This window comes from Dasypus novemcinctus, chromosome 10 (genome assembly GCF_030445035.2).
Source record: "Dasypus novemcinctus isolate mDasNov1 chromosome 10, mDasNov1.1.hap2, whole genome shotgun sequence".
Lineage (NCBI taxonomy): Eukaryota > Metazoa > Chordata > Mammalia > Cingulata > Dasypodidae > Dasypus > Dasypus novemcinctus.
Genome location: NC_080682.1, coordinates 109,132,428 through 109,204,516, shown reverse-complemented (window position 1 = coordinate 109,204,516; position 72,089 = coordinate 109,132,428). Strand labels below are relative to the sequence as shown.

The window sequence follows — 72,089 nt, the reverse complement described above, 5'->3', positions numbered from 1 at the left end:
CTGCCACTAGGTTTTTTACAGCTAGGATAGGTGTATTGAATGGAGAGTTGGTGGGGTGTAACAGCCCTGTGGCACAAGGTTTGTCAACGGTGAGTAAGTCCGTGCTTGGCACTGAAGGAGAGAGGATATTGGGGAATGTTGGTGAAAGAAGAACTGTCTTTTAGGGTGAGTCTTCCAGGGGAGAGGTGTGAGGCTATTGAGGGAGAGTCAGTGTTCCAGACTTGGGGGTTTACTTCCTGTTGTAAGACAGGAGGGATGTCAGTAGGGGGGGAAGTAGGAGTTAAGGCTGGGGCTGGGGACAAAAGGAGAAGGAAGCTAGCTTGAGGGGAGGGGGAGGGTAATGAAAAGGAGATAGAGGAGTGCAGTTTGGACAGAATGTCTCATCCTAAGAGTGGGGAGGGGCATGATGGTATAACTAGGAATTGGTGTGAGAATGTGTGATTTTCTATAGTGCAAGGAAGGGGGTGTGTAATAAAGGGAGAGGAAGGAATACCGTCAGCCCCGACAATAGAGCCTGAGGAAGGTGTTAAAGGTCCTGAGTGTTCTGAAAGGACCGAACACGTGGCCTCTGTGTCAGTTTAAAAGGAGACCAGCTTACCTCCAACCTTGATGATAACCCTTGGTTCGGACTTACTAATGGAGATACGGGGCCTCTCCAAACACGGGACCCGCAGTCTTCTGCTGCTATTTTGAGTAGGTCAGGAAGGGAAGATTATTTAGGTTCTGGGCTGATAAGGAGTGTTGGAGGGATTTCCCGGAAAGTGGGTTTTGGGGATAATTTCTGACTTCCAATGGCCTTTACGTCAGCACAGTGGGCAAGGCTCCCATGGGGATTTTGGAGTAGGACATGCGCTTGCCCAGTGTCCTTCCTTCCCCACTTAAATCAGGGTCCATGTGGGGGCCACGGGGAAGAAGAGGAACGGGGTTTTCGGGAATCGACTTTAAGGGCAGCAGCAGGGAGAGAGGCTTTAGCTTGACCTTGTGTTTTTCTAATTTGGCTTCCTCCTCTCTATCGTTAAGGACCTTGAAGTCTGCCTTAACTAGGTCCTTCGGAGGGGTTGGAGGGCCCTCCTCTAATTTCTGCAGTTTTTTCCTGATATCTGGGTGTATCTGAGTGATACAGTGGGTATGTAAGTATAGTGGTCCGGATTCAGAATCCAGGTCTAAATTAACATATTTGAGGAGTGATTCGGTCAATCTATTCATAAAGGCTGCAGGGCTTTCATTTGATTTTGGGGAAATTTCTGTGATTTTGTCATAATTTACTGCTTTGAGGACTGCCTTTTTCATGCCTTCTGTTATGCAGGTTAGAAAGTGTGCCACATAATCCAAATCTCTACATCCTGTCTGACAGTCCCATGGCGGGGAGGCTGTGGGAGCTGCGTCAGTGCCAGGGGCATGTAGGGCAGGGTCCTGTGTGTGTAGGGAATTGGAAAAGGCCATGGCTGCAGCCCAAATGCAGCTTTTTTCCTCGAGGGTAGTAGAGGAAGTTCTTATGACATAGACATCCTGATATGTGAGATCATTGGAGCGATGAGGTGTTGGAACTCTTTAATGTATGTAGCAGGATTTTTCTGAGAAGAAGCCTAATTGTTCTTCAACTAAGATCTGAGAGTGAGAAAGGAACATGTACTCAAATGATTCCTTCAGCTCTTGCCACTTCCCTAAAGGGAAATAAAGGGGCTGAGGGTGATTCAGCTTGTGGGGTGGAGGGAGGTGTTCTGTGGGAATGAGTATGAGGGGGAGGAAAGGAGGTAGAAGCAGAGGGAGGGGACGGAGGTGGGAGCCTGAGTCGGGTGAGGTCAGAGACTCAGAAGGGGATGCTGACAGATGATAGAGAAGAAGGGAAGCATGTTCAGACGGATCAAAATCAGAAGAGTCTTTAGGTGGGGGTGTCCTATGAAAAGGTTTCTAACGGAGCAATAGAATTTGGTAAGAGGAACATGACTGACACAGAGAAGGACGATTTCAGAGGAATAGGAAGGTCTGAACGTAAGGGACTACTAACCACTTGCCATTGCATTGGGTGAAGTTTTCCAGCTCTCTAAGGATCTGTATGTCAAAGGTACTGTGTTCTGGCCATTGATTTTTATGTTTTAATTTGTACTGAGGTCAAATTGTAGTTTTTGGGGTTCGATAATCTCCTTCAGGATATAAAGTTTTAAGGCTCTGAAGGAGGCAGGCCAGTGGTGTAGTTTTCGGAGGAACCAAAGGAGTGTTTCCCATTTTCAGAAGCTGGGAGGAGGTCAGGGACTCTCAGAGGTTATCTGAGCAAGTCAGGCATCCCTGAGTTAGTCAGAGAACCTTATCAGCAGGAAGTCCACACCCAGGACCAGACGTCTTTGATTCCTGAGGGGCTTCTGGGGATGCAGGTCAGGCACCTGCCGTGGTCCCCAAAAATGGAGAGAATTACTGACCTTGCTAGGATTTGTGGAGTTGTCTAAAACAATGGGAGAAAACAGGATCCTCCAGAGGAGAATACTTCTTACAGCTGCATAATATTCCATCCTGAGAATATAGTTTGTTTATCCATTCATCTGTTGATGGACACCTGGGTTGTTTCCAACTTTTGGCAATCATGAATAATGCCTATCATGCTGTTAGACCACTGTAGCTTTGGAGTGTTTCAAAGGTCATAGCCTTCATTTTAAAAACCGTAATGTGTACTGATCAACTTGCTTAAATAGATCTGTGTTTGTGGGGCTACACCCCCTGTCAGTTTTTATTTAATGAATGGCATTTGCTGGCTATAACAGCAAATGAAAGTCTTTTCCATTCCCAAGAATAGTATTTTGTTTTTTAATTCTCTATTCCTTTTGCAAACTTCAATGATGGTGTTAAAGTTATATACCCTAGGACAGTTTAACCTGTCTGAGGGGTAAGTGTACAACTGATCTTTTTTTTTTTTTAATTCAGTGCAACTTAAGAACAATGTAAAAGCTTGTTTTCTTTAGGATATAAAGAAAGCCCTAGGGTGCTCTGAATCTGTAGGTGGTATTGTCATAAAATGCATACTACTGAAACAAATCACTGTGAACTCCTTTTTTAAAAATTTATTTCAAAGGGATTGCTTTTTCTCTCTCATTGTCTTGTCATATACAAACTAGTCTTTTATAGCTATCAATATTAGGAGTAACTTTCAACATTGCCAGCATTGCTGGTATGATGCATATTTAATTAAAGCACACTCTGCCCCTGTCATATACTTAAAACGACGATTAAAGCCATTGTTTTAAATGTTTGTGACTCTTTCCTAAAACTAAAGTTTCTGTTGGGATCTATACTGACACTTGGTGAAATGGTCACGTACACATGCCATCTTCTAGGGAATTCAAAACTGTTTTTTTGTTTAAATTTCAAATAGCAGTTAGTAGTATAGTGCTGTTTAAGCTGTTAGTGATTAAAGTTAATAACACTTTATACAGTTTCCATATTGTCTGTTCACTAAGTAATCTTTTTACAGTTGCATTAGGCCTGAACCTGACCATTCAGAAAAATTCAAATTATAGAAACAATGTTGTTCTCTACGGTGACTGATTATGCTTTCTTTGGCCTACATTCTTTATTCTGCAGTGAAGTTGAGACTTATAAGTCAAAAGAAAGGAACTAATTTACTATCCACCAATTTATACAAAACTCACATTATATGACTTTTGAAAACACATCTGTTAAAAAAAAATCTGTTTCAACAGATGACAGTGTACAATACCATGTGGTGAAAAAGCATTCAAACTTTTTAAATGAAGAACTTGTTAAATCCTCTCAGTGTTTTTTAATCTTTATCAGCACAATACACACAGGAGAACTGTTCATGGCACATTGAATAGAATTTGCTCTGGAAACCACACACACACACACACACACACAAGACAACCCAATTAAAAAATAGTCAAAAGACCTGAATAGGCATTTCTCCAAAGAAGCCAATGAGCACATGAAAAGATGCTCAAAATCATTAGTCATTAAATAAGTGCAAATAAAACCCACAATGTGATAGCTTTTCACACCCACCGGTGGGGACTATAATTAAAACATCAGATTAGATGTGTTGGTAAGGATGTGAAGAAATCTGAACCCTCATACATTGCTGATGGGAATGCAAAATGGCGCAGCTGCTATAAAAGCTTGGTGGTTCCTCAGTAACTGAAATTATCGTATGACTCAGCCAGTTCTAGTCCTAGGTATATACCTAAAAGAAATGAAAACAGGTGTATTAGTCAGCCAAAGGGGTACTCATGCAAAATACCAGAAGTGGGTTGGTTTCTCTAAAGGGTATTTATTTGGGGTAGGAGCTTACAGATACCAGGCCATAAAGCATAAGTTACTTCCCTCCCCAGAGTCTATTTCCCATGCTGAAGCAAGACAGCTGCCGACGCCTGCGAGAGTTGAGACTTCCCGGGTTCCTCCCTTCCTCAGGCTTCTTTTACCTGGGTTTCTCTCTTCCTCGGGCTTGCTTCTGTTTCCTCTGTGAGCTTACGTCACGGCTCCAGCTTAAGGCTTCAGCACCAAACTCCAACATCAAAAAAAAAACCCCAACTCTGTCCTTTGCCAAGTCTTTTATCTATGAGTCCCCACCCACCAAGGGGTGGGGACTGATTACTTAATCAAGTAACCTCTGAATCCAATATAATCTAATATGCCCAGAGGAAAAGATCAGTTTACAAACATAATCCTTTTTGGAATTCATCAATAATATCAAACTGCTACAACAGGTATTAAAAAAAAAAAAACTTGTACATGAGTGTTCATATCAGCACCACTCATAATACTCAAAAGGAGAAAACAAACCCCATATCCATCAGTGGTTGAATGGATAAACAAAACATAGTATATCCATATGATAGGATATCATTCAGCCATGAAAAGGAATGACGTACTTACACATGCTCCAACATGGATGAACCTTGAAAACATTATGCTAAGTGAAAGAAGCCAGACACAAAAGACTACACAATCTATCATTTAATTTCTGTGAAATATCCAGAATAGGCAAATCCATAGAGGCCGAGAGCAGATTAGTGGTTGTCAGGGTTACGGGAAAGGGAGGAATGGAGAGTGACTGCTTAATGATATGAGGCGATCCTTTTAGGATGATGAAAATGTTCTGGAACTAGATGGTGTTGATAGTTGCACATCATCATGAGTGTATTAAATGCCACTGAATTGTACACTTTAGGCTGATTACAATAGTTAACTTTATGTCATGTGAATTTTACCACAATAAAAATTTTAAGAAGTAATAAAATAAAGTTCCATTCTTTCATTCATTCATCAAACATTTATTGAGCAGTTCCAGGCAAGACTTATTCTGGATGCAGGGAATACAAGAACACAGAGAAGAATCAGATGTCGCCTTGGTTTTTGAGTTCATGGGCTGGTAGGGGAGAAAAACGTTGGGCAAACAGTTAAATGTGATAGGGTCTTTGATATAGTGTATTGTATGTAAGAGAGGCTAATTTGCTGAGTGGGGTAGAACAGCAATCAGGTAAGGCTGAGGCTTGAGTGCTGGATAAGCATTTGCTAGGTGGTTGGTAGCAGGGAGGGATTCCAGACAAGGCATGCCTGGAGAAAGTTCTGCTGGTGTCAAAAAGCCTCAGGCTTTCAACAAATTCCAAACCATTAGCACATGTACAATAGTGTAGAGGACAACTTCAGACAGTGAGATGAGAGGTGGGTGCTGACCTGTCCAGTAGCAGTAGGTGACAATGTGATATTTTTAAGAAAATAACACAGAAGTGACTAGACAGAGGGTCAAAGAAAAATCTGCCTCCAAGCTTGGACTAGCTGGTGGGTGGTGGATACTGCCAGCCCCTAAGGCAGGCCTAAAGGATATTCTGTTCTCCAAGGACATCAAACTCGAATAAAATGTACCGTACCCCCATCTTAGGTATTCTAGAATTTTTAATATTTTTGCATTTCAAATTTACTTCCCCTTTCCTTGGGCTTCCACTGTTTTCCTGTTCGAACTCTATGTTACTATGGAAATATCATGGCACAATATAGTAACATTTATAAGTGAAGTGTAAAAAATTCTCAGTAAGTCTAGAAATACAAGACCAGGATTTAGGAATATAAGCCCTAATTATGTGATAGTGTTCGTAATTTCAGACACTGTGTCATAAATACAAATATACCCAGAAATCTGAGACAGCACAGAGGAGATAGTTGAGAGCTTTATTAGGATTTATATGCCCAGATTGTTAAAAAACGCATTTGAGAAATATTAAAAACACAACACATAATGCATTACATGGGAAGAGCATTTGGAAAAAATGAATGACAGAACACCAATATTTACTTTTGAATACACACCTTCTGGAAGAAGCAGAGCGCTAGATACCTCAGGGAAATTTGGACCTCTGCACACCTTCAGTGTCATGAATATGTTTCCTTAAAAATTGCATGTGCATCAACTGTTGGTAATCACCAAATGTGACCACTATCTTAAAGACAACTTAAAGATACATATTTTAGTAAAGCAAATTTTTACCAATGAAGTAATGGAAAAAACTAACCGGGCTGGAGTGAGAGTCAAGGTCCTTCATTATTATCCTGGCTCTGGCCCCCACTAGATGTGCCATTGAAGAAAAGGTACTCAACCTCCTTGGGCCGATTCCCTCATCTAATCTGGGTTGTAATTCTGAATTTTCACTTACCTGGTTCTACTTGTAAAAAAAAACCCTTTACTTTGAAATAACATCAAACTTACAGGATGGTGGCAAAAATGATACAAACCCCATACAGAAAACTCCAACAGACTCCCACCCTACCCAGATTCCCAGATCCACCAATTTTAACAGGTTGCCACCTTTGCCCTATCACTCTATTTATCATCTATCTAACTATCCATTTATCTATCTATCCATCTATTTATCTATCTATTTATCTATCTATCATCTATCTACCTATTTTCTGAACATTTGAGAGCAGATTCACACATCACACTCCCTGAACACATAATACTCCCGGGTACATTTCCTGCAAACAAGGATATTTACTTACATAGTCATCTTAAGTTCAGTTATCAAATTCAAGAAATTTAACGTTGCTATAAAACTTACATTCGATATTCTAATTTTTTCTTACGTCCTAGTGTCTTTTTTAGCCTTTTCTCCTCCATTCTTACATACCGCCCAGTAATATGTATTGCATTTAATTATCATTATCTTTAGTTTCTCTCTTTAAAAAAAAAAATTGTAGGAACCTACATACAACATAAATCTTCCCATCCCAACCCTTCCCAGTGATTAATCATACTCACAATGTGGCAGTACCCTCACCACCAACCTTTCTTTCCCTTCACCCAAAACAGAAACTCGATGTTCATTCTGCATTAACTCCCATTGCCCCTGCCCACCACCCCTGGTAACCTGCACTCTACTTCTGTCCCTATGAGTTTGCATATTCTCTGATATTTTCTTTGTGGTTGCCATGGGGCTTAAATTTAACATCCTAAATCCATAACACTCTCCCTTGCTTCAATAGCAAATGTGAACTATGTTCCTACACCCTTCTGTGTCCCCATCTTTTTGTAGTTCTTGTCACAAATTACACACTTATACCTGAGTCTAAAACCATTTATTTACACTATGTTTTATGTCTTTTACAGCCTACAGGAAGTAAAAGTTGAAGTTACAAATAAAAAATAATAGTACTGGAGAGTGGGTGTAGCTCAGTGATTGAGTACCTGCTTTGCATGTACAAGGCCCTGAGTTCAATCCCTGGTACCTCCTTTAAAAAAAAAAAATAGTACTAGAATTTATGTTTACCCGGCCATTTTCTTTACCAGAGATCTTTATTTCTTCAGGTGGCTTTGGTCAATTTTCGCGTGTCCTTTCCTTTCAACCTGCAGGACTATCTCCAGTTTTTCTTGTAGGGCTGATCCAGATGTAGCCAAGTCCCTCAGCTTTGGTTATTGGGGAATATATTAATTCCTCCCTCATTTTTGAAAGACACTTTTGCATATACAGAATCTTGGTTGGCAATTTTTTCCTTTCAGTACTTTAAATGTCTTCCCACTGCCTTCTTGCCTCCATGGTTTATTTTTTTTAAAAATTCACTTATTTATTTATTGCCCCCCACCCCGGTTGTCTGCTCTTTGTGTCCATTTTCTGTGTGTTCTTCTGTGTCTGCTTGTATTCTTGTCAGCAGCACTGGGAATCTGTGTCTCTTTTTGTTGCATCATCTTGCTGCGTCAGCTCTCCGTGTGTGTGGTGCCACCCTGGGCAGGCTGCACTTTTTTCATGTGGGGCGGCTCTCCTTGGAGGGTGCGCTCCTTGTGCGTGGGGCTCCCCTATGCGGGGCATATCCCTGCGTGGCACGGCACTCCTTGCGCACATCGGCACTGCGTGTGGGCCAGCTCACCACACAGGTCAGGAGGCCCTGGGTCTCAACCCTGGACCTCCCATATGGTAGATGGATGCTCTATCAGTTGAGCCAAATCTGCTCCCCACTCCATGGTTTTTGATGAGAAATCAGGACTTAATCTTACTGAGGCTTCCTTGTATGTGACCTGTTTCTTTCCTCTTGGGACTTTCAGAATTCTCTTTGGCATTTGACGGTTTGATCTAACATGACACAGTGTGGGCCTATTTGGGTTTATCCTGTTTGGAGTTCACTGAGCACCTTGGATGTGTATATTCATGTCTGTCATTAAATTTGGGAAATTTTCAGCCATTATTTCTTTGAATATTCTCTCTGCCCTTTCCTCTCTTTCTCTTCCTTCTGGGACTCCCATAATGTATACATTGGTAAACTTGACGGTGTCCCACAGATTCTTCAGGCTCTGTTCATGTCTCTTCATTCTTTCCTGTTTCTTCTCCTCAGACAGAAACTGCCGCTTCACTAACCCGACAAAACTAACCTTTCCTACTGATTTATTAAAGTTTCTATTGCCTTATTTTAAAACTCTATTTCCTTTATGCATATTAATAGGAAACTTATCTCACCATAAGCATAGCAATGAGACAATGAGATAATCTAATCCCAATATTCAGGTTAGATCCTGTTTTTTGTCTTTCACTTTAGAACTAGAATAAACTAGTTCTGGCAACTAGGACATGCACAGTTAAGAGAAGCTTGATCTAAATGTTACCTTTGCCTCATTATAATAGTTAAAATCATGGCCACAGCTTCCACTACACCGTTTTCTTACATATGACCAAAAATGTTTGAAACAGCACATGCTCAGCTCAGTCCCAGCTCCTATTCACGTAATCTCACTCCATCTACCTCATTATACAAAATCACATAAACATCAATACAGCTTTCAACTCGGGAAGGCTGATCTGAGCATTTTGTCCTCCAGTCTCTGATGGACTGGCCTTCACTGAATAAACTCTTTCTTTTCTTGAAATCCTGATGTCACTGTATTGGCATTGTGTGTATTGGCCAAGACTCACTTGAGTGATTTCAAGACTGGTTGACTCCAATTGTCTTTATCTTCAAGCTCACTGATTCTTTCTTCTGCCGGTTCCAATCTGCTCTTTTATCCTTGTAGGGACTTTAAAATTTCTCATCCTGTGATCTTCAGCCAGTTTGGCTCCTTTTCAAAACTTCTCTCTACTGTTTTCCTAATATCCTTTAGTTCTTTATCCATAATTTCTGATACTCTTTGAGCAGTTTAGGACCATTTATTTTTAAGGTCTTTGTCTAGAATGTCCCAGGTCTGATTCTCCTCATTGATGGTCTCTAATCATCACTTCTTGTTTCTTCGTATGTTTTGTAAACTTTCGTTGGAAACTAGACATTTTAATATTTTAATATTTTATCACTAGAATTGACTATGAGGTGCCTGTTCCTTAAGCTTGTATCCAGTTAACGTTATGACAGATCTTTCCTTGGATGCCAGATGCTAACAACAACAAAAATTAATTATTTTTTTAAAAAGGAAAAAGAGCAAACACATTTACCAGTCTTTTCAGATTGACCTGTGAGAATGCTCTCCTTCAAGGCTTATCCCTACTATGAGTTTGAAGAATAGCGCCAGGCCAAAACATAAGGGTATCCCTGATCCTTTCTAAGAATATCTCTTGTCATGGCACATGCTTGTGGCCCTAGGAATTCCCATTTACATGGATATGAATTCACTTACTTCCCTAAGAAACAGTTTCCTAATAGTCCTGGGCTCTGCACAGTATGTCCTACAGCTCTACATGCCCTACATGCCCTACATGCCCTACACAGCACAGCTTGACTTCTTTCTCATAGCATTCTTAGGAGAGCTTGGTGAGCCATGTTTACATGCAGGCCAAGTTCTAGGACAGCAAATCCCTCAGGTCACCACCAGACAGAGTGGGCCAGGCATACATGTTCCCATTTATGTGCACAAGGATTACTCTGCTCCCTCTGAGACTGGGACCAGGGATCAGCACTGAGAGTACAGGATGAGGCGGCGGACTTGGCCCAGTGGTTAAGGCATCTGTCTACCACATGAGAGGTCCGTGGTTCAAACCCTGGGCCTCCTTGACCCATGCGGGGCTGGCCCATGCACAGTGCTGATGCGTGCAAGGAGTGCCCTGCCATGCAGGGGTGTCCCCTGCATAGGGAAGCTCCACACGCAAGGAGTGAGCCCCGTAAGGAGAGCCGCCCAGCGTGAAAGGAAGTGCAGCCTGCCCAGGAATGGTGCTACACACATGGAGAGATGACACAACAAGATGACGCAACAAAAAGAAACACAGATTCCCGTGCCGCTGACAACAACAGAAGCGGACAAAGAAGACGCAGCAAATAGACACAGAGAACAGACAACCGGGGTGGGGGGGGGAGGGGAGAGAAAAAAAAAAAGAGCGTACAGGATGGGTCTATGCCCAAGTGATGAGGGGGTGGGGAGGGACCAGCCAAGAGACCACCAGATCCTATTGCCTTTAAGTAACCTTTTTCTTGATTCAGCTCTTGCTCTGTTACTGTAATCTTTTAACTGTTTTCTGGAGCTTTTTTAGAAAGATGTTTCTTTTACTGCTTGCTGGCTGTTCAAAGCTTTTGTGGGGGGGACCAAGCCCTGAAGTGTTTCACTCTACCATCTGGATTGAAGTGGGCCTGACTTATTTGGTTCTTAAAGCAAGGTACAGGGTCCTAGCCCAGGGCTTAACATCCAGTTTCTTCTGAGAGGTAACAGTGTACAGAAAATCCTGGTGGACTAGAGCTCAGGGCCCTTTCACATTAAAAGGAGGTAGAGATGGTATGTCCAGCAACCTACGTGTGACTACAGTTCCTTTCCTTTTGCTTCTTCATAACCCACTGTCTCGCTTCCCTCAATCACCCTCAGAGTAATGATTCCAACTTTTCTTTAAAAGCTTGTTCCTTATTGCTGTCCTGTGGCAAAGACTGACAGTCTCCAGAAGGAACCCATTCTTGGTGTGTCTCTCCACCTCTGGTCCTTTCCCTGTCCCGCAAGGCTGGTCACTGCCTAAGGGCAAGTGCTGTTCCTCTGAGACTAGTACAGGTCCAGGGCCAGAGAAGGTATTCAGTAAAAAACTGATGAATGGATGGTTTTGAAGGAGGAAGAGATGGGTCTGATGAAAGACTTGAACTCTACAGGTGAATGTTGGGCTGCTTATTTAAATATCTCAGAACTTTCCAAATTTTCTAAAATGGACAAAAATACAAATAAATCACTAGAGTTGAACCTTCCTTTTCCTGGCTTTTTGTCAAACTCTGGTCTCCCATAAATAATGCAGTAGCCACTCCCCTTCTAATACTCTAAACATTTCCCAGGTTTCCAATGCTTTGCTTTTAAAAGAAACAGTCATTACAGTCTCTTAGGCAATAACATTATGCATTTGTCTTTGTGGACCTAACATTTGCCTTTAGCCTCAGTCAAAGGCCCCTGCCAACTGCTTTCAGAAAAGGCAATTTATCAATGATGTTTAGGCACCACCTAGATTAATCCACCACAAGGAAGTACAAAATACAATTGTAAGAATTACTTTGTCTTCTTAAAAACAGGCTTAGGCTGTATTAAATGGCAAGAGACAGAAGATAATGTGTCAGGCTTTTTGTGGATTACTACCATTTTGTAGTCATTCAGGAGCTGCTAGGAAGACTAAAGAAGCAAAGGGAATTACTATTTATTGAGCACTTATACACACTGGACACAGTTACTATATTTTTACTCAATTATCTTAGTTCTTGGCTGTCTCCCATACTCAAGTGTAAGCTTATAAGGAGGAAGATGTTGTCTTGTTTAGTGCTATATCCTTAGTGTCTAAAACAGTGTCAGATACATAATGAACACTCAATAAATATTTATTGAGTGAACAAAATGAACAACTTCATGAGATAGGTGTTGTTATTCTCCTTTTACAGATGAGTAAACTAAAGTGCTCAGAGAGGGCAAATGAATTACCAAAGATACACAACTAGTTAAGGAGTCAGAACTAAATCCCAAGTCTTTTTTGCTCTTTCTATAGAACAAGGGGCTTAGATGTAGATCTTGAATTAAACTCCACCCTGAATAGAATCTATAGTTCTATTTGTCTATAAAACATGTATTTACCTTGTGTACTCTTTGAAAGTTTGAAATTTCACTGAGGAGACGTATTTGGCATTTTAATGATAAACATGTTACTAAAGCAACAGTTAAGTATACAGTTCCCAACATAACAATATAAAGACAATCTCATTTATGGATATGGATTTATTTACATCATTTCTCACTTTAAATCCCATGACATGATTACTCTTCAAACATAAATTAAAAGCACAGTAATTCTGGATTAAAATAAAATAACTTCACAAACCGTAGCAGTTCTATAGGTTACATTTATGCACGTATGGTATTCTTGATATACGGTGTATATGTTTTGCTTGGAGATAGGCTTGGTGTAATGAAAGCCGCTTCTCTACTAAAGAAATTATATGGAAGACTCAAGGATTCTTCAGAGAATCAGTAATAATAAAAACAATCTCAGGAATTCATTTCCTATGAGAGAAAGTGAGGGTGAAGTCTAAAGGAGAATAATTTTACTAGGGAGAGTATTTCATATCCTTTTTCATTTTTCAGATTATACCAATTCGTAATTGTTTTTATCTGCCTAGAGCTAGCTGACAGGAGTGTGCCACTTGTGTCTTCTCATAGCTCTTTGGTTTTTCATAGGGATTCTAGTCACATCTTCTCATCTGTGGAAGACGCTTTCCCTTTGGTCCCACTCCTGCTACCTACACAACAGCATACAACCTCCATGCTGACAAAGCCACTTGACTGTTCACGACCAGACTAGTGGTTTGGCCTCAACCTCTACACTGCCAGCTTTTGGTGTTATTGTTTCATTCCAGTAACATAAGTATTAATACTTTGGAGAAGTATATTTTAAATGTGGAAAGACAGGAAAAAACAAACAAACAAAAAACACCCACAACCCAAACACCCAGAGTTAGCATATCCTTTCTCGTCATTTAAACACATATTTGAATATATACAATTTTTTATATCGCTCTTTTCACTTTATATTATAAGCATTTTGCTATGCCATTAAATGCTCTTCATAAACATTAATTATAATGGCTACATAATAGTGTATTGTATAGCTACACTATAATTTATTTAACCATTTTTCTATTATTGGATTTCTGGATTGTTAAGCATAAATTCTGCCCACATTTTAGACTATTTCTTTAGGACAGACTCCCAGAAATGGAATTAGAGGATCAGAGGATATAAACAATTTTAAAGCTCCTGATAGAAATTGCCAAATTGCTTTTTAGAAAGCTGTTGCCAAAGTATACTTCCAATATTACCCATGTGTTTTTCTACTAAACTAGATTTGTCTAAAGGAAAATAAAAATTTAAGTGGAACAGAGAGTCCTCAAATTATCAATGCAGTTAGAGAAGCATTGTGGCCATAGTTCAAAGGCATGTGACAAAGGTCATACCTATTTTCAGGTATGCAGTTAACAAGGGTGAGGACATGGAACAAGTCTTGGCAAGAGTGAAGAGTAATATAATTAGATATCAGACTGTCACATCCAGGCCTGTTTTGTCCACTGCTGTCTCCCAGCACACAGGACAGGGTCTGGTACTCAGTAAAAATTTGTTGAATGAATGATCACAGAATCTTCTTTCAGAAGCTGTGAAGCTTAGTTACTCCTGGAGTCAAGGGAAACATGAATGTCTGGATTAGATGCTCTGTAAAGGTCTGTTCAGTCCTGAGATTCTATTTCAATTTTGAAAAAAGCAGTTTAAATGAAGATGACACAATAAATCTCTCTTTTAAAGAAGAAACAAACACCTCAAAGGAATGCCTCAGCTCCAGTTGTAAGGTGCGAATATATATATATATATTATTTTTAGAAGCATGCCCAAAAAATACTTCAGTGAGTTTTTCACTGCCAAAAGAGTCACTTTAATAGGTGATAAACTTATTCAAATGCTGCCCATGGTCAAACCATTTTTGGAACTGTCTTCAGTTCACTTTATTTATCGCTGGCCACAACTGGCACAATGTTTAGTATTGCTAAAGTTGTTTTTACGCAAAGGGAATAATATAGGTAGTAGTTTGTGCATTTTTATTCAAAATGAACACAAACATCATTTGGTGAGGCAGAATATGATCAAGGTAAAATAGCCATTCAGCTCCAGTTCACTCCCCTGTCACCAAAAAGCTTCTCTCCAATATTCCACAATTTCTATATTGTAAGTTGTCAGACACTGCAGATCAATTCGGCATTAATAATGTTGTTGATGGAAAAGCATCAACCACCTGTCATTTATATACACTAGACTAGGGTCAGCTCATGGCACAATTCTAACCTGCCACCTGTTTTCCTATGGCCTACAAGCTAAGAACTGTTTTCACATTTTGAAATGGTTGAAAACAATCCAAACAATATTTCAAGACATGGCAGTTATTTGAAATCTAAATTTCAGTATTCGTACAGTTTTACTGAATAGTCATGCTCATTTTTCTGAATTATCTATGTCTGTTCTCACACTATAAAGGCAGAATTGAGTAGGTGCAACAGAGACCAGATGGCCCACAGTTAAAAATATTTACAGAAAGTGTTTACTGACCTCTGCACTAGACTTAAGTGGGTCCTTGGACGTACTGAAGTTTCCCACTACATATTTTTTTGCTTCTGGAATACTTGGAGAAGTGTGATGCAACTTTTGTTATTTCCAAGAGTCTGGTAAGTCAGAGACTAGAGAACAGAAAAACATGAGGGTGGCCTTGGGTAGGAGAGAAAAGCCTGGTAAAATCGGGGATGTCTGATCAAACTGAAAAAGCTGGAGAGTGCAAGGTTAACATATATGGTTCCAGCAGCAAAGGATGGTTCTTCTAATTGAGCCGCATGGGACTCTAGTGAAAGCCAATCCCTATGGGAGCCTGGTGGGAAGACTTTTGGGTGATAATGTGTGCCAACTGCTCACAGACCCTGCTCAGGCTAAGGCCTATGATGCTGAGGGCAGCAGCAGGCAGTTCTCCAATAAAACCCCACTCCTTTACTGTGTCCTCAAGTCATTCAGCATCCAGATTTATTTGGGCATATCCAGTGGCAACTCTGGACTTGGAATCTGATGGGAAGGCCCTGGAGAGCAAGCCCCAGGTACACATTCTTCTCAGACAATAACATTTCAAAGAGGACTCAAATTCGAAAGATGTAGAACTATCCACGTTTTTCAAAGTCAAAAATTTAGAAAACTTTTTATTCTTTTTGGTTTTGATCATTGCCAGTGGGGCAGTTGAAGCAAGGCAGAATGGGGTGATGGGGCAGTGGGAGAATTAGATAAGATCAGTGATGAGATGACCTGCTCTAGAAGGTCTATTCCTCCTGTACTTTCAGCTGTGGGCATATAATATTCCTTACGGATTCTGAACCAGAATGGGGTCAGGGGTGGGGAGGAAGAGGAATCAACCTGAAGGCAAAGAGATTCATTGACTGACTGAGCTTGAGAATTATGGTCTCGGTTTGCAGATGGCCAGCTCTTCTGACATTCCAGAGAGCCAGGTTTGATTTGCTATGGTAGATGGAGCTTCTCTGGCCAGGGAAGACATAGTTGCTGGGAGAATGGAATTTTTTTTTTTTAAAGGAGGTACTGGGTTCGAATCTGAGACATTTGTACATGCAAAGCAGACACTCAACCACTAAGCTATACCCACTCCTAGAATAGTCCTAGAATAGAATATTTTTCCTTTCCCTCCCCCTTCCCCGCCTGGCTGTTTTTGCTGTGTCCATTCGCTGTGTGACCCTCTGTATCTATTTCTCTTTTTGTCTTCTCTTCTCATCTTTCTCCTCTAGGATTCATCCCAGGGACCTCTGATGGGAGAGAGGTTCCCTGTCAATTGCGCCACCTTAGTTCCTGGTCTCTGCTGTGCTTCACCTTGACTCTCCCCTTGCCTCTCTTTTGTTGCGTCATCATCTTGCTGTGTGATTCACTTGTATAGGCACCGGCTCACCATGAAGGCACTCATGTGGGAACTTGGCTCTCCATGCAGGCACTCACATGGGCACTTGGCTTGCCATGTGGGCACTTGTGCGGGCACTTGGCTTGCCGTGTGGGCACCCACGAGAACTCAGCTTGCCGCATAGGCACTCAGCTCACCGCATGGGCACTCGGCTCATCATGTAGGCACTGGCTCACCAGGCAGGCATGCTTTCTCTTCTTCTTTTTCACCAGGAGTCCCCAGGGATTGAACCCGGGTCCTCCCACATGGTAGGTGGAGGCCTTATCACTTAAGCCACATCTGCTTCCCCGAGAATAGAATTTTGATGATGCATTTCTGAAGAGGTTTCACGACTCTTGAATTCCAGAGGTAACCAAATTGCCCTCTGAAGAAATTGGTTACATTGGTTGCCTCTAGGGAGGGGAACAGATGGATGATGGAAGGGGGCTTTCCCCCCGTATGCCCCTTTTAAAAAAACAAAAACAAATACAAACATAAGAACACCTTCCCCCGTATTACCCCACCCTGCCTTTTAGGACAGGGAGGCAACTTGGGGCCAGGGCTAGAGCTGACAGTTTCCTTACACAAGACTACATAGGGTTCAGGTGGGAAGCTGCAAGAGGGTTCCAAAAATCAGAGGAGAGAAGAGTTGAGAGCTGAGTGGAAAACCACAACCAAAAGGGCAATTCAAGGATCAGCAAAGGTGACAAAAGCAGCTATTTGAGGAGCAGAAGTAACAGGGAAAGGAGCAAGAACAAACTGGTGGAAAATAAGTTAAAAGGTGTCCTTGAAAAGCCAAGGACAAGAGCCTGGGGAATGACTCATGGGTGGAACCAGGAGACCATAGGACCGGGAGCTCAAAGGTCTATGTAGCAAGGTACAGGCTAGGGCAAAACTCACATCAGCAATAAAATGGATTTTGTGGGTAGGCACATAAGGGGTACTATTATACAAAAACTCTTCCGTTTGGGGAAACTCCTAAATCATCTTCTAGCCTAGGGTTCAGTGATCTGAGCAGCCATGTGTGAATGGCTTGCTTGGACTTTAAGGCAGTAGTTTTACTTTTCAAAAATCTAAGGCGGGGAAAGCGGACTTGGCCCAGTGGTTAGGGCGTCCGTCTACCACATGGGAGGTCCGCAGTTCAAACCCCGGGCCTCTTTGACCCATGTGGAGCTGGCCCATGCACAGCGCTGATGCGCGCAAAGAGTGCCCTGCCACGCAGGGGTGTCCCCGCATAGGGGAGCCCCACGCACAAGGAGTGCACCCCGTAAGGAGAGCCGCCCAGAGCGAAAGAAAGTGCAGCCTGCCCAGGAATGGCGCCGCACACACGGAGAGCTGACACAACAAAAAGAAACACAACAAAAAGATTCCCGGGCCACTGACAACAACAGAGCGGACAAAGAAGAAGATGCAGCAAACAGACACAGAGAACAGACAACGGGGGGGGGGGGGGGGGGGGGGGGGGGGGGGAGGAGGAAGAAGGGAAGAGAAATAAAATCTTAAATTTTCTGGAAGTCTTGAAAACGAGCAATGGGTTCTGATGTGTTTTGGTTTTACTGCCTAAAGTCCTATAAATGTTAGGTAAACTTGTTAGCTTACAATCTTACAGTCTTGAAGGCAAGAAAATGTCCAAATCTAGGCATTATCAAGATGATTCTTTCTTTCTGAAGACCGGCTACCAGTGATCCTGCACCCCTCTGTCACCTGGCAAGACACATGACAGGGTTTGCTGGTCTCTCCCTCTTCTGTCAGGTTTTGTTGCTTTTAGCTTCTTGCTTTTGTGGCTTTCTCTGTCTGAATTTCATTCTCTTATAAAGGACTAAGGTAAGAGGATTAAGACCCATGCTGAAAGAGGTGGGTTGCATCTTAAAACTTAAGATCCTACTCACCAAAAGATCCTACATACAATGGGTCTACACCCATAGGAATGGATTAACTTTAAGAACGTACTTTTCTGGGGGTACACACAGCTTCAAACCATTGCAGGAAGTTAACCTACTACTACTCAAAGCATGCCCTAAGGTAATAAACCAAGTCCTTTTCATTTTAACCACACGGGACAACTAGAATTCATACTCCTGATTACTGCTTCCAGCTGTTCTATTCCAAACCCAGTCTGGGCCAAAATTACCCTACACTCCTGCATGGGGGCTGGCACTTTTGGCACGGTTACTTCAGCTCCGCTCACAAACTGGAATAACATCCAAAATTATGTTCTCTCAGGACCCCTGTGTTATAATAGGTTGAAGAACATGCCTGCAGGTAATGTTGCAGGATACTGGCATGGGTTAATAGGATTTCAGAAACAAGGCTGCAGCAGCTACCTATGGGGATTTTGTTACTGAAATGCAGTGTCTGTGATGGCAAGTGATTGTGGAGAACCCAGGATCTCACCTAATGTAGAAGACTGGGTGATCCTGAAACAGAAAATTTCCTAGAAATTGCTAAGTAGTTTGAAGTTTATGAGCTGTTGCTTGGTTTAAACATTTTCTTGCATAGTAGCTTTTTATTTGTAGGACAAGGTCTAGCTTTCAAGTTGTCTCAAAATTGAAGGGTGTTAGTTGGGAACTGAAGTCTTTTTTAAAGGGAGTAGAGACAATGAAAGAACAGAACTAAAAGTAACTCTGTTGAATAAGTATGTGTTGGGCCTCTTCTGTAAAGCAATGGGTAAAACACAAATTGAAAATGGCCAATTCTGTGAAATGCTGTTTGCACTCTCCACTTCCTGCCAGATATTCTGAGGTGTTCCCAATCTATGTGGTATTCCTTGAAACCCACTTGGGAAAAAGCCTATCCCATAAATCCTGGCTGAGGGACAGGAAAAGGAGAGATAAAGGAGAGTTCAAACTTGCAGAGATTGTTTTTCTCTTGGGCTCAATGGGAAAATTAGGTATCAAGTAAATGGGTTATGATAAACCTATCCAGAGTCTCAAGGAAAGCAATATATAAATTACTGGTACAGAGTTGAGGGCAGAGGAGAGGAAACAAATTATCTTCTGCAACACCATTATTTCCCCTTTAGACTTTGTTATTTCAGCCAATAGTGCCATCATTTTTCTGTTAACACAGGTTCGAAACCTCATGCTATTCCACGAGCCCAGAGTCATTCCTACCTTCTTAGCCCTTCATTTAAGTCTCTCACCCTTCCTTATGGAACTAGTTCAAGAACAACCTCATCCACGAGGACCACCCAGCCCTTAGTAATCTTGTGGTCAAGGCCCAGGAGTATTCTAAAATAATAGGTACTCAGTATCAGCATTAGTCACACAAAAACAGACTGCTGTGTGGGAATCAGTAGGGAGACAGCCCACAACTATGATTCAGGGTCGAGAAGGTAGATATTCACCCTACACATCCGTGTGGGCATGGGTCCCTTGGTTTATATTTTCTAAGATCAGCTCCTCCTCTTCTAACAGAGGGAATACCCAAATGAGTAGGGGTCCAAAGCACAGAGTTAAAATCAAACAAACCCAGCTCTTCTGGGAGGGGGTAGGTCTGAGAGTATATCAGCACTGGTGGCCAACTCCTTAGTTCTGAAGGGCTCCCACTGAGTCCTTTGAGCCAGACTGACCCTTAGGCCCAGCATGCCACTGCCTTCTGTACCATACTTCAAGACCTGACTGAAGCGGCTGGATCAGGAGGCCTTCTTTTGAGTTCCTTCCAGAAGAGCTTGACTCCCTGGGCACAGAGATGTAGATTCCAAAAGGTCCTGTTCCCACCTCCCACTGGCATGATCACTTGAAGCAAAACATTGAAAACAAAGGAACAGGACAGCCACTGCAAGCTAAAGTCTGGGCAAGGAAGAGATCCAAACTTACTAAGCAAAAGAAATTAAGAAACATGTAAGGACCAAGAGTCAACGGTCAAGCGTTCCTCAGAGTTTTGCAGAACAGCCAGGAAGATGGCAGAGAGTGACTAGGAGGGTCATGACACATAGGCGAGTTTGGTAGAGAAGACTGAAAACAGATGAGCAACATATGAAGAGGCTTAATAGTGAGGGCAGCTTTCTGCCATTACTTTCACCATGGGGTTAACCAATCCTGAGCTACTCTGGCAGGAAGACTTGCTGAAGATGAAGCCTGCAGAAGCTGGCTGGCAGAGTAGTGGATTCTGGGATGGGATATGGGCAGAAGCATTTCCCCACCAGCTCCGCTCTGGAGATGACTCCACGTTTGCGAACTTATCTTGTTCCTCACACATGAGCTATTTTTCCTAGTTCCCTTTGAAAGGTCAGACTGTAAGTCAAGTTTTCGAGCTTTAGGCTCATCCCTCAAAATGCCAGATATAACTTTTGCAGAAACTTTCCTCATGTTCAAATTTTCTTTCAGAATGAGTCTAACCGTTTCTTTATCTAAATTTAACTCTTCAGCCATCATCCTCACAGTTAACTGCCTGTCTGAACAAACCAAGTCCTTGACCTTCTGGATATTTTCATCCGTCCGGTGGGTGACTGGACGACCACTTCGGGCATCATCTCTAACATCTTCCCTTCCTTCTTTAAACCTTTTGTGCCAATCAAAAACTCTGGCTCTTGACATGACTTCATTCCATAAGCTTCTCTTAAAAGATGGTGGGTCTCACTTGCAGACTTGTTAAGTTTCACGCAAAATTTGATACTAATCCTTTGTTCTAAATAGCGGTCACTCATTTTGGCACTTAAGACAGAAAGGCTAACAGGCCACGATGGTGAAGGGAAGACAGAGGAGCCAATCTCTATAGGCCCACAGGCGTAATCATGTCGCTATTCTTGCTCCTCTGGAAGTCTCGCAAGGAAACGTCAACGTCACTAAGCACTTTAAGATAACACAGTAATTTTTTTTTTTTTTTTTTTTTTGAGTTTTGACCCTCAGCTTCCCGTTGAGGTTCGGGAGGCCCGTTCCGAGAAGCTAACAGAGCCAATGAGTAGCGGCAAAGCCGGAGAAAATGATATCTACAACCTAGCTCTGTCCAGCCGGTGCAGGGAGTTTCGCCGGGGGTTTGCAAGTCAGTCACCAACGTCGTCACGCTTTCGCGGCCCTTTCGAACCGATGATAATTTCTGCAACAGAAGCCTAACTGGTGGCAACTTAAGCAAGCAAGAAGAGATGCACCGGCGACGTAACTAACGTGCAAGTTCACCCCAGATCTGCAGAAACCCGCGAACGACAAACCTACCGGAGCTGCCAGAGAGCCGCCCTCCCTAGAACCGCGGGAGAAACGCCCGCATGCGCATCTCTTTCCCTACGCGGGTTAGACTTGGCGCAGGCGCACTGTTGCAGCCCCGCGCCAGGCCCCGCCTCCGCCTCGCCACACCCTAGGCAGGCGGGCTTCTTTGCGCGTGCCCGCCAGCGGAGAAGTAGGCGGAAAGGAGGGGCGAGGGAGGAAGGCTAAGGGAAGAGAGGGCACCCCCGGGCGCCAGAGTGCATTGTGGGAAGGAGGCGGCAGCGTCCCGGGCGGGCGGGAGGTGCACCAGCGGCGGCGGCGGCGGTAAATCCTCCAGGCCGCTCACAGCACTGTGGAGCCGCGTCCCCAGCCCGGCCTCGGACCGTGGCGCCCCTCCTGCCCCTCGCGGCTTCTCGCCCGCCCGCCCCTCCCCCCGGCGCCAGGCCCTGCCGAGCCGGCCGGCCGGCCTGGCTCCCCTCCCCGGCCCCGACGGGCTGGCGGGCTGCCCTGAGGAGGCGGGGAGGGGAGGACTGGGCCGGCCGGCGGGCGGGCGACGATGCCGAACTTCTGCGCTGCCCCCAACTGCACGCGGAAGAGCACGCAGTCCGATCTGGCCTTCTTCAGGTTCCCGCGGGACCCGGCCAGGTGAGCGGCGGGGCGTGGAGCCGGGAGCCGGGGCCCACCCCTGCGGTGCGCGCTGCCAACCGCCGGACCCCGGCGGGCTGCGGGGGGCGAGGGGGCGAGGGCACGGGGGCGCGGGGGGCACAGCGCGCAGGCACCCGTCCAGCCTTGGACCCGGGTGGAGAACGCGCCGCGAGCAGTGGGCCGGCGGGCTCCCGGTGGCCTCGGAGCACGTGCGCCGGCGTGGCTACGCGCGGAGCACATCACCCCGAATAAGAGGTACCTGGGGCCGCTCGTGGAGGCGGGATAAAATGGGTTCTCGCCCTAGGTAACTTGCTGTGTGACGTCGGGCAAGTCGCTTTACTCTCTGAGCTTTAGCTTCTTCGGCTGTCAAAAGACAGGCTTGGTCTCTGTGGTTGCCGTCACCCGGGCCCTTGCCCCTCCTTGCCACTACCCCTTCGGACAGTATTTCTGTCTGGAGACCTGCCACCTACATTGATCTCAAGTCAAATTAGAATTACTCCTTCCTCAGGACTTGTCATAGCACGGCTCAAATTTTGGCTCTGACCGTTATTCATTACCTGACAAGATTATTGTGGGGATAAGACTGGGGTGCGCGTGAGCGCGTGCGAATTGGTATTGAAATCTCTTCCTTGAGGTAATCCACGCGCCCTAACGTATGTAGAGAGCGATAGTACAGGGACAGTATTTGAAGGGCTGAGGATGTTTCATAGGCCTCTCTTGGTGATTCATTCATTTGAACTAATTTTGAGTTGAATGAGATAATGCCTCTGCCTGCAGGAAGCTCACAGTCCATTTGGGGGACAGATGTATAAACGGGATTGTGATATAGTATATTTGTTAGTTCATCAGATATTTATTGAAGGCCTGTACTAGCAATAATATGGGCGTCACATTGTTCTGAGCACTGGAGAGGTACCGATGGGCAAATCAGAGTACCTACCCTCAGGGAGACTGCAGTCTGGTAGTGGTGGGGAAATACACAAGTGACGTACATAATGTGTCAAATGGTGATAAATACAATGGAGAAATAATAAAAGCAAAGATAGTATGAGGGGTAGGAGAATATGGAGTAGCAGAGAAGGGACAGTTGCTGTTTTAAATAGTGTGGTCACGGAAGGCCTCATTAAGAAAGTGAATTTGGTTCAAAACCAGAAGTAGGTGGGGGGAGCCAGCCATGGAGATACTTGGGGAAGAGCATTTCAAACTGGGAAACAGCAAATGCAAAAGTCCTAAGGTGGCACATACTTGTTGGAAGTACAATCAGCATTACCAACTGCTAGAGCTGGTTTAGGGAGGGAGGGAGGCAGGAAAAGATGAGACCGGAAAGTTATGTATATATGGTGGGAACAAATTGTGTAGTACATTGTAGGCTTTGGAGAACGCTGTGGCATTTATTCTGAGTGAGATGAGAAGCCATCAAGGGGTTTTGAATAGAGAGACTTAAATTTAGCATGATCTCTGGCAGCAGATTCCTGTGCTGCTGACAACAACAGAAGTGGGCAAAGAAGACGACACAGCAAATAGACACAGAGAACAGACAACCGGGGCAGGGCGGTGGGGGGGGAGGGGAGAAGTGGAGAGAAATAAATAAATCTTAAAAAAAAAAGGCTATTGCAATAATCCAAGTTAGTAGAGGAGGAGATGGTAAATTGTTGCATTTGAAGTTTTGAAGTAAGTTTTTTTTTTAAGATTTATTTTATTATTTATTTTATTATTTTATTTATTTTATTTTTGCTGCATGTTCTTGTCCGCTTCTGTTGTTGTCAGCTGTGTGGGAATCTGTGTCTCTTTTTGTTGCGTCATCTTGCTGTGTCAGCTCTCTGTGTGTGCGGCACCATTCCTGGGCAGGCTGAACTTTCTTTTTGCGCTGGATGGCTCTCCTTACGGGGCGCGCTGCTTGCACGGGGGCTCCCCTGCGTGGCAGAGCACTCCTTGCGCGCATCAACACTGCGCATGGGCGAGCTCCACACAGGTCAAGAAGGCCCGGGGTTTGAACGGTGGACCTCCCATGTGGTAGATGGACGCCCTATCCATTGGGCCAAGTCCGCTTCCCTGAAGTAAGTTTTTGAAGGTGAGGCTAACAGGGTTTACTAGTGGTTTGGCTTTAGATTGTGAGAGAAAAAGAGGAGTCAAGGATGACTTCCAAATTTTAAACCTGGGCATTTACTGAGATAAGGATGACTAGGAGAAGCAGGTTTGGTGGAGAAGTATTAAAAGTTTGGTTTGGGACATGTTACGTTTGAGAAACCGACTAGATATTCAAGAACAGATGTCTTGAGTAGACAGTAGGATATACAAGTCTGGAATTGTAGACTTCAAGACTGGAGATTGTAAATATGGGTGTTCGCAGTTTATAAGAAGGTCATGATACTGGGTAAAGTTACTTAAGGAGAGAGCAAAGAGAAGCAGAGAATGTCTGATGACTGAGCCCTGGATATTTCCAGTGTTGAGAAGTCAGGGCAATGAGAAGTAACTTCTGGGTTCTGTGGGAGCGAGAGGAGGAGCATCTTAATCTGACCCATTCAGTATTTTCCCTCATTAAACATTTTCCTTAATCTGAGAGGAGCATCATCTTAATCTGACCCATTTAACATTTTCCCTCATTGAACATTTCTTTTCCTTGGGCTGATCCTAACCCAAGGGCATCATGGAGAGTATATTTCATTTACATAGTAAGACGCACCACCAGTCAGTTCTGAACCGAAGGTCATTTGTGTCCATATGAGGAGAATGCTCTTTACAATATGCTTCTTAGGAAATATGGCCTCTAGGGACTTTTTCAGGTCACTTTTACCTTTGAGAATCTGACATATGAAAAGACATAGACGCAATTTTGCATTCCAGTATCATGCATTTATAGATCCTGTAGGGTCCCTGTGCATTACTGTCAGGTGGGCATCTGCCAGTTTATTAAAACACCTTTAATAATTGTTCACTGCTTCCTTTGTAAGGGGACCCTGGAGGATTCTGGACAGTTTTAACTGTTGGTTCTTCCTTGAATTGAGTGGCAGTCTACCTTCCTGTAATTTATGCTTTGGAGGTTCAAGTTTTGTCCTCAGGGCCACATTGACCATGTCTTTGCCTTCTTTCATGTTAAAACCTTTGAGTTTTTCTGGACTGAATTATGAACTTTTCTTAACTCTTTTTGTCCAAACCAAATCTCTCTCTCAAGTTCTACTCTTTTGGACAGTTTCCTTTTCACTGAGCCCAGTGTTCATTTTAACAAAGAAGTAGTTCCCAGAAGTCTTTGTTGAATTCATAATAGTATTTTGTCATTAGATATTACTTTTTTTTTCTTCCCTGTAAATGGGTTGTAGGGGAGGTTTATAAAAGAGGACTTTCCCAACCTGCCTTTTCTTCAAAAGTTAACTAACTTTGCTAACTAACGAAGATAAATATATTTAGTGTTATTTAGTAGTATATTCCCATTCACCATATTTATAAATTCCATAGACACTTTCAGAAACATTGCTATTTAGAAATAATAAAAAATTCAACAATGTAATCAGTAAGGGGCATAACATTAAATTTATATACCATAATACTCTTACTGGTTTAGAAAAGTGGCATTGATGTGTTTTGGTTTTTTTTTAAGAGTAAAATAATATAATCAACTCCACTTAGGGCAGTGGGCAGAGAGGTCAGAGATTACCTAAAATTAAAGTAGAAAACAAAACAAAAAATTTTTTTTTTTTTTTAGGAGGTACTGGGGGATTGAACCTGGGACCTCGTACATGAGAAGCAGGTGCTCAGCTACTGAGCTACACTTAACTTGCCACTGCCTAAATGTTGATTGCTCCATGTCAAGGCTTGTCAGGAACCTGGGGCAGCTTACAGTGGCTGTTGTATCAGGTGAAGGTACAACCAGGTGCTTCACCTGTTTGAACCAGTACAGGTACAAGTGGAGCTAATGAATTTCTCTTACTTATTACAGTGGATTGGGCAATTGAATCCCTCTTTCTTCTTCTCAGGTAATTTTTACTAACCAGCCCGTGAAGAGGTAAGGTCTTTGAAGATTCTTATGGTGGTTTAAGTAACGTTATTTGAGAGTTGATGTACTTCACCTTGTAAATTGTAAAACAGTAGTAGTTTTCCAGGGATTTATGAGGGTTCTGAGGACCCTTTCAAGGAGTCCACAAAGCCAAATCTATTTGCATAATAACACTAAGATGTTATTTGCCTTTTTCACTCTTGTTCTGTCAGGTGTGTACAATGGAGTTTTTCAGTGGTTGCATAATATATAATGTTAGCTTGTGTATTCTGTTTTCTAGAATTTTCTACGTATGGTTATTCAGATCTGGATGTTTGGTAGACATTTTCTTGAAAGTGAATGAAGCAAACCTGTAACGTCAAGGAAAAAACTGAAATTTGAGCATTCAAATGAAAATTACAGAGTATTGGAAAATTTATATGCTCCACTATGAGCTTGACAGCTTTCTAATACTTAGAGGCTTTTCCAGTGAGATTAGTGATGATGTTGATGAATGCGTTGTGTTTTTGTTTTGTTTTTCATAGTATATAATGAAATGTGCCAACATTTGGAAGGTTTCCATAACTCACTGAACCAGTATTTTCCTAATGACCAAAACATGATTTTATGAAGATAGGCATGGATAAAAGATGTATTCAAAGTGCAAGATAGACCAATGAATTTTAGTTAAACAGTATGAAAAGTTCCTTTATCTGGTTTCTGAGCCTACATTTCAAATAACCACTTATGGAGTTTGGATAGTATCAAAGAAGAATATCTGCAATTGTGTGGAAAAAGGAGGAGCATTTTAATAGCCTTTACGCTGCATATCACTTTGCATTGGAAAGATTTTTCTTCATATATTTTAACAAAATAACATGTGGCAACAGATTAAATGCAGAAGTAGATGTGAAAATGTCTTTTGATAAGCCACACCTTAACAAGAGTTGCAAAAATGGAAGACAGTGTCATTCTTCTAATTTTTTTTTTAAGGAGGTACTGGGGATTCAATCCAGGACCTCATTCATGGGAAGCAGGTGCTCAACCACTTGGGCTATTTCTACTCCCCTTTGTTTGTTTTGAAAAGTTATTTTTCATTAAATGTTATTTATTTTAATGTAATAGGTTTGTTTTAAGTAAATATTTAATGAATAAATATTTTTTAAAATTCCTCAGTTTTCATTTCTACTGTGATGAAGTGATATATAAAACCCATGAAAGCAAAGCTCTTTGGAGTCTTCAGTAATTTTGAATGTTTAGTGTGGCTATCAAATTAGAGAATCACTGCTGGAAAATATGATCTTAAAGTACCTTCATCTCATTTAATTCTCCAAACAATGTGAATTATTATAATAATAATACTTATACAGCATGTACTGTATGCCAGGCACCAAGTATTTTATTTATATTATTTCATTTAATGCTAACAATAAATATTTCAGATGACCAAAGCTGGCACAGAGAGGTCCAAGATCTCAAAAGGATATTTAAAAATTCCCAAGAGTAGGATATAATATGTGATATAACCAAACTTATTTAACCATGGAGCTTTTTTTTTTTTAATGGAACAATTCCTTTACTAGGGTCCCTCTGAATGTGTTTTTTGGAAGTGCTGCAGAGGTAGGCTATTGAAGGGAAAATAAAGAATTGGTAACTGAATAGTTGAATAGTCATGAAAAGATGATTAAGATGACAGAAAAGTGACTGTTGATTTGGTAGGATGGAAGTCAGTAATCTTCTAGAGCAGTTTCAATGGAGCAGAAGCCTCCTTGGAGGGAGAGTGAGATAAGGAAGTAGGTACAGTGAAAACTAGTTTTGCTGTGGTGAATTAGGGTTAAGTTTTTAAGATGAGAGATACTGGGGCATTTTTATACTGATGAATATGATCCAAGATGATAAATACAGAGTGTTCAGAGACCATATACATAGAGGTGAGGAGAGTTTTACCTGCCTGGATGTGTGTGTGTGCATGTGTGTAACACATACCAGTGAATCAGGACAACTCTCCCTTAGGAGATGACATTTGAGTTAAGATGTGACAACTGAGAATTAAGCAGAGAAAGTGAGGAAAAAAGCAGTAAGAAGAGTATGCAAGGCTGAATCAACAGCATGGAGGAAGGCCCTAGAATAGAAGTGTTCACAGTGTATTCTAGAAGTTGAAGGGAGGTATGTGAGGGGGACAAAGAGAAAGTGGAAAGGTAGACACGGTCCAGATTGTGCAGGGTTTCATAAGACGTGAGGAATTGGTTCTTTGCGCCAAGAGCAGGAAGCCCCTGAAAAGTCTTGAGCAGGGGAGGGACAACTTTAGTGAAGAACCTTTACTCTGCTTTGTAGAGAACGCATTAAAGAAAGGCAAGAGGTCTGTTAGGAAGTGATAAAAGTAGACCAGGTTAAAAAAAAAAAGGTAGCTTGGATTAATATGTTAGTGATAGAAGAAGATAGATTTAATTCCGCTCTCCTAAGAGAAAATGCCAAAAAGTCTGGAATAAAAGGAACAGAAAAATGACAGATCTAAGAAAGGGGGAGATTGGTTAAAAAAAAAAAAAAAAAAAGCTAAGAGGTAACTATATAATTATGTATATACTTTAAAAGCATATAAGTATATATACATGCACATGCATACATATGTGTATAGTGGTCATATGTAATTTTTCCCCCTTCAACTATGTTTTATCTTCTGTCTGATTCATCCTTTGAGGTTTTTTCTTTAATTATTTTCATATCAATATTACAAATTACTCATTAACCCGAGATAATAACTACAATAAGAATAAATCCTCTTTAGTCAGTGCTTGTACCTCCCCGTTATTTTTGTTCATTCTTCAGTCTTGAGGGATTTAGGATGATGTCCACTCTGACTGCTTCAGGCTGAGAAGGGACATAGATATTATGGGGCAGAGGAAGGGAATTGGTTGGTTTTTTTGTGTGCTGGGGATTGAACTTGGGACCTCGTATATGAGAAGCTGGTCTCAACCACTGAGCCATGTCAGCTTCCTTGAGTTGGTTTTTTGTTTGTTTTGCTTGTTGTCCGTTTTTTGTTTTGTTCCGTTTTGTTTTGTTTCTCATGAGGTGCGAGGCACTGGGAACCAAACTTGGGACCTCTCATGTGGTAGGGAGCCACATCTACTCCCCAGAAAGGAATTATTTTGCTTGCAGTTGAAGATACTCCTTGCTTTTGGGATGGGGCTGGTCCATTTTCGTTATTTTGTTAGTTGTCCAGGTTAGGCCCGAAGAACTGGAGAGTGGGAGTTGACTATACCTGCTGGGTTTCAGGGCCCAACTACATAGGTAATTTTTATAATTATTTTACTGATGTAAAACATCTCACAAAAGATCATAAATCATAAGTATATAGCTTTTGTTAGATTTTCAGAGTGATATGTTCACAAACTTTCATCTAGATTTAAATATACATATATAAAACCAGCATCCCAAATACCCTCTGTCCCTGAGCACCCCATTCACTATTCCACTCTTCCCATGGTAGCACTGTCTGACCTCATATACCTTGGATCTGTTGTTTTATTTATGGGGGTAGAATGGGAATTGGGATAAAGCTTTTTTGTTGCTATATAACATGGACAGAGCAAAGTATAAAAATGGGAGTTTAGAGCTTGATGAATTTTTACAAAGTGAACATACCCGGGTAATGTTCAAGATTTTAAAAAATCCTAGACACCTAAGAAGCATCCTTTGTGTCTACTCCCAGTCATTACCCCTCCCCCAAAGTATCTACTGTTTTGTTTTTTTTTTTAAGGTTATTTATTTCTCTCCTTTTCCCCTCTCCCCCCCCCCCCCAGTTGTTTGCTCTCTGTGTCCATTCACCGTGTGTTCTTCTGTGTCCGCTTGTATTCTTGTCAGCGGCACCAGAAATCTGTATCTCTTTTTCTTGCGTCTTCTTGTTGTGTCAGCCCTCTGTGTTTGTCGTGCCACTCCTGGGCAGGCTGCACTTTTTTCATGCTGGGCGGTTCTCCTTACGGGGCGCACTCCTTGCACATGGGGCTCCCCTATGTGGGAGACACCCCTGCATAGCACAGCACTCCTTGTGCGCATCAGCACTGTGTGTGGGCCAGCTCATCACATGGGTCAGGAGGCCCGGGGTTTGAACCTTGGACCTCCCATGTGGTAGGTGGGCGCTCTATCCATTGAGCCAAATCTGCTTCCCTACTATTCTATCTTAATTGTGCCAGGCATCCCCAAGACCACCCTCATATTTGGAGATTCACTAAGAGGACTCCTGGAACTCAGCATACAGTTGTATTCATGGCTAAGACTTATTACAGTGATATAGAAAGGATACACATCAGGATCATTAAGGAAAAAGATTCAGGGGGAGTCTGGAGGAATCCATATATGGATTTCCTTATGCTCTCTCCTTCCCAGAAAGAGTCACGCAGAGCCCACTTTTCCCCAGCAGTGAAAACGTAGCAACATGTATGCCATGTTTATTCCCAGTGAATCTCATTAGAGACTCAGAACCTGAGGGTTTAGGGAGGCCAGTCACATAGTAATATTAAAATTCCAGACTCCCAGGAGAAAGGCGGGTGTTCAGCATAATCATATTATTGGCACAAGTAATTTAGGCACAGTCAGCCACCCTTATCATTTAGGGAAAGTTTTATATCAGGTTGGGAATTTTTTACCAGCCAAATTCCCAGACTCCAGCCAACAACCAACTTTGCAAGCTAAGCCTTTCTAAGGATAGCAATCTCAGGACTGCTCTGTTAGCTTGTTTGTGCACAGTCACCACAGATGAGTTTTGCCTATTCTTGACCAATGTAAAAGGAATCACAAGCATGTACTCCTGCTTCTTTTGCTCAACAACAGTATGGTTGTGAGATAGTAGGTAGTTCCATTCATTCCCATTGCCAAATAGTATTCCATTGAATGAATATGTCACATTTTGTCCTTTTATTGTTGATGGGCAGAGTTATTTCACTGTCTTTCCTTCACTGCCCCTTTTACACTGCATTGCCCCTTTTACATTGTAGTTATTCTTGTGAGTATGTAGTAATACCTTGTTGTGGTTTTAGTTAGTATTTTCCTGGTGACTAATGAATGAATTTGAATTTTTTTTTTCCATCTTTATTGGCCGTTTGGGTAACCTTTTTATGTTTAAGTTCCTGTTCAAGTCACTTGCCCATTTTTAAATTGAGTTGTCTGATTCATTTGTAGCAGTTCTTTATATGTGTCTTGGATATAAGTCCATTGCAAATAACTTCTTCCATTTTGTGGATTGCCATTTCACTTTTAAAATTATCTTTTAATGAATAAAAATTGTAAACTTTAAGTAGTCTCTTAATCTCTTCCTCTAGAGTTTGTGCTTTCTGGTTTTCTGCTTCCCTCTTCAAGAAATTTACTCTGGGAAGTGGACGTGACTCAACTGATAGAGTGTCCAGCTACTATATGGAGGGTCCAGGGCTCGATCCCCAGAGCCTCCTTACCCATGTGGTAAGCTGGCCCATGCGCAGTACCTCACACAAGGAGTGCTGTGCCACACAGGGGCACTGCTGCACGTGCCCCACACACAAAGGAGCGCTCCCGGTAAGGAGAGCTGCCTGCGTGAAAAAAAGTGCAGCCCTCCCAGGAGTGGTGCTGCACACATGAAGAACTGACTCAACAAGAACAGAAAAAGGAGACGCAATTTCCCAGTGTCACCGGATAATGCATGTGGATGCAGAAGAACACACAGGAATGGACACAGAGAGCAGACAACGGGGAGGAAGGGGAGAGAAATAAATAAAATAAATCTTTAAAAAAAAAGAAGAAATCTCCTCTAAAATCATGAAGATAGTCTCCTGTGTGTGTTTTTTAAAAAGTTTTTAATAGATCACACAAAACGTTACAATAAAAAACATAAGAGGTTCCCGTATACCCTACCCCCCTGCTTCCCCGTTCCTCCCACATCAAGATCCCCTTTTATCAGTAAGGTACATTTGGTGAATATACCCTGGAGCACTGCCACTCCGCATGGACCATAGTTTACATTGTAGTTCACACTCTCCCCAAATCCATCCAGTGGGTTATGGCAGGATAAACAGTGTTTTGCATCTGTCCCTACAGTATCTTTTCAGGACAACTCCAAGTCCCAAAAATGCCCCATGTCACACCTCTTCCTCCCTCTCCCTGCCCTCAGCAACTCCCATGGCCACCGTCTCCACATCAATGATACAATTTCTTCCATTGCTAGAGTCACAGCAGTTCTATAGTAGAATACCAGCAAGTCCACTCCAATCTACATAATATTCCTCCATTCTGTGGACCCTGTGATGGTGATGTCTACTCCACCTCTAAATCGAGAGGGGGCTTAGATCCTACATGGCTGATGAATATGATTCTCCTGCTTGCAGTTGTAGGCACTCTTGGTTCCCTGGTGTGGTGGTTGACCATTCTCATCTATCTGTCAGCTGACCTGGGTACATCCAACAAACCAGAGAGTAGGTGTTGCAACTCTGCTGAGGCTCAGGGCCCAGCTGGCACATGGACAGTCCAGAGATTCAAGTCTCCCGAGCATACACAAACCTCAGCGCCAGTCACAGGTTCAGTTAAAGTGGCAGACGCAGCATGTGTAGAGAGGTCACATCTGAGTCCCGCGCCATCACAATCAGGAGCACAAATTCCAAAGTAGAGCCCACTGGCAAGACAGTGAACTCCAGAGCCATGTGTTATGACCATAGAAGCTGTGTGTCTCCGTAGCCCTCAGGAGCACCAGTACCTGGGGTAGTATCTACTTTGACTGTCTCTGGGATCCTGCTGAGATGTGCGTAAGTGCAACCCCTTTGATGATCTCCCAACTCATTTTGAAGTCTTAGCCATATAAACTCATTTGTCTTTTCCATTTCCCCCTTTTATTCAAGGTTTTTTTCTAGTTGCATCATCCTCTGTTATCTTGTAGAAGCTTTTTTGTTTTGCCTTTTTATTTAGAGCAGCGATTCACTTGGAGTTTATTTTTGTGTATGGTGTGATGGTGGAGGTCAAGATTCATTTTTTTCATGTGGATATCCAGCTGACCTAAAAGTATTTGTTGAAAAAAAATCCATCTTCACTGTTCAATGCTGTTTTGTCTTAAGTACAGTAATTCTCTATTTTGTTCCATTGGTCTTTCTGCCAATACTACACTGTTTTTTGATCTTTAATTTTTTATTTTGAAATACTTTCACACTTACAGGATAACTACAAAAATAATACAAACCCCGTACAGAGAATTTCAACAAACCCCTACTCCATGCCCAGATACCCAGGTCCACCAATTTACCAATTTTAATATTTTGCCATATTTGCTACTTGTTTCCATCCATCTATCTGTCTTGTCTATCTATCTTCTAAACACTTGAGTGTTGGTTGTATATATTGTGCTCCTTGAATACTTAGTATTGCTATGTACATTTCCTGAGAACAAGAATACTCACTTAAATAACCACCTTAATTATCAGGTTCAAAAAATTTACATTGGTTTAAAGCTTAGTCTATATTCCATTTTTTTCATGTGTCCCAATAATGTCCCTTTGAGCCTTTTGTCATTGTCTTTCTCTTTAGTTGCTCTTTCCTTTTTTTTCATCTTTATAAATTGATTTTGTATTTACTTTTACATAAATGGAATCATACAATATGTAGTACTTTGTGTCTGGTTTCTTTCATTTAGCATAGTCTTTTTGTCTAATATTTGCACTGTCTTGATAAGCAATATAATAAGACAATATCTGGTAGTATTAAGTCTTCCAGCTTTTTTCTTTCTCAACAATTGGCTTGGCTATTCTTAGTCCTTTGAATTTCCATATAAAAAGTTTTAGAATCATCTTGTCATCTCTTTCTCCTCCATACCAATGCACACTGCACACACACGTGACATAGACACATACATGCAAAATAATTTGTTGGTATTGTGATTGTATTGAATCAGTAAATCAATATGGGGAGAATTGATGTATTTATAATTCAGTGTCTTGATCCATGAACTTGTATATTTCCCTATTTGTTCATCCTCTTTTTTTATTTTTACTTTTAAAGTAGAGGTTGTACACACTTTTCACCAGATTTATCCCTAGGCGTTTGAAATGGGAACCAAAGGTGTAGTTTAAGAATTGGGCTTTCTGTCCAATCTGTTCTTGATTGAGTTGTTACTGGTGTCAGAAAGCTGTTTTAGCTTAGTCTAGTACGATAATATATATGGTAGTATACTATGTGGAAGGTCTCCAGAGATTTAAGAATTAAAAACCAACTGAACTGCATAAATACTTAGACATTAAAACTCCTGTAAAATGTAATAATACTGTGAATATTTTATTCCTTGTTATTGTATGCATTAATATTTTTGGTTGAATGAAATGCAGTTTATCTGGGTGTGATTTCAGTTTAGGTTTGAAAATCATAACATTTCATCATGGTTTTACATATTTAGAGTAAAGGGAATTACATGTCAGGGTGTGTGTTTATGGGGGGGTTTGACAGTAATGTTAAGACAAAGGAGAATATACTTTGATGTAATTATTAAATGAATTATGCTTTCAAGTTTGTAACAGTTTGTCCATGACCGAACTTTTATTCTTAGAGACTTCAGGAGTAAAGGAAAGATCTGATTGTGACCATTAGCAAATTGCTAAACATCTACAAAGGGGGATTATAATAGTACCCACCTATGGAAAGAACTTAGAACAATGTCTGGTTCATAATAAATTGTTTATAAGCATTATCTATTATTATTTGTTTTTCTGCAAGTATTTAAGTACCAAGAGGGTATGAATTTATGTTGTTCACTATCTTTAATACCTACTATAGGTTAGATTATATAGACATAAATCACTGCATTCATGAAACTTGGAATCTATTCTGTGGGTATCATTGTAGATAATAAACCGTCTTCATAAGACAAATGAATGCAGTCTTAATCCTTCCTTAAGAAACTCATAGTTATCTATAGAACGTGTACTTGCTTATTTTCTACAATGACAGTGTATTGTTTCATTTGCTTGTTTAAGTTGAAATCCTAAGGGGGGATATTAGGCCATTGGCCCCTTGGTTGTGCAACTCTTTTGCTTATACTGCTGATAATTGAGACCTCTCTGATGCTTAGATCTCCTGGGAATTGAAAGATCCAGGTTTAAGTTCTGGTTTTGCCACTGATTTTGTACGTGACCCTGAGCAATTTACTTCTTAACCTTGTCTGTAACGAAAGGGTTTGTACTAAATGATTTCTGAGGTCTCTCCCAACTCTTCTTTTGTGATTAATCAACTTTTCCAAATTATGTTCCTGGGATAGGGGAGTTCCATTGTTCATATGTATATATTTGCCTTAAAACTGAATTTTGATATATCAATGTTGAGCTCATATTCCATGATTGTATTTTGGTTTTATTTATAGATGCCAGAAGTGGGTGGAGAATTGTAGGAGAGCAGACTTAGAAGATAAAACACCTGATCAGCTAAATAAACATTATCGGTTATGTGCCAAACACTTTGAGACCTCTATGATCTGTAGAACTGTAAGTAATAGGAAGGATTGGTTTTTGTTCTCTCTCTCTCTTTCCCTCTCTCTCACTCAGTGTCTGGTTGGAAATGTAAATATTTATTTATTTATTTGGAAGGTATCCATATATCTGCCACATCTTTTAAAATAGGTGAAGACAGAATTGAGCCGAATAGTATCTTTTTTGTTCTTAAAAACATATTTTTTTTACATCCGTGTTCCTGAATCCTCATTCCTACTCACTAGAGGTAACCACTTTTAAACTTCTTTCGTAGCTGCCAGAAAATTTGAAATTATTATAAAAGTATATATTTATTTAAGGTAAATTTGAGTTTTTATTTGGAGCAGTTTCTCTAGTGCTTTTTTATGAGTAAAATCATCATCTAGGAATGGAGAGCATGCTGTTTTATTTTTGTATATACTGTTAGAACTAATTCTTAATTTTTATGGGCTAGATACCACAGCAGGAAACAAACCATACAGGCAAAATGAAGAAACATTTCCATCAGTAATTTGCAATTTCACAAGACCTGGGTCTATCAGCTTTACTATTTATTACTCTTAACTGTGTGAGGTTGACCAAGTCGCTTCCCAACTCTGAGCTACAGTTTCTAATGAGATTAGACCATATAATTTCTGTGGTCTAAGATTTTTAGCCCTCTGTGATTCTGTTATTGCTATGCTTCATAAAAGGCACAAATTGGGCAGATTCACTTGTAATGAAGCAGACTTGAAACATTTTAATAACTATGTAGGAAGCTGATTTTGTTAAATTGTATATTCTTTATTAAGTATAATTAATGTATCATCTCAGATATTGGGATAGACAAACTTATTTGTAGATTGTACACTATATATGATATGCAGCAATTTATTTTGATATTTTTTTCAGACATTTTGCAGAAGCATCAGAAGCTAAAGAATGATTGAGTTATTTCTCAAAATTAATTGAAACAGATAGTTCTGAAATTATTGGGAAGTGAACCAATTCTGGTTCAACAGTTAAATCATGAATATTTGAGGGATATCTTTGCCTTGCTTTGTTAAGAGGGTAATAATGATCAACCAAAATAAGAATTTCATGTGATTTAAAGGCAAGCTACTTTTTAAAAAAGATTTATTTATTTATTTATTTATTTATTTTTATTTTTCTCCCCTTCCCTGCCCCCCAGCCCAGTTGTCTGCTCTCTGTGTCCATTCACTGTGTGTTTTTCTGTGTCCACTTGTATTCTTGTCAGCGGCACTGGGAATCTGTGTGTCTCTTTGTTGTGTCATCTTGCTGCATCAGCCCTCCGTGTGTGCGCCGCCACTCCTGGGCAGGCTGCACTTTTTTCATTCTGGGCTGCTCTCCTTTCCGGGCACACTCCTTGCGCATGGGACTCCTGTACACCGGGGACACCCCTGCGTGGCACAGCACTCCTTGCTGCACATCAGCACTGCGCATGGGCCAGCTCCACACGGGTCAGGAAGCCCTGGGTTTGAACCCTGGACCCCCCATGTGGTAGGCAGATGCTCTATCCATGGAGCCAAATCCACTTCCCGCAAGCTACTTTTTATGTTTTTGACATTAAGTAAAAATATTATTTTGAATACACAAGCCATATGCATTTTTACATTTTTATTTTAGTAATAAATATCTCTTAATTAGATAATTCCAGCCAGAGTAATATGAGAAATTTAAAATATTGTTCACACTTTAACTGTCTTGTTTAATCAGAGCATTGAACAGAAAGATGATGTATTTTTACTTTTAAAATTTTCAAATAATTCTTCCATCTTGAATAAATTTATCTAAATGGAAACATGTTCTTTCTACACATATGGAAGAAGGTGCTGCTATTGAAAAGCTGGAGTATTTGAACATCTATATTTAAATGTTTGGTTTGGCTTCCTTTGTTTAGCATTTAATATCTCACCAGTAAACCTTACTAGTTTAACCAAAGCCAATTGTTTTATTATCTTTGATGCTAGAATAAGAACTTTGCTGTATGCTCAAACCTTAATTCAGCAATTCAAGATTAAATCTTAACAGTGAGTTAAAAACTATCATGCATACTTGAAGATAGCCTTTTTTTGAGATATATACTTAGAAAGATTTATATAAAAAGTCACATGGTTTTCATTCATATTTCTGTTTTTTGTCCAGTATCTTTGAGCTTTATTTGCAAGTAGCAAATTAATTTTATTTGAATCTTTACAATTCAAGATAATGTTTTAACCCTCTCTTCCTTATTTAATAATTGGTAAGATATCAAAGAGTTCTCTGTTTGTGTGTGTTTGCTTATTTTTGTGTTATTTGCACAGTGAGAAAGATGAGAAGCTTTGGATATTAATTTTTGTTTCCTTCAGTGAGTGTGTCCCTGATGAAACCCTCATTCAAACTCCCTAGAATCATTGATCCAACACTAGAAGATGTGTGTAAGACAATTAAGAAATCAGATTTTCATCTCTGTTTTTTTCTGTGAGGCAGGGGGTTGAACTAGAAAATACTGAATCTAAATAAAAATTCTTCCCATGTATAAATGATTAACAGCTCTTTAGGTAAAACCCAAGATAGTACATTTTATTTATAAATATATTTTTTTCCTTCTTATCTTCCCAGCCTCCCATCACCAGATGAAAACATTTTTAAGAGTTGTTAATTCTTGTTTTCTGAGTGAAAAATTTAAGTTGTTATTCTTATTTAACATGTTCTTTAAACACACTTTAATAGTCAGCTCTGAAACAATGAGTCCTCTCAGAAAGCTTTAAATGAAGTGCACATAGTCTTTATCAGCGAAGAAATTTGAAGGCATTGCTTCTTTGGGCTAGCTGGGGAAATGTAACAGTTATCCAACTGTTATGCTCCCTTTTAAACTTGCTGTTCTCACCCAGCCCCCTCTGGGCTGGCTGTGGAAGACCGTCATCAACTAAGCATGTATCCAGCTACTGGACAGGGTGGATTAGGTTAACGGGGATTAGGATAGAAAAAGCGTTCTTAACCAGGGGTCTGTGATCTTGAGTTGAAAAAAAATCTATGATCTTTATTTTCTCTGGCCTCCGATGTTGAGTGTCATAAAACTATCTGCAGCTACATTCTGAGAAAGGGTCTGTGGTTTTTACCTGACTGGAAAAACGGTCTGTGAAACGAAAAAAGGTTAAGAACCCCTGTGGTAGAGAATGATCATCCTTTATTGATGAGATTATTAGAACTAGAAGGGAATTTAGAAATACCTAGTTTTAGTGTTTGCAAAAATGTGATTATATATGTTACTTGTGGTGTGGGAGATGATTTCAGGTGCCCATGAACCAATTTTTATTTTAGAAGTTTCGTAATAAATATGTTAAAAATTTAACTGGTTCATCAAATCATCATTTTATGGCTTATATTACTTAAATCAGTTTTAACAAAAAAAGTGACTTGATTGCATAAAAGTACAGATGATGATGTCACTGCAGTGACAAGCATAAATGATCATTAGTATGTGGATAATTTCATTTTGAAATTCAATACCTGAATTTTATTCAGAAGAGGAAACTGAGGCCCCCCAAAAGGGAAAATAATTTGCCAGGTCTCATAGTGAGTCACCACCAGTGGAGTTTGGACTAGTTCCTAGGACTTCTGAGGCCCAATTTATATCTTTTCTCTGTGCCTTGATGCTTCTCAGTAATAATAGCTAAAGCGTCATGAGTAGCAGATAGCAGATAAAGGAGGGAAGCATTACTATACAACATTCAAGGCATTTTTATGCTTGCTATAGATTTGGTGGACTTATGGAAGGACAGAACACATAAAGTAGAATCAGAATTACATACATATATAAAATACAAATACATTTGTTCTTTATGCCTATCATCGATTTAGTTCCTTAATTTATAATAGTAAAATTGCTGGAATGGCAAATGTAAAGAGAGTTAGAAATAATTGGCAGACCTGAACTGACAACATCGAATTCTGCAAGTGTCTGTGCTTTAGAGCTGGGGTTGAAGGATTGCTGGGGAAATCATTAAGCATAGAATTTGATTTATGTGTAATATATTCTTAAGGAATATCTCTGATTTATTAACAATTTTCTTTTTCAGAGTCCTTATAGGACAGTTCTTCGAGATAATGCTATACCAACAATATTTGATCTTACCAGTCATTTGAATAATCCACATAGTAGACACAGAAAACGAATAAAAGAATTGGTATGTATTTGATTCAGTACCTACCCCCAAGAATACTATGAGATCAAATATAGATGCAATCATATTAAAATGGATCCAAGTTATTCTCTTGAAATACAGAATTTCAAAGATAGCATTATGGAAAATGAAATTCTCAGTACATAGCTTTCTGTCATTGCCATCAGCAAGACACTCCCCCCCCCCGCTTTTTCTCCCTCCTTCATCCATTATTACCATCTCTATTTCTCTCCTCCCTGTTGGTATCCATGTTAGTAAATTTAATATATGTCATTTCAATTAATTTGTCCTATCTATAAATAGAAGGAGTCAATAAAATAAAAGGTTCCAGGCGTCATTGATAAAACTAAATACTGGTTCTTTGAAAAGACTACTAAATAATTTAGAAGAATAGAAAGTAAAAAATTTGAAAATTTTTATTGCTCTTCTTTATTATGGAGAACATGTACATTATTCCACGGAGTACTTTCTGAATACATTTTGGTTTTTGTTGGTATAGATTATAGATTCTGATTGTGATTGTTTCCAGCAAATTTGAAGAACTTTTTAAAATTAATTCTAATAGTCTACTGAGTTTTCTATGTGACTGATTTTATCATCTTCATATGCAGACAAACTGTCCCTTCTTCCTATCCTTATAATTTAAATGTTTTCTGTTTCCTGTTTATCAAGATCGCTAGTACTTGTTGAACAGCCCCAGTAATGTCACAGCTGGCACACTTGCATTATTCAGTTAAGTGTGGTGCTTAAGTGAATTTGGACTATAATTTTCTTTTTATGTGCTCTGATTATCCAATTATGACGTCAGGGTTCTACTAGCCTCATAAAATGAGTTGGAAAGGTGTCCTGTTTTTTTCTTAATTTTTCAAGGAATCTTATGTAAAGTAGCTACTATCTGTGCTTTTTATGTTTTATGTTTCCAGAAATTTATGAACTTCATCTAGGATTTTCAGATCTTTGACTCTGCTCCTAAAATTAAAAAAAAAATTTAATTGACAATATTCTTTCTTTTTTATTTTTTAACCGCTCCCCCCTCGCTCCCCTCCATGGTTCCCTCATATGTCTGCTCGTCTTCTCTAGTAGGCACCAGGGAACTGAACCCGGGACCTCCCACGTGGGAGGTAAGTGCCCAACTGCTTGAGCCTCTTCTGCTCCCTGCTGGTTGTGGCATTAAGGTGGGCACCCAATTGCTTGAGCCATATCCGCTCCCCCTAAGATTATTTTTTAAAAGTCTTTTTACAGAATCAATTTTTAGTTTTGTCAAGGATTACTGTACTTGTGAGCTATTTATTGATTTCTTCTTGATTCAAGGGATTTACATTTTAGACTTCTCTCCTAGCTTCTTGAATATTTAGCTCATATTTATGTGTATTCAAACCTATAAATATCTGGCTAAGTCTGTTTTTAGCTCTGTCCCACAAGTTTAGATGGCCCATAAGTTTATATTGTTTAGTTCTAAGTATTTTGTAATTTCCCTTATTTAACATATGGTTATTTTTGTTAATTTTTGGAATTTTTTATTTTTATTTTTACATGCACTCTCTCTTCCCCATCCCCTATACATTCCCACTCCCCAGTAACCTCTAATCTCCTTTCTGTCTCTGCGAATATGGTATTTGTAGTCATATTTTGTGAGACACAATTTTTGCCCTTATGTATCTTGCTTTTTTCACTAAATAAAGCATAATGTTTTCAAGGTTCTTCCATGTTGCAGCATGTATCATACCTTCAGTTTTTCTTTTGGCGGAATAATATTCCATTGAGTATATTGTGTTTTGTTTTATCCTTTAATTTCTTGGTAGATATTTGGGTTGTTTCCAGCTTTTGGTTGTTGTGAATAATCCTGCTATAAACATTAGTAAGGTTCTATTTGCAACCTTCCTTTTACTCTCTTTGGATATATGTTGAAAAGTGGGATTACCTGGTAAATGTTAAGTCTGTATTTGACTTTTTTTCTTTTTAAAGGTCCTGAGGGCTGGGGATTGAACCTGGGACCTTGTATGTGGGAAGCTGATGCTCAGCCACTGAACCACATCAGCTTCCCTGAGTTGGTTTAGGTCTTTTTTTGTTTGTTTTGCTTGTTGTTTGTTTTTTTGTTTTTTTCAGGAGGTACTAGGAACCAAATCCAGGACTTGCATGTGGGAGGAGGGCATTCAACCGCTTGAACCACATCTGCCCCCTGTCTTTAACTTTTTGAGGAATTAATTGGCATATTGCTTTCCACAGTAGTTGTGCCATTTTACATTGCTACCAACAGTACACTAGAGTTCCACGTTCTCTGCATCCTCCTCACCACTTGTTACTTTGTTTTTATTATTGTTATTATTATACCTATCTTTGCAGATGTGAATTGGTATCTCATAGTGGTTTTACTTTTCATTTCTCGGATGGCTAATGATTTGAGACTCTTCATGTGTTTAATGGCCATTTGTGATTCTTCTTTGGAGAGATGTCTATTCAAGTGCTTTGCCCATATTTTAATGGGATTTTTGTCTTTTTGTTAAATTGTAGGAGTTCTTTATATATTCTGGACATTAAGCCCTCATACAATTTATGGTTTGAAACTTTTCCCCCATTCTGTAGGTTGTCTTTTCATGTTCTTGATAATTTCCTTTGATACACAAAGATTTATCTTTTGTTTCTTTTGTTGCTTGTGCTTTTAGTGTCATATAAAAGAATCTACTGCCAAATCCTGGTCATGACAATTGGCCCTTATGTTATCTTCTAAGTGTTTTATTGTTTCAGTTCTTAACACTGAGGTCCTTGATCCATTTTCTGGTATATGGTATGAGATAGAGGTCTAACTTATTCCTCTGCATGTTGATATCCAATTTCCCAATACCATTTGTTGAAGAGACTATTCTTTCCCCACTGCTTATTCTTAACACCCTTATCAAAGATCCAGGGAGCGGATGTAGCTCAAGTGGTTGAGCACCTGCTTCCCATGTACGAGGTCCCAGGTTTGATCCCTGGTACTTCCTGAAAACAAACCAACCAACAAAAACCAACTCTCACTGGGGAGAGGGTATAGCTCGGTGGTTGAGTGACTACTTCCCATTCATGAGGTCCTAGGTTTAATCCCCTGTACCTCCAAAAAAAAGAAATCAATTGGTCATAGATGTATGAGATTATTTCTGGACTTTGAATACTGTTCCACTGATCTACTTCTCTTTGTGCCAGTACCACAATGTTTTGATTACTGTCACTTTGTAATACAATTTGAAACTAGGAAGTATGAATCCTCCAACCCTATTTTCTTTTTCAAGATTGTTTTGGCTGTATGGCTCCCCCCTGCAGTTCAGTATAAATTTGAGGATCAATTTTTTCCATTTCTGGTAAAAAGGCTGCTGGAATTTTAATAGGGATGCATTAAATTTGTAATATTGACAATATTAACTGTGTTAACTCTTCCAGTCCATGAACATGGGGTGTCTTGCCATTTATGTAGGTGTCTAATTTCTTTTGGCAGTGTTTTGTAGTTTTCATCATACAAGTCTTTTTTTTATCCTTAGTTAAATTTATTCCTAAATAACATTCTTTTTTATGCTATTGTAAATGAATTTTTTTTCTTCATTTCATACTGGCTTGTACATTTGTATTAATAGTATATAGGATCATAGTTATTGGTTGTGTGTTGACCTTGTACTCTGTCATTTTACTAAGTTCATTTATTTGGTCTAATAATTTTCTTGTAGATCCTTTGGGTTTTCTTTCTTTTTTTTTTTTTTAAGACTTATTTTATTTATTTCTCTCCCTTCCCCGCTGTTGTCTGCTCTCTGTGCCCATTCACTGTGTGTTCTTCTACGTACACCTGCATTATCCGGCAGCACTGGGAGACTGCCTCTCTTTTTTGTTGCGTCATCTTGCTGCGTCAGCTTTCCGTGTGTGTGGCGCCACTCCTGCGCAGGCTGTGCTTTTTTTTTTTTTTTTTTTTTAAAGATTTATTTATTTATTTAATTTCCCCCCCTCCCCTGGTTGTCTGTTCTTGGTGTCTATTTGCTGCGTCTTGTTTCTTTGTCCACTTCTGTTGTCGTCAGCGGCACGGGAAGTGTGGGCGGCGCCATTCCTGGGCAGGCTGCTCTTTCTTTTCACGCTGGGCGGCTTTCCTCACGGGCGCACTCCTTGCGCGTGGGGCTCCCCCACGCGGGGGACACCCTTGCGTAGCACGGCACTCCTTGCACGCATCAGCACTGCGCATGGCCAGCTCCACACGGGTCAAGGAGGCCCGGGGTTTGAACCGCGGACCTCCCATATGGTAGACGGACGCCCTAACCACTGGGCCAAAGTCCGTTTCCCAGCTGTGCTTTTTTCATCCAGGGTGGCTGGCTCTCCTTGCAGGGTGCACTCTTTGTGTGGGGGGCACCCCTATGTGGGGGTGCCCCTGCATGGTACAGCACTCCTTGCATGCGACAGCACTGCACGTGGACCAGCTTACCACACAGGTCAGGAGGCCCTGGGGATCAAACCCTGGATCCTCCATATGGTAGACAGATGCTCTATCAGTCGAGCCACATCTGCTTCCCTGGGTTTTCTATGTGTAAGATCATGTCTCCTACAAATAGAGATAGTTTTACTTCTTTCTTTCCAATTTGGATATCTTTTCTTTTTCTTGTCTATTTCTCTGGCAAGAATTTCTAGTACAATATTGAACCTCGGTGGTGAAAGTGGGTATCTTTGTCTCGTTCCTGATACTAGGGAAAAAGCTTTGAGTCACCATTGAGAATGATGTTAGCTGTGGATTTTCATAAATGGCTTTTATCATGTTGAGAAAGTTCCCTTCTATTCCTCGTTTTCTGAAAGTTTTTATAAAGAAAGGATGCTGGATTTTGTCTGATGCCTTTTCTGTATCTATTGAGATACTCTTGTATTTTTTTCCCCTTCGTTCTATTTAAGTAGTATATTACATCATTTGATTTTTGTATGTGAACTACCCTTGCCCTTTCGGGGGTGAATCCTACTTAGTCATGGTGTATAATCTTTTTAATATGTTGGATTTGGTTGCTGTTATTGAAGTTTTTGCATTTCTATTCATAGGGGAAATTGGTCTGTAGTTTTTTATACCCATTGTTGCTATTGAAATCTAATACCATACTGGTCCTTGTTCCTTTTTAGGGATCTGCTTTTTCTCCCTCAAAGCTTTTCACATTTTTTCTTTATATTTCACATTTTAAATTTTACTAAACTATATCTAGATGTGAGTTTATTTCCTTATCTAGCCTGTTTAGCATTTTATGAGACCTTTCATTCTGATGACTTACATCTTAAATTCCGAGAAAGTTTCTTCATGCGTTCTTCCCCTCCATTTATTTTTTTCTGGTTCCCCTGCCCTCTGGGAGTTCTCCTGGATGAATGCTGGTATACACACACAATTCTTCCTTATTATCAGCTTCTTTCCTAGTAATATATATACCATGGCTTGACCACTTCCCATTCCATACCTATTATTTCCCTATACCCTGCCTCTCAGGGAATGTCAAATACCTCACAGCAGGCACGCTTTTTTACAGATCTGCCATCCTTGTTATAGTTGGGCAGCCCATAGGATAAGGAGGAAATGTTCCGGGTTGGTCTGTCTAATGATGTTTCTTGTTATCAGCAGTACCATGCCCAGTACTGCCCAGCAGGTAATGTGCTGTCTTCAGCTGTCATTGGCACTGCTGCTTTCCTTTCACAGAATAATAGTAATGGGTTCGGCCATGAGCTAAGCATTGTAGAAGGTTGGAGCGAGAGAAAAAGACACAACTAGAAAGTTCTTTCTCATTCTACCCCTGTATGTGGTACTTGGCCCTCTTCCATTCTAAGTTGACATTTCTTTTCCATGTTGATACCTATCACCTGCTTCCCAGATATTTCTCACAGCTTTTGTGTTAGGCTCTGGGATCCAGAACCCTCTCTCTGTGTGACATCTTCAGGATATCATTTGACCCCAAGTGCCATAGTATACTTTCATGCCTTTTATTATCCAGTAAACACTTGTTACTTTAAGTTATAATGATTTAGGTATAAAGTAAATTAAACGATATATTCTTTCTCCTCTAGGATTTTCTTATAAGCTTAGAATCATTAACAAATTATTACTGTTCTTGTTTTCCTGTCATCTCAGTCTGTTTGAAGAATATATTCCATATAAAGTATTTATGTTCTTGAAAGAAATAAATTTGCCTCAAAATGTGCTTTTGACTGAGTGAAAGTTGATATGTTAGAGGTTAGTTTTCTTAAAGATGGCTTGTCTTTTTTTCTTTTTTCTTTTTGTCACTTAGAGTGAAGATGAAATCAGGACGCTGAATCAGAGAAAAAGTAAGTGATAGTGTTAATAACTCAACTTCTGAATGCCTGTTTAAAAAGGCCTTGATATGGTAAGGACAAATATGTTTTATGTTCAAAACCTGCCTTGAGAAATAGGTATGAGTGTGGTAGGCTTTGTCCTGTAGTCTGGAATGGTGTGTGAGACTAAAGGCCTATTTCAGTTTATCTTCACAGAGTGCCACTGTGCTATACATGTGCTGCTATACCGGTGCCATGGGCAGGCCTCACAGAGATGACTGCTTCCCCTCTGCTCTAGCTGCTCTGAGTGTGATGGGGGGGCAGGTACACGGACACTGTGCCCAGCGCGGGACCAAAAGGACACCAGTTAGGGCAGGAACAGAATCTCTGTCCACTTAATTTGTGGTGCAGAAGTGTTTGAGGAATAAATGCTATGAGGGCACTTAGCCATTTGGTGGGTTGAGGAATAAATGCTATGAGGGCACTTAGCCTTCCTGCAGGTGCTGATTCCTGAGCAGTGTCGTCAAAGAATGAGAGCTCATTGTTTCTGTTCTTGTCAGAAATTACTATTACTCCTTTACCTCCTCTGCCTCTAAGTACTATTTTCTCCTTTTATCAATGAGGAAACATGGTCTCAGGCAGAGAAAGGAGGGAAAGTTATTCTAGGCAGAAGCAGAGTGACATGAAACAGATTGCCAGATTTGCGGAACTACAATCATTTTGTTATTATTGGAACTTCTAATTACTCATGATGACTAGAAAATTAGCCTGGAGGAGACCATATGGGCCAGAACTTGCAGGATCATGAGCTTTTGGCAGTAGGAATGACCAAGAGGTTTGTGAGTAGGTGATGACCTGGGCCCGATTTTCGTCTTACATACTCAGTGTAGGATTAGAAATGGTAACACTGGAGGCAGGGAGGCCATTAGGCTGTCAGCAGACCGAGCAAGATTTAAAAGGCTTGGTGGTAGTAGTGAGGATAAAGAAGAAATAGATGCAGTGAACTTAAGATGCTGTGTATCTATAAGTCTTACGTACAGAAGAATGCCCAAGAGGAGACAGACTTAATGTTATTTCATATTCTTTGCTCCATAATGAGCATAGTTTTAGAAAAATAAAAACACTAGAATTAGTATTTGTTGATTGGAAGCAGAGAGTAATGGAGAAGAGAGAGGGAGATGGGCATCCAGGATAACATTCTACTTTCTAGCTTGGGAAAGTCTCCATACTTATGTCTGTCTATCTTATCTGTCTCACTTATCCCTGACTCAAGCTGAGTCCTCTTTTTAGGACTTCCCTCACAAACTTAGAAAAAGTGGTAATAAGAGGTACTGTTGATTGAGTGCTAAGCAGGCCAGGGACATGCTAAATGTCCTCATGTGTATGAGATTGCATTTAATCCTCATAAAGCTCTGTGGACTGTGACAAATTAAGTACAAACTTCTTAGAGTAGATTAAAAGGCCTTACACAAGATGGCCAAAACTTTTCTTCCACTATTTTCCTACCACAATTCTTTTCAAATTACTTCTTGTGTTTTTGCTTGTTTGTTTGTTTAAAGCAACTAGACCCTTTGCACTGTGGGCATTTTAGACTGGAGAATTCTTTGTTGATGGACAGGCCTGTGTATTATAGAGTATTTAGCAGTACCCTGCCCTCTACCCACTCGATGCCAGTAGCACACCATCCATCAAAAATGTTTCGAGACATTGCCAAAGGTCCCCAGGGGCACCAAATCACCCCCCAGTTGAGAACTACTGCTCCATAGTATATGAGGAATAGCAGCCCCATCTTAGTTGAAGGGGGTAAGAAAAGGATGCTCCCTGACCCTGCTGAAACCTGGATAAGCTCTGAAGAGTCCTGGGATGCGTAGAAACATGGTTTGCACAGACTGCAATCAGACTAGACGTCTTGCTTCCTTCTCTCCCTTTGGTGCTTTTGTTAAAGTCCTTCCTTCCTTCCAACTGAAGTGCTCTCATTGTCTATATCCTCCTTATTCTTGTCATCATGTACAACTTCTTTATATATGATATGTACAAAGAAGTATATGTATATGATTCTATGTATATGTATATGATTTTTTTTCATGTTTCCTCCCATGATACTGCATAACTCTTGGTGGCCCTCTCCCTCTCTTAGTCCTTAGGTTCTATGGCTGTGATTTCTTAGATTAGGATTCTAGTCCCAGGGCTGCCACTGACCTGTATGACTGTGAGCAGGACACTTAACCTTGCAAAGCCTCAGTTACTCTGTCTAAGGAAGAAAAGATTAGGCTAAGGTATTCAATATTCCAGCCCTGAAAATTACATGAGTCTACTTTATATTATACTGATTTCTATAGCTCTGCCCTCTCCCCTATAAAAGTGTGGCTTAATGGTTTGATAGAAACAGCATGGACCTTAGAACTGGACAAGCGTGGATTTGAATTTCACCTCCAACCCTCTAACTGTATCTGTGACCTTGGGCCAATTATTTACTGTCCTTACTTGTCAAATGGGGTTGATACCACCTGCCTAAAAAAAAAATAACGTGATGTATATAAAATGCTTAGCACAATTCCTCTATAAAAGTTGCTTTCCCCCCTTTTTTTCCTAACATGGACCATCTCTTATTATTCTGATTAACACATGAAGTACCTTGTTATTGTCTTAGACGAAATTGTTCTTATAACAGTATTTGCAATAGTGTTTTTTTTTTAATTGTTTGTTTGTTTTGTTTGTTTGTTTTTAAGTACTGGGCCGGGGATTGAACCTGGGCCCTTGTATATGGGGGGCCGGTGCTCAACATCTGAGCCACATTGGCTCCCCTGATTGGCTTTTCTGTTTGTTTGCTTGTTGTTTTTTTATTTTTGTTTCTAGGAAGCACCAAGGACCAACCCTGGGACCTCTTATGTGGCAAGCATGTGCTCAGGTGCCTGAGCCATATCCGCTCCCCTGCATGTATTATTAAAAAATATAAATCCAGGGGAGCGGATGTAGCTCTAGTGATTGAGCACCTGCTTCCCATGTACGAGGTCCTGGGTTCAATCCCCAGTACCTCCTGAAATATATATAAATGTATGTTTATAATGTTTATCTTCCCCACCAGAGCATCTTATTTTAATCTCTATATCCTGGTCTCTGGTCCAGGGGGTATCCAGATAATGTTGAAAGAATGGGTTTATGGATTTTATTTGATCAAGCAAAAATTTAATGTTTTTTGTTTGGTTTTGTTTCCTCATTAGCCTGCTTATGAAATTAATTTTTTGTATTCTAGTTGATGAAACTTCTGAACAGGAACAAAAACATAAAGAATCAAACAACAGCAATTCTCAGAACCCCAGTGCAGAAGAAGGGGGTGAAGAACAGGATGAGGACATTTTACCTTTAACCATTGAAGAGAAGGAAAACAAAGAATACCTGAAATCTTTATTTGAAATTTTGATTCTTATGGGGAAACAAAACATACCTCTGGATGGACATGAGGCTGACGAACTCCCGGAAGGCCTCTTTACTCCTGATAACTTTCAAGCACTGCTGGAGTGCCGAATAAATTCTGGTGAAGAGGTTCTGAGAAAGCGCTTTGAAACAACAGCTGTTAATACATTGTTCTGTTCGAAAACACAGCAGAAACAGATGCTCGAGATCTGTGAGGGCTGCATTCGCGAAGAAACCCTCAGGGAAGTGAGAGACTCGCACTTCTTTTCCATCCTCACTGATGATGTGGTGGACATAGCAGGGGAAGAGCACCTGCCCGTGTTGGTGAGGTTTGTCGATGAATCTCATAATCTGAGAGAGGAATTTGTGGGCTTTCTGCCTTATGAAGCTGATGCAGAAATTTTGGCTGTGAAATTTCACACTACAATAACTGAGAAGTGGGGACTGAACATGGAGTACTGTCGTGGACAGGCTTACATTGTGTCCAGTGGATTTTCTTCCAAAATGAAAGTTGTTGCTTCTAGACTTCTGGAGAAATATCCCCAAGCTGTCTATACACTCTGCTCTTCCTGTGCCTTAAATATGTGGTTAGCAAAATCAGTGCCTGTGATGGGAGTATCTGTTGCATTGGGAACAATTGAGGAAGTTTCTTCTTTTTTCCATCGATCGCCACAACTACGTTTGGAACTTGACAGTGTAATTTCTGTCCTTTTTCAGAGCAATGAAGAAAGAGGAAATGAACTGAAGGAAATTTGCCATTCTCAGTGGACAGGCAGGCATGATGCTTTTGAAATTTTAGTGGATCTCCTGCAAGCACTTGTTTTATGTTTAGATGGTATAAATAGTGACACAAATGTTAGATGGAGTAACTGTATAGCTGGCCGAGCATTTGCACTCTGTAGTGCGGTAACAGATTTTGATTTCGTTGTTACCATTGTTGTTCTTAAAAATGTTCTATCTTTTACACGAGCCTTTGGGAAAAATCTCCAGGGGCAAACCTCTGATGTCTTCTTTGCAGCCAGCAGCTTGACTGCAGTACTGCATTCACTCAATGAAGTGATGGAAAATATTGAAGTTTATCATGAATTTTGGTTTGAGGAGGCCATAAATTTGGCAGCCAAACTTGATATTCAAACGAAACTCCCTGGCAAATTCCGCAGGGCTCAACAAGGTAACTTGGAATCTCAACTAACCTCTGAGAGTTACTATAAAGAAACCCTAAGTGTTCCAACAGTGGAGCACATTATTCAGGAACTTAAAGATATATTCTCAGAACAGCACCTCAAAGCACTTAAATGCTTATCTCTGGTGCCCTCTGTTATGGGGCAGCTCAAATTTAACACATCGGAGGAACACCATGCTGACATGTACAGAAGTGACTTACCCAATCCTGACACACTGTCAGCTGAGCTGCATTGTTGGAGAATCAAGTGGAAACACAGAGGGAAAGATATAGAGCTTCCTTCCACCATTTATGAAGCCCTCCATCTGCCTGACATCAAGTTTTTCCCTAATGTTTATGCATTGTTAAAGGTCTTATGTATTCTTCCTGTGATGAAGGTTGAGAATGAACGCTATGAAAATGGACGAAAGCGTCTCAAAGCATACCTGAGGAACACTTTGACAGACCAGAGGTCAAGTAACTTGGCTTTGCTTAATATAAATTTTGATATAAAACATGATCTAGATTTAATGGTGGATACATATATCAAACTCTATACAACTAAGTCAGAGCTTCCTACAAGTAATTCAGAAACCATTGAAAATACATAAGAGACTTTTAGAATAGGTTTTCTCTTCTATTCAGAGAAAAAACTGTAAGGCGTATGTAGGCCGCTTAATCACTGAATATCTTTACCTATAGGTCTCCCATTGAATACATTAGTCATTAAAAATCTACTATTTAAAGGGTCCCTGTTTGAACTCTCATGCTTTGAAGACCATCCATTCTTCCAGAAAGGTAGCATTGGAAGTGCCACATTTCATTTCTGTGTGATCTCTATTGGTGGCATGCTGGAATTATTTTAGTTAAGTCATTTTCGACATAACATTTTCATCACTGTGGATCCAGTCAGGTTATCAATTTGGTTATCAGTACTTTGAAGAAATAAATTGAGGAAATACGGAAGGAAAGGAATATATTTTGTAAAATGTAACAATGAAGCTCACAGCTGACTTTTAACTAGTAGTAGTTTTAAGTATATTGTTAAACATTGTATTGGACAGTTAGGGAATTACCAGAGAGTGAGAGAAACTGAGCTTGCCAAGCAAGGATTTCAGTGTGGATTTTGTCTTTATGAAATGAACATAAAGGAGCAAGTTACAATTTGAATGCCTTTTTCACATCTGGTTGTTGCTGTTTACATTCCTTTATTGAGCCTACACCTTCATAAGCTCTTTAGCAGGTATGTGTTAAACACTTCTGTTTCATGGTAAGACAGTATCTAGAGGCCATGGATACTGACAACTGATTTGTCTCTTCTGTCTATTTCCATGACTATATCTACTGCCTCATCTTGATTTATAAGCAAAACCTGGAAAGCCTACAAAAATAAAGTGTTTCGTGGTTTATCTAGGAATAATACAAAAAATATTGCTGTTATTTTTGGTGAAGAAAATCAATTTTGTACAGTTTATTTCAATCTAAATAAAATGTGAATTTTGTTTAAAGTTTGGGTACATTGCTTTTGGTGGAGACAAAACAGATGTTTCTGGTATATTCTCCTTTCAAAAATATTTTATTACCAACCTCACGATATTCAAGATGCGCTTTTATTTCTTTTTTTGTATATGAATATAGACAGACGTTTTAAGGGAGTTATCAAATATGTTTTTCATGTCATATAGTGTATGGCTCCTGAAATAAATTTTCAGGGTTTTTGTTATTGTTGCCAGCTAAAATGTAAACGAATGAATACAGTTGCAGAGATGTCATTTAATTATTTTATGTTGGGGTACCGTTAGTGTCATTTGAGCTTTTATAAGGTAGAATGGGGTAGGTACATTTGCTGTTTTGCTGAATCTCAGTCGTACCCATACAGATTATAAGCAGAGTTTATTTTATAGCCAGAGCTCTGAGAGGTGCCCCTGTTCTTGACAGAAAGAACTGAGCAGGTTCATGATGGCAGGATGACAGTGAAGGGGAGACAGAACTAGCCCTTCAGTACTGCATCCAGTTCTTAGAACACGTAACTGCAGTGTGACCTTGGCAGATTTAGATTTACTTCATCTGGGTTTTGTTTCCTCACCTCCAGAAACTTACCTTCTGGTTGTGCCATGAGGGTTAGATAATGTATCTGTTGCTGCTTAGCAACATCCCAAAATTCAGTGACTTAAAAAATTTTAACATTTCTCACAGTTCTGTGGGCCAGCTGAGAGATTCATCTGGTAGTCTCAGCTGGGTTCTGTTGTGTGGCTGCATCCAGCTGGAAGGTTGCTGGGGACTGGGTGGGGCAGATAGGCCTCCCTCGCCAAGTGGTCATTCATCCTGGGCTTATGTATGGTGGGCTTAGAGTAGAACCATGAAAGTAAAGGCAGTAGCTTCAAAATGTGGGCTACAGAACACACAGAGTGTCATTTCAACCACATTCTTTTGGTCAAAGCAAGTCACAAGGCCAGCCCAGATTTAAGGGATGAGGAAGTACATTTCTCTTGATGGGAAGAGCTGCAAAAGATAGGGTGCAATAATATTAAAAACATTAGGCAACAAGCATTAATTAAGCTCTTAAGGTATCCATCACTTGTTTTTATAATCTATGTATATTTTCTAATTTGAGACTCTTGAAAACTTAATCCTCATTTGCTAAAAAGCGTTTTCACTAACTTTGATCTTTGAAGGTAGGTTGAGTTAATGGTAGTATTCTCACAGATGAAACTGATTTTTTGCAAAATTAGAAAGTGAAAGGTATATTTACTGTTTGTTTATTCCATAAGTAATGGTGGAATACTTAACTGCATGCCAGGCTTCTAGGCTAAGTGCTGATGATAACTGTCCTGTCCTCCCCTCCCTTCTCCCCCTTCCCGCCTTCCCCCTTTTCACAATGTACTCCTCTCTGACTCATGGATTTTATAGCCTAGAGTTGGCCCAGAGCTCCACAGGTGTACTTGTTTATATATATATACGCACATCATAGACTTTAGTAGTGAGAAAGATTTGTCAAAACTAAGGGAAAGGAAAAGGGTTATCCATGAAAGACTTATGCAGTTTCTTTTTTTAAGTGAATTCCATGTCATATCTAAACAGTTTGCAAAATGTATTAGAAAATTTATTCAGAATTTAGCATATCTAATTGGAGAAATTTTTGCTTTTGGCATCAACTTTCATTTTTGGAAAAGTTACACATTTAAAGGGATTTGGCATGATAGAGGATTTGTTACCTATAAAAATAAAAGAAATTAAATGACTTAATAACTCTATATAATTTTAATGTTCATAAAAGCTCTGTGAAGTAAATAAGTCCATTGAGAGAGCTCTCCCCTTTGTACCAGTTCCTCTGCAGTAACTTAGTTGGATCTGATTTGTTTTTGTTTCATATTATAGGAAAAGCCACTTTTTAAGTGCTATTTAAAGTGAATAATTCAGAAAATATAGGATGACTACACTTGCAATGTTTGTTACTATTACATGATACTTTAGAGCTTACCAGAGCACTTTGAATTATTCAGTTCTCAAAACAAACAATCACCCAGGCAGGTATTATACTCAGTTTTGAGTTGAAAAATGAAGCTCACAAAGGCAAATTAATTGCCCCAAATTATATAAATAATACATACCAGAGCCAGGTACTTCAGTCTAGTTCTTCAATTTGAAAATTGATTTTGAAGGCCACTTCATTCTTAAGGTTTCTGGAAGAAATATTTGCTTTAGGAATAGGCTCCTTTTATATTTCTGCTTTATCCATTGCCAGCTTTCAGCACAGCATCTCTAAAATGCATTCATAATAGTCCATGTGGGTTCCTTGCAACAAAAAAAAAAAATTGGAGCCTGAAACTTCTGAGACTTTACAAACTGGGTGTAGAAATGCTGCCACCTTTGTTTAGCTGCCAAGACACTACTACAAAGGACATTAGATCCAGGTTCATTTATTGCACGAAAGTGGGTGCAGCTGTCTTCTTGCTGTAATCAAATGCTCCTCTGTAGCCAGCTTTTTTTGGCCAGAAAAAGCAAAGTAATATTTAGTATAGATTAGCATGAAAAACTCTAGTAGATGGGTTTCAGGAAACAATTACTAACTTAGAAATAACAATAAGTGTGATCTATTGGTTGGCTAAAATGGCCGTTTATTTCCAGACCTTTTTTTTATGCCCCTTATTTCCCACCATGAATACTATAAAAATAGAATACACTACTTGCCACTGTATTTGGTTTCATAAATTATTTGGATGGGGTGAACAACAGACTTCAAAACTAAGTAGAGGTAGTAAATCTGCCCTTTTTAATGAGTTTGAATTTACAGTAGTAGTTTAAACATCTGGAAGTTTAAAGTCTTAATCCATTCCAAATGTTCAACAAGGATATACTGTAAAGAGGATATTGTAATCGGGGGATCAAGAAAACTAGTGTTGACTCAGTCTGAAGCCTTTCTAATTTTCTCTATATATACATTAATCACATACAACTTGAGAGGCTGACAGTTCAAAAAGAGAGAAGGATGGACCCAGATATCCAAGTTGGCATGCTTACAGTAGAGTCAGTTTTAAAAGAGAGCATCGTTGCAATGCGGGTGAGTTTAAATGCTGTTCATCAATACAGCATTTATTAATCTAACTTATCCAGACAGTGCTGCTGTGTCCTATGTTCTCTGCTTCTTTATGGATATAGTGTTTTTGTTATTATTAAAATTGGAATTAGATGAGTTAAAGCTTTTGACTTCTAAATTGTAATTTTGATTAATGCATCCTGTAATTCAAGAATCTGATCTGCAAGCAGCATCTAGGAGGAGACCAGGCATTCAATGTGGTACATACTTATTGAGTTCCTACTGGGTGCTCATTAGGTGCTGGTTTTGTTTTCTTACAGCAAAACATGGTTGCAGCAGCAGAAGTATAGTCAGTGTCTACAGTAACAGCTGCTTATGAGTGCTCAGGTGCTGTGCATGACTCACTGTACATGAGTCATCTCATTACACTTATCTACCTTCTCAACAAGGTACTGGTATCCCCATATTTCATCTGCAAACTTAAGGATATTATAGCTAACATACAACTAATGAAAGATGGAACCAGATTCCAACCGTGATGTAAAGATTTGCAAATCTCATTTGTTGTATCTTGTATTTGCTTTCCATTTTCATTTCAAATATTATATTGAATGCCTCTGGTGCTCAATCTCATTAGCATCAGGTTTGAGGCTAGATGTCATGGATACAAAGATAAATAAGATAAAGCATATGCCCCCTGTGAGCTGAATCACATGGGGAAGCCAGACATGCAAGCCGGGGACTGCCAGGAGCGCGGCTGAAGGTAGGCTAATTGTATAATTGATAAGGGTGCACTATTAATAGTTATGCCAGAATAACAGACAAACCGGAGCTATCCAGAGAAAACCAGGACTTAGGGTCACCCTAGCTAAAGGGCATCTCAGGGTGTGAGAAGAACACAGAAGAGAGGGGAGGGCCCTAACCAACTAGAGGAGGTGGTGCCCTAGCTAAACCTAGAGTGTGAAGCAGGCTGTGGCCCTCGTGCTCATACCCTCGCTCTTCACCCTTCAGCCCGCAGCTTAGATGTCACTTTGGGGGCTTCTGCATCCCAGAAGTTGGGTTAAGTGACCCTTACATGTCTTCCAGTTTGCAGCTCTGTAAATGGTCAGCATTGAAGTTAGGAGTTCAAAGGGGTAGGCAGCAACCTTTGCAGAAATCTATAAAAACAGCAATGTTTATTTTCCCATACATTACCTCATTTAATTAATGAGTGATGGTAGTATATAAAGCTAAGCCAAATTCACCACCATCGTTGCCAATATAGGCGCTCTTGGAATAGGTTTGAAGCCACTGAGAAATTGGTATTTGCTAAGAGTAGACTGACCTTTGAACATGGTGTGTACTGTCGGACTTCATGACTCCAAGTGTTTTAACGTTAGTCTCACTTCCCTCTCAGTGAAAATGAAATATACCCATATAATGTGTGATTCACTTCCCCCCAGAAACCAGTAGATGGTAATTATGATAAGCTTTCCAAGGTACCTGATTAAGATGAATTTTTTCCTCAACGGGTATTTTACATGGTAAACTATAAAATGTGCATGATAGAGTTTTAGAGTTAGACGGAGTCTTGGAGACTGTATGGAGAGGCCCTCAATTTACAAAGGCCTGAAGAGGTCAGCTCCCTCAAGATCACACCACTTGGTGGTGGGAGAGAACAGAAGTGTCCTGACTCAGTGCTGTGCTTTGTGCTACCACACAGACGTAACTGAAGATGGAAAACCTGCAAGAATCATTTCTTGGCAGGTGAGTAGTGTTTGCCCTTTAAACTCTTATTAATATAAACAGTAATCCCCTAAGTATGTCAGCTTTATAGAAGAGAGATTTATTAAGCAGGCCAGGATCTCGGGTTAGTTCTTGGCACATTTCTGTTTAGCGTTACCATAAAATTTTGGTTTTAAAAACATTTGATATTGCTTACATCGTATTGGGCAAATTCCTATTCTTGGTATGATTATTTTTCTTTGGAAGAGCACATGTGGTTAGATTGTGGATTTGCAAAGCCTTTTTCATAAAACATGAGATGCTGAAAGTTTTCCTTATAATTGGATCTTCTGGGATTTGGACTTTTATTAATAGTAGCTACTATATATTGAGCACTGACTAAGTACCAAGCTTCATATTAGGTGTGTATGAATCATCTCTTTTAGGCTCCTTGTAACCTGATGCAGTAATTTTTGCTTTCTCTTTTCCATAGATTAGAGAGAAAATGCCTTGTCCAAGTGGTAGAGCTGGAATTCAAACCATGGCCAACTGATTCTGGTAGACCAGGCTACCCCTCACAGTGGAAATACCTATCTTTTTATTTTTTATTAAAGATTTATTCCCGCGGCACTCCCCCCTGCCCCCATTTTTGAGTTTGCTGTCTGCTTTTTGTGTCCATTCACTGTGTATTCTTCTGTGTCTGCTTGTCTTCTCTTTAGGCAGCACCGGACACCGATTCTCGTATCTTCCGGAGTGGGGGAGAGATATTCAATCTCTTGCACCATCTCAGCTCCCTGGTCTGCTGTGTCTCTTATTGTCTCTCCTCTGTGTCTCTTTTTGTTGCATTATCTTGCTGCACCAGCTCTCTGCACAGGCCAGCACTCCTGCGCAGTTCAGCTTGCCTTCACCGGGAGGCCCTGGAAATTGAACCCTGGACTTCTTATATGGTTTACGGGAGACCAATTGCTTGAGCCACATATGCTTCCCCCTAACTTTTTAAAAATGTATGAAAAGTCAGGGGACCAGGAAAGTATTAATAAGTCAAAATACTGATGTTTGTTTCTGGGTAGTGGGAGTATAGGAATTATACAGTTTTCTTTCTTTGCGATTTCTAGTTTCCAAATTATCTATAATATTATATATTTCCCATCATGAAAATAATTAAAACAGCATTCTGAAATAGAAAATTCAATATTAGTTACATGAAAACATTTTTCCCTCTGAAGATTTTTTATTATTATTCCCAGTTCCATTTAACACACGTAATGCCAAGCATCATGCTAGGTATTTTGGCTACAAAGATAAGACATTGGTCCCAGTGTCAAGTTGTTAGGCACACTGCTAATTCTTCAAGGCCCAGTCTAAGTGTTGCCAGTACTTCCCATCTCCTGCCCCTTGTTACTCCTTGTTACCTCTGTTATTACCACTATGTAGTCCAGGCCACTGTCATCTCACCTTACCTCTCCCCCAACTTAATTTTCCACCCAGTGGGCAGAGTGATTATGGACTGCGTTGTCTGAGAACCCTTCAGAGGCTTTCCCTTACACTTAGACCAGAATCCAAGCTCCTGGCCATGACTGCTACGCTCTCCATGATCTGGACCAGGCAGCTTCTGGCCTCATCCCCCAGGCTCTGACTAGTGCACTCTGTCCAGCTATTATGACCTCTGAGTTTCTCCCACTAATGAAGCTCATTCAGAGAAGACTGCTCAGGGTCGTTACACTCACTGTGCCTCAGAAGCTATAGGCCCAGTTAGCTCTTAGCTCATTACTTTATTCAGGTCTTTGCTCAAATATTACTTCTACAGAGAGGCCTTCTCTGACTACCCTTTCAAAACTTCCCTATGTTTATTGGAGTGATTTGTCTTCCCACACTCATATGCAAGTTCTATGAGGGCTTGGGTTTTATCCTGTTTGCTGTGGTTGTATCACCTCACCACTGTTGAAAACAGTGCATGGCATGTAGTAGGTGCTGTATATTTGTTGAATGGATGAATAAATGATGTGTTCTAGGGTGAGAAATTCAAAGTGGCTGGAGGATTTGGGGAGGGGGAATGATTTAGAGCCAATCCACGAAAACCTTGGAAGTCCTCCTCAGGAGTTGACTGTCACCCTCCAGTCAAGAGGTACTCCAAGAGATGCTGAGCCTGGAGCTCCTTCCTACATGAACTGGCTATAAGAATGGTGCCCTTTTTATACATACGGCAAAATCCAGTTTCTGGACATGTTTGAAAAATGAGAGAACATGGTTAGACTAAAAAGCAAACTCCACATTGGTCGCTCTTAATCATAATTAATAATGTCTGTGATTTGTTTAGTCCTTCTTCCAAAGTGTTCCAAGTCTTGAGATATGATCCCTTTGGTGTCCCTCCCAACCCCTGCTACAATAATGACCTTGGCATGTGACTCACCACCCACCCCAGCCATAAATACCCTCCTATTTATCATCCGTCATACCCCTTCCTTTCCAAGTCAAGTAATTCCTGCCTTGTTTTTTTCTTTTCTTCCTTCCCTTCTCAAACCACAACCCATATAATTTTCATTGCCCTCTTTAGAACCTGCTTGTGTATTGGCTCCAGCCTTTTTATAGAGAAGGGGAGCAGACCTGAAAGAATATGGAGGGAGAGATACGCACTTTTTAAATTACTCCCATTATGTAATGGCATTTTCCTCTGAGCTGCAATTCCTTTTCCAGCTCTGGGCAGTCTCCTTGGAAGATAGATGACTGAACTTGAAAGTGGCTGCTGGTGCTTTAAAATCATTTGTGATCTCAGTGCTCACTTGGGGCTAAAATCCCTGTCCATAGCCATGAGATTTATCATTGTGCTTAAATAATAAAATCAGGTTATTGATTTCTGCTATGCTTCATATAATGATGCTTACACTTAGGAAGGAATCTAATATTTATTAGTGCTTCCAGTATGCCAGGCATTGAGTGGGATACTTTATGTGTATTCTCATTTAAGACTCAGGATTTGATGAGGTTGATACCTGAAATTTATAAATGAGAGAACTAAGTTTCAAAGAGATTGTTACTTACCCGAGGTCCCATGGCCCTGGTCTTCCAAAGCCAGAGTATGTGTTCTTTGCACTGCCCTGTGCAGCCAGCCTCAACCCCTATTACAGTACTTTAAAGTGCATCAAGGGAAGCAGATTTGGCTCAACTGGTGGAGCGTCTGCCTACCACATGGCGGTCCAGGGTTCAAACCCAGGGCCTCCTGACCCACCTGGTGAGCTGGCCCACGTGCAGAGCTGATGGGCGCAAGGAGTGCCATGCCACGCATGAGTGTCCCCCATGTAGGGGAGCCCCACATGCAAGGAATGCGCCCCATGAGAGCAGCCCTGCACAAAAAAAGCGCAACCTGCCCAGGAGTGGCGCCGCACACTCAGAGAGCTGACGCAGCAAGATGATGCAACAAAAAGGCACAGATTCCCAGTGCCATTGACAAGAATGCAAGCAAACACAGAAAAAAACAGCAGATGGACACAGGGCAGACAATGGGGGGGGGGAGGGGGAGGAAGAGAAATATAAAAAATCTTTAAAAAAATAAAGTGCATCAAGGGTCTTCACAAACGTCATTTTAGTCCTAATTGCAACTTTTGAAACTGATGGTGTTATCCTTTAGTGACTTGCTGCATTGCAGCCCTGCTGGGACTTTGCTCCAGTTCTCTGACTCTCTGCTTTGAGGTCTGGTGCTTGGGGCAGAATCTAAAAGGGACACAAGGAGTGCTCCTTCTCCACAGGTCCCTGTGCTAGGTGGAGCAATATGAGTCCGGCTCTCGATAAGAGCATTGGTGGGATTCCCTGGAGGAGCAAGACCACAACCCCTGTGACAGAGCAGAGATGTGGGTGTGCATTCTCTTGGGGAGACCTGGAAGAAGCTGCTGTCCCTTCCCAGTGAGAGTGGAAGCAGGCCTGGCCAGGACCTGGAAGCACCAGAGTGACTGACTGAGTGGGGGTTGGACAAGCCAGCAGTAAGGAGCAGGAGAAAAAGCAGGGGTTTGGTGTGAGGCGACCTAGTCTGTGCACTGCTGCTTATAAGTTGTGCACCTTGGGTCAACCACTTCGCCTCTCCAATTATGGGCAAACCTCATTAGAGCTTGGAATGCCACTTTCTCCAAGGAAAGACTTAACTAGCCTGCCTGCTAACCAGATGGTTGTAGTTAACTGTCCCAGAACAAATTATGAAGCATTAAAGTGAAGAACCCTTAGAGGCTCATTTCTCTTTGCCTCTCTGAGACAGTGAACTTCAGTCACCTCATCTGTAAAGCAAGTATGCTAAAACCTTCTGTGATTAGGGGAAAGTGTTTAGTCAGCTGTATACTATACCATGCTACTGAAATACGGTTAAAAGCTCTAAACGAAATTAGAAAGATGTGAGATTCATGCCAAAGGAACTGGCAAGGCCTCTTTGAGAAATATGGTATGAGCAGGTCGAGAAGGCAGACCAGGATGCCAATAGGTGAGGATGCAGAGATGGCTTGGGTGGCTAGGTCAGAGGACTGGGCAACCCCTCAGAACAGGTAGGGCCACTGCTCAGTTTCTTCCCTTCCCATTTGACTCCATCAGTATCATCCACACTCACCACTCCAGCCTTCAATTCTAAGAGGCTGTTAGTTGTAAGACACACTTTTAATTAAATAACAGCTTTTAGGAGAATAAAGAAATACTTCTACTATAAACATGCATTGGTTTTAAGTTATGTCCCAAGTTCAAAACCATTAAATTGTGGGGAGAAAGTATATCTTAGAATTGAGAAAATACAGAATATGTATTTTCACTTTAGAATCACTACTACCAAAAAAAGTTATATGGGGGGGCAGCAGACTTGGCCCAGTGCTTGGCCCAGTGGTTAGGGCGTTCGCCTACCATATGGGAGGTCCGCGGTTCAAACCCCGGGCCTCCTTGACCCCTGTGGAGCTGGCCCATGTGCAGTGCTGATGCGCACAAGGAGCCCCATGCCACGCAGGGGTGTCCCCCACGTAGGGGAGCCCCATGCACAAGGAAGCCCCACGTGCAAGGAGTGCGCCCCATAAGGAGAGCTGCCCAGCAAGAAAGAAAGTGTAGCCTGCCCAGGAATGGTGCCGCACACAGGGAGAACTGACGCAACAAAAAGAAACGGATTCCTGTGCCGCTGACAACAACAGAAGCGGACAAAGAAGACGCAGCAAACAGACACAGAGAACAGACAACCGGGGTGGGGGGAAAGGGGAGAGAAATAAATAAATAAATCCTTAAAAAAAGTTATATGGACCTCGAGACCAGCATTCAAGTTATGACATGTACTAATTTGTTATTCTGAGCAGGTCACTTGGTTTCTCTAAACATCTTTTTTTAAATGGTCCGTAGATAGCCTGGGAATAGGAGGTGAGCAGTTAAGTTTGAATCTGAATCTGAATGTTGAATCATTTGGTCTAAAATTAGGGGTTGTCATATTTTAAGAATAACTGTATGTGGTCACTTTAGAATAGCATAACAGGGCAGTGGTTCTCAAATGGGTGTGATTTTGCTTCTTGAAGGACAGTTTTAATGTTCACAACTGAGGGCGAGGAGAAATGCCATTGGCTTCTAGTGGGCAGAGATCAAGAATGTGCTAAACTTTTATCCTACAGTGCACCTGACAGCCCTGCAACAAAGGATTATCCATCCTACAATATCCACAGTGGAAGGTCAAGAGCATGAATTGTGGAGCCCTGCTATCTGGATTTGAACCCTAGCTCTATCACCAGCTAGCTGTATATCCTTGGGTCAGTTACTTGACCTGTACATTTGACGGAGTGTCTTCATCTGTGAGAACAATAACAGTCTCCGCCACATAAGATGGCTGTGAGGATAACTAGGACTTAATAGACTTAGAGCACGGCAAATGGAGACACAGCCAGGAGGCAGCTAGGAGTTAAGTGTTAATTCTTATTTTAAGTAGTTGAAAGAGTACTAGACTTAGTGCTACCTACTAGTATCAAGAACTCCTTGAGCCTCAGTTTCTCCATCTGTGAAAATGTGAGAATCATATGATATCAAGGGATACAAAAGTACAGTGGAAACAGCAGAAAAATCCTATGGAAACACTTGTATCATTATTAGTACCTCATACTCCACTAAGAGAATGTTCAGAAGTAAAGCAGTAAGCTCTCCTGGGCCAGGCTGTTACTCAGCAGATGGGACAGCCAAGAGAGGAGGTGCTCAGAGCAGCAGACCCAGCAGCGGATTGCTCCTTAAGTACATCCTCAGCTGTGAGTCCAGGAAGTCACCTTTATTGCACCATTAAGTGCAAACTGTGCCCCAGCTTCACATACCACTTTCCCTGAAGGAGCACTTGGTGAACCAGCTACATGTCTGCTCTGCACTCTAAACTCTGGGGGAAACAGCTTGGATGGAAGTGCCCCAGAAGGCCTCAGCCTTCTGTTCCTGCTCCACCTCTGCCTCGTCTGGCCCCAGCTTTTTCAACACAGAGGAAGGAACTGGATCACTTTCCTGTACTTCAAGGCCTATAGCCCTGGCTCTAACCATTCAGGATCAGTGAGAGGATTACTGTTATCTTTTATCATTACATTAACAGTTATCTAGCAGGGATTGTATTAAGCAGTTTGTGTAAATGACCTTATTTTGTTCTGTGAAACTTTGGTGTTATGGCCCTTTTGCTGAAAATATCACTGAGGCTCAGAGATGTTAAGCATAGAGCCAGATCTACTATCAGTCCAAAGCTCTTAACCAGCTTGCTCTTTTTTTTTTTCCCAACTTGCTCTTAATGTTGCAGTACCCCAAGTCCAAATGTGCCAAGAACCTGACAAAGAGTAGGTGCTTAGCACTTGTTAAAATGAGCTTAGTGAATGAATGCACAAGGGCATATCACGAAGTGGCTTGCCCCTCATGGAGGCTATCCACTCCTGTCTCTCACCACCTCATCCCCTCTCCTTGCCCAGGCTCCTAGTGCCTGCTGCCGCTTGCCAGGAGCTCGGCACCCTCTTGGCAACAAATAATGCTGTCCTTTAAGAGACTCAGCGATGACTGCAGTGAACAGCCTTTTCCACAATTCCATTTGGTGAGCCTGTTCTGTGCTAAGCCTTGAGGAGGGCTTGGGGGTATAGAGCTGAGTCATCCCTGACACCTGATCTGAGGGTACTCAAATTTGTGAGAGATGGGTGGGAGTGAGGGAGACAGGAAAAAACCAGTTAGTTACAAGAAAGCACAAGGAAAGCAATCCTGGAAAAGGAGAGGCTCAGGGAAGCCTTCCCTGGGAGTTGAGACTGCCTGTTTTTTTTTTTTTAAGATTTCTTTCTTTATTCCCCTCTCCCCCCCCCCCATTAATTTTGCAATCGCTGTGTGCTTTCTGTGTCCATTCACTGTGTGTTCTGTGTCTGCTTGTCTTCTTTTTAGGCAGCACCTGGAAGCGATCCTGGGACCTCCCAGAGTGGAAGAGAGGTACTCAAAATCTCTTGCACCACCTCAGCTCCCTGGTTTGCTGCATTTCTTATTGTCTCTCGTCTGTGCCTCCTTTTGTTGTGTCATCTTGCTGCACCAGCTTCTGTGTGGGCCAGCACTCCTCGTGGGCCAGCTCTCCGCTCAGGCCCTCTTGCCGCACCAGCCAACTTGGCTTCCCTAGGAGGCCCTGGAATCGAAACCTGGACCTCCCATACAGTAGATGGGAGCCCAATTGCTTTGAGCCACAGCCGCTTCCCTGAGACTGCTTTTGCTTTATTTGGTGTGATCTGGGCCACAGGTACCCTCTCTTGTCCATTCCAGCTTATCCTTCATCCAGTTACCTGACACCACACAATGGAAAACTAAGAAACTGTCTCTCTGTAGTAGCTCAGAATGTGTGTTGGGGAGAAAGGGTAAAAGAAACTGCCGCTGCATACTTACTTTGTGCCAGGTACTTTGATCTGTTTTATTTAACGTAATGCTTATAACTAGAGAGTGAGGTAGACATCCCTATGTGGAGTTGGGAAAATGAGATTCTAAGAACTTAGGTAATTTGCTGAAGGTTCCAGAGGAACTTGCAGTCCTTGGGGACTGTCCCTGGGAGTTCCCCAAAAACTGATGACCAAGAGACTTTTGGATCTGCAGAGGAAAAGCTCCTACCAGTACCACTCTCACAATAAAGAGAGTTGTAGACACAGGTGTAACAAGCTACTGCATTCCCTCCCCCTCCCCCCATTAATCCAATCACAACCACCCTCAATCTAATATCCACCCACCAATCCTTCCTTCCATCCACCCACTCTTCCATCTATCCATCCATCCATTCTTGCCTTCTTCCTTCCCTCCAGGCATTCCTCCATTGCACTCAGTAATTTTCTTCTTTCATCAAGGTCTGGGGACATCCATCAGGCATCACTAGCATTTTGCTAGGATCCAAGAATAATTCATTATGGCGCAGAGAGCATAAGATCCGAGCCTTTTTGAGTGAGATAGAACTTTGGCAGGCAGAGATGGAAGCACAGAACAGTCCAGATGGACAGAATGGTGTGAGCCATGTCATAGAAGTGCTAAAATCTGAGAGAAGCGTGAACAATAATTTGTCATCCACTTTGGCTGGAGCAGTATTTTTCAAAATATTTGACCTTGTTGCATCTCACAAGATTAGGGGTCTAAGGATCCAATAATCGCACTTCAGGAAATTCTGTGTGTGAGTGTGTATTTGTGTAACAGGGAATAGTGAAGTAAAGACATTTGTGCTTGATCCTAGAAGTGGTAATTCCCATTGTCTTTTGCCCGTAATACTAGTCTCCAAACACACTGTAGAAAATGGTCCTGGCAAATAATTGTGGGAAGTACCACATGCAATATCTTCTTAGGGTAGATTCAGAAAATACAGCAGCATATTAAAAGCGACCCCACCACAAATCCCGAAGCAAAGACGCATCAGCTTTGCTTAACAATGCATTTAATCAGACTTATTTCACCACAGATGACTTTGTTTCAGGGAACACCTTTATTTGGGAGATTAAGGTATTAATTGTTTTTCTTTTAAAGTTAATATGTACTTATAATGTTAAATAATTTCCAAACAGAAGCATTAAGGAATGCTTTATGAAACATTTTCCTCATACCCTTGTCACCCTCAGCCTCCCAGTTTCCTTCTCCAGAGGTAAGAATCTGCATCTTGCTCAAAAAGTTTTTCCAAGATTTTAGCAAAAATTCTGCTTACTTTTTATAAGCTGGCATGTCTTTGCTTCAGGATTTGTGGTGGGGTAGCTTTTAGTATGCTGCCTTGAGGACTTCTGGGAAGATGGTGGACTATAAAGACATAGGACTCTCTTCTCTCCTAGAAAATTAGCTAGAGGACAGGCAGATATGGCCTGGAGAAAAAAATCTAGGATTTAGACCACTAGGGCAAGGCTGGACATAGATCAGAGGAGAGAGGGGCAAAGGAAAAGAATAGACAGCAAAACTGAATTAAAAGCCACAGCTGCTAAGAGGTGGGGTAAGATGGAAGCAGAGTAAGGAGCTCCAAGAGTCAGCTCATCCTACAGGTCAGTTAGTAATCAGCCACAGCTATCTAAAGCACCTGTTTGGGAGCCCCAGGAGATCAGAAGAGTATCCTGCAATACCCTTGAAAGCATGGAAGGAGAAGACTGCTAATCTGCAGAGAAGATTCATGCATAGAGCTCTCCATGCTGAGGAGGCCAGTGCCCATCCTACTCTAGTGATGCGAGCCACCTCGGGAGCTATTCCATGGCTGGAGTTGGAAACTCCATTTTCCATAAACAGGAGGAAGACATGGTTGGCCATCTACCTCAGGTACTGATTAGTAGACTCAGCTGGCTAAAGTGTACTCCTAAGAACAGCTAAAGTTTGAAAAGGAAAGAAGCTAGTAGCCATTTTAACTATACCCTGTGCATGAGTGGAAGCAGGACTGACTGAAAATCATGGTGAAGTTAGCTGACTTCTTTCCACCAAGATCAGATTGCAGCCATAGCTAGGCTCCAGCCCCACCTCTAACAGGAAGGCAGCTTGGGGGGGGGGGGGGGGGCGGGCGGGAACCTGTACCAGCCTCTACAGGTAGCTGCACATACTTTTTGCCAGCACAGGCTGAATAGTCAGACATCTGGGGCTCCATCCCCGCACCCCAATAGAATAGGACAGGAGCTGTGTTTCCTTGGCCTCTTGGCCTCTCCAGGCAATAGCAGGTATTTTCATCCCACATGAACAGTTTTGTTGAGCATCTTTGATTCCACTCCACCTCTGTCCCACCCCCATAGGATAGGATGGGGCTGGTGTTCCCTCAGCCTCTCAGGACAACTGCAAGTGCTTTTGGCCTGCATGAACTTGACTGTTGGGCACCTGTGTCTCTACCCCCACTCCCACTAGGACAAGAGAGGGACTGTGTTTGCCTAGACTCTCTGGGTAACTGCAGGTGCTTTTTTGGCCTCCACACATTGAATAGTCAGACATCTGTAGCTGCATCCCCACTCCCAAGTAGGAAAGGAGGGGGACTGGTTTCCCCAGCCTTTCCAGGTAACAATGGTCACTTTCAGTCCCCACAGCCTGGACTAGTGGGTACTTGTGGATTTATCCCCACCCTCCAGTAGGAAAGGAGGGGGCTGGTGTTTCCACAGCCTTTCTGGGCAATGGCAGATACTTTTGGCCTGCACAGACTGGACTGTTGGATGCCTGTGGATCCACCCCTACCCCCAATAGGATAGGTGGAGTCTCATGTCTCCACATTCTCTCTGGGCAACAACAGCAAATACTCTCAGCCTACAGGGACTGAACTGGGCACTGTGGATCGACCCCCATACCCAGTAAGATAGAAGAGGACTGGCTCTTCCTCAGCTTCTCCAGGCAACGGCAGGCACTTTCAGTCTACATGGACTGAACTGTTGGGTGTCAGAGGTTCCATTCCCACCCCCTAAAGAGCAGAGGGGACAGCAATCCCTCAGCCTCTCAGGACAACTGCAGGCATATCCCACCCACACAGATTAGATTTTTGGGCACTCCAGAGGGTCCATTCCCACCACCAGCAGAGAGGGAGGGGCTGGTGCTACATCAGTCTACCTGGGCAACTATGGGTTATTTTGGACCCACATGGCATAGATTGCTGCCCACAACTGCAGCTCCATCCCTGCTCCAGGTAGGGGAGGAAGGGGTGTGAAGCTTCATCAATCTCTCCAGGCAACTACAGACAGTCTTGGCCTATACAACTTGGATTATTACACATGTCTGTGGCTCTGTCTCTACCCCTAGCAGAGGAAATAGGTGGGAAAAGCTTCACCAATTCCTGGGGCAATGGCAGCTTCAGCCTCCATAACTTACAGCACCAACTACATCCTCAGCTCTCCTACTACACAACTAGCAAGGGAGACAAGGCAAGAAGCCCTAAACTAAAGAGAGAAACTGCATCCAGAATAAATACATCTAGTAAGCCAGATGTCATGACATCAACAAAAAAATTACAATCTATACCAAGAAACAGGAAGATATGGCCCAGTTAAAGGAACAAGATAAGCCTCCAGACAACATAGAGTTGAGACAACTAATCATAGATGTCAAACAAATCTCCTCAATAAATTCAATGAGATGGCTAAAGAAATTAAGGATATTAAGAAGAAACTAGGTGAGCACAAAGAATTTGAAAGCATACATAGAAAAAACAGATCCTATGAGAATCATAGGATGCACAATAAATGCACAATAAATGAACTCAAAAATACACTGGAGGCATATAACAGTAGATTTGAGGAGTCAAAAGAAAGGATCAGTGGGCTTAAAGACATGGCTTCTGAAAGTGAACATACAAAATAACAGATGAAGAAAAGAATGGGAAAATTGAACAGGGTCTCAGGGAACTAAATGACAGCAAAATACATGCAAATATATGTGTCATGGGTGTCCCAGAAGGAGAAGAGAAGAGAAAGGGGGCAGAAGGAATATTTGAAGAAATAATGGTAGAAAATTTCCCAGCTCTATTGAAGAACACAGAGATCCATATCCAAGAAGCATAACACACTCTCATTCAAATAAATCTGAAAGGCCAACTCTGAGACACATACTAATCAAGATGTCAATTGCCAAAGACAAAGAGAATTCTGAGGGCAGCAAGAGAAAAGTGATGCATAATATACAAGAGACACCCAATAAAATTAAGTGCTGATTTCTCATCAGGAGCCATGGAGGCAAGAAGGCAGAGGTATGATATATTTAAGAGACTGTGAGAGAAAACCTGCCAGCCAAGAATCTTATATCCAGCAAGATTGTCTTTCAAAAATGAGGGTGAGGGAAGCGGACTTGGCCCAATGGATAGGGCATCCACCTACCACGTGGGAGGTTTGCGGTTCAAACCCCGGACCTCCTTGACCCATAGGGAGCTGGCCCATGCGCAGTGCTGATATGCACAAGGAGTGCCCTGCCACACAGGGGTGTCCCCCACATAGGAGAGCCCCATGCGCAAGGAGTGCACCCCGTAAGGAGAGCTGCCCAGAGTGAAAGAAAGTGCAGCCTGCCCAAGAATGGCGCCGTACACACGGAGAGCTGACACAGCAAGATGACCCAACAAAAAGAAACACAGATTCCTGGTGCCACTGATAAGGATAGAAGCAGTCACAGAAGAGCACACAGTGAATAGACACAGAGAGCAGACAACTGGGGGGGGGGGGGGGAGAAATTTTTTAAAAAGCACTATAAAAAAATGAGGATGAGTTTAGAATATTCACAGATAAACAGTAACAGAGAGTTTATACAAAGAGACTGGCTTTGCAGGAAATACTAAAGGGAGTGTTACAGCCTGAAAAAAAGACAGGAGCGAGAGCCTTGGAAGAGAGTCTAGAAATGTTGATTGAATCAGTAATAGTAACTAAAACTGTCGAAAGAGTAGTAAAAATAAAATGAGAGCTAAAACCTAGGGTCAAAATGGGTGAAATAAGAACTACCTTTACAGTAATGACATTGAATGTTAGTGGATTAAACACCCCAGTCAAGGGACAGACTGGTGGAATGGATAAGAAAATATAACCCATCTATACGCTGTCTACAAGAGACTCACCTTAGGCCCAAGGGTACCAAGAGATGGAAAGTGAAAGGTTGGAAAAAGATATTCTATGCAACAGTAACCAAATAATAATAATAATAATAAAGCTGGGTTAGCTATACTTATATCAGATTAAATAGACTTTAAAAACAAAACTTACTAGAGACAAGGAAGGACATTACATATTAATAAAAGGGGCAATTTACCAGGAAGAAATAACAGTCATAAATGTATATGCACCTAGCCAGGATGCCCCAAGATTCATGAGGCAAACATTGGCAAAACTGAAGGGAGAACTAGACATCCCTATGATAATAGTTGGAGACTTCAGTACACCACTGTCAGCCTTGGATAGAACATCTGGGCAAAAGATCAATAAAGAAACAGCTTGAATAATATAAATGGACTATACCTAATAGACATATACAGAACTTGGCAACCCAAAACAGGAGTATATACATTCTTTTCAAGTGTTCATGGGCCTTTCTCCAAGATAGACCATATATTGGGTCACAGAGCAGAGTTCAACAAATTAAACAAGATTATATAAAGCACTTTCTCTGATCATAATGAAATAAAGTTTGAAATCAACAAGAGGTGGAAATGGAAAATTCACATATATATGGAGGTTAAACAACACACTTAAATAATCAGTTGATCAAGAAATTTTGAGAGGAGCCAATAAATATCTTGAGACAAATCACAATGAGAACACAACATATCAGAACCTATAGGATGGAGCAGATACAGTGAAGAGTGGCAAATTTATAGCCCTCAATGCTTACATTAAAAAAGAAGAAAGAGCTAAAATCAACGACCTAACTACACAGCTGGAGGACCTAGAAAAAGAACAGGAGACTAATCCCAAAGCAAGTAGGAGTGAAATAACAAAGATGAGAGCAGAAATAAATGAAATTGAGAACAAACAAACAAACAAACAAAAACAATAGAGAGAATTAACAAAACCAAAAGTTTGTTCTTTGAGAAGATTAAAAAAAATCAACAAACCCTTAGTTAGACTGACTAAGGACAAAGAAGAGAAGATGCTCATATAATAAAAGAAATAAAAAATGAAAATGGGGACATTATCATTGATCCCACAGAAATAAAAGAGATCATAAAAGGATACTATCAACAACTGTATGTCAAAAAACTAGACAATGCAGACAAAATGGAAAAATTCCTAGGAACATACAAATGACCTACACTGACCCTAGAAGAAATAGAAGACCTCAAAAAAACCATTCACAAGTAAAGCGACTGAAACAGTCATCAAACGTCTCCCCAAAATGAAAAGCCCAGGACTAGATGGTTTCACAGGTGAGTTCTACCAAGCATTCAAAGAAGATTTAATATCAATCTTCCAAAAAATTGAACAAAAAAAGAATACTACCAAACTCACTCTATGAAGCCAATATCACCCTATTACCAAAGCCAGTAAAGATATTATGAGAAAATAAAACTACAGATCCATTTCTGTAATGAATATGGATGCAAAAATCCCCAGTAAAATGCTTGCTAATCAAATCCAACAATGCATTAAAAGAAGTATTCATCATGATCAAGTGGGTTTTATGAAAGGGTGGTTCAACATAAGAAAATCAATGTATAATACATCACATTAATAAATCAAAGAAGAAAAATCACATGATCTTATCAATTGATGCAGAAAAGGCATTTGACAAAATATAGCATCCTTTCTTGATAAAAAATACTACAAAAGATAAGAATTGAAGGAAACTTTCTCAACATGATAAAGGCCACATATGAGAAACCCACAGCTAACCTTGTACTCAATGGTGAAAGACTGAAAGCTTTCCTGTTGAGATCAGAAACAAGACAAGGATGTCCACTGTCACTACTTTGTTCAATATAGTGCTAGCAGTTCTAACTGGGACAATCAGGCAAGGAAAATATATTAAAAGGCATTAAATCAGAAAAGAAGATGTTAAACTTTCACTATTCACAGATGATATGATCCTATATCTAGAAAGTCCTGAAAAATCTATAGCAAAGTTGTTATAGCAAATAAATGATTTTAGTAGAGTGTCAGAATACAAGATCAATATGCAAAAATCAGTGGTGTTTCTATACAATTGTAATGCACAATCTGAGGAGGAAGTCAGGGAAAAAATTCCATTTACAATAGCAACTAAAAGAATAAAATATTTAGGAATAAACTTAACCAAGGATGTAAAGCACTTGTATTCAGAAAACTACAATGCATTGCTAAAAGAAATTTTAAAAAGACCTAAATAATTGGAAGAACA

At 41.0% G+C, this 72,089-nt stretch overlaps 2 protein-coding genes across 2 annotated transcripts; one reads left to right on the top strand and one right to left on the bottom strand.

Moving 5' to 3' along the window:
* Nucleotides 1-12,535: 12,535 nt before the first annotated feature.
* On the bottom strand, nucleotides 12,536-21,616 carry GVQW3 (GVQW motif containing 3). The gene is given in 3 exon segments (XM_071218272.1): nucleotides 12,536-14,086; nucleotides 15,011-20,928; nucleotides 20,931-21,616. Coding segments are annotated over 2 exon segments (627 nt in total). The 5' UTR covers nucleotides 21,031-21,616; the 3' UTR covers nucleotides 12,536-14,086; nucleotides 15,011-20,401.
* A 377-nt stretch (nucleotides 21,617-21,993) lies between these two features.
* THAP12 (THAP domain containing 12) lies at nucleotides 21,994-52,116 on the top strand. The gene is made up of 5 exons (XM_004450976.5): nucleotides 21,994-22,168; nucleotides 35,497-35,617; nucleotides 39,664-39,771; nucleotides 46,029-46,065; nucleotides 49,286-52,116. Exons 1-5 carry the CDS (start codon nucleotides 22,080-22,082, stop codon nucleotides 51,217-51,219), a joined length of 2,289 nt encoding a protein of 762 aa, XP_004451033.1. The 5' UTR covers nucleotides 21,994-22,079; the 3' UTR covers nucleotides 51,220-52,116.
* Nucleotides 52,117-72,089: the final 19,973 nt, after the last annotated feature.

What these genes read in the sequence shown, in the direction of transcription:
- THAP12 (XM_004450976.5), top strand. Translation starts at nt 22,080, where the DNA reads ATGCCGAACTTCTGCGCTGCCCCCAACTGCACGCGGAAGAGCACGCAG. An exon ending in TTCCCGCGGGACCCGGCCAG is followed by an intron (nt 22,169 to 35,496) that starts GTGAGCGGCGGG and finishes TTTTATTTATAG; the next exon opens with ATGCCAGAAGTGGGTGGAGA. An exon ending in GACGCTGAATCAGAGAAAAA is followed by an intron (nt 46,066 to 49,285) that starts GTAAGTGATAGT and finishes TTTGTATTCTAG; the next exon opens with TTGATGAAACTTCTGAACAG.